General features: G+C 43.9%; 14 protein-coding genes across 14 annotated transcripts; 6 read left to right on the forward strand and 8 right to left on the reverse strand.

The window, feature by feature from the left end:
* Nucleotides 1-9,016: 9,016 nt before the first annotated feature.
* On the reverse strand, nt 9,017-11,113 carry K441DRAFT_700543 (uncharacterized protein; the record flags this gene model as incomplete). Its single annotated transcript, XM_067653256.1, has 2 exons — nt 9,017-9,555; nt 9,629-11,113. The coding sequence occupies 2 exons, from the start codon at nt 11,111-11,113 to the stop codon at nt 9,145-9,147; spliced, it is 1,896 nt and encodes a 631-aa protein (XP_067497865.1). The 3' UTR covers nt 9,017-9,144.
* A 962-nt stretch (nt 11,114-12,075) lies between these two features.
* Nucleotides 12,076-13,589, forward strand: K441DRAFT_311911 (uncharacterized protein). Its single transcript, XM_067641109.1, has 2 exons — nt 12,076-12,613; nt 12,683-13,589. Exons 1-2 carry the CDS (start codon nt 12,427-12,429, stop codon nt 13,540-13,542), a joined length of 1,047 nt encoding a protein of 348 aa, XP_067497866.1. The 5' UTR covers nt 12,076-12,426; the 3' UTR covers nt 13,543-13,589.
* Nucleotides 13,590-14,057: 468 nt separating this feature from the next.
* Nucleotides 14,058-16,907, forward strand: K441DRAFT_621275 (acetyl-CoA synthetase-like protein). Its single transcript, XM_067645965.1, has 6 exons — nt 14,058-14,223; nt 14,306-14,434; nt 14,553-15,072; nt 15,176-15,636; nt 15,724-16,167; nt 16,346-16,907. Exons 1-6 carry the CDS (start codon nt 14,214-14,216, stop codon nt 16,738-16,740), a joined length of 1,959 nt encoding a protein of 652 aa, XP_067497867.1. The 5' UTR covers nt 14,058-14,213; the 3' UTR covers nt 16,741-16,907.
* Nucleotides 16,908-19,178: 2,271 nt separating this feature from the next.
* Nucleotides 19,179-19,511, reverse strand: K441DRAFT_483694 (ankyrin; the record flags this gene model as incomplete). Its single annotated transcript, XM_067641912.1, has 1 exon — nt 19,179-19,511. A coding segment is annotated over one exon (333 nt), but the record flags the coding sequence as incomplete, so codon positions are not given.
* A 612-nt stretch (nt 19,512-20,123) lies between these two features.
* On the reverse strand, nt 20,124-22,458 carry K441DRAFT_589048 (uncharacterized protein; the record flags this gene model as incomplete). The annotated part of the gene is made up of 2 exons (XM_067644744.1): nt 20,124-21,779; nt 21,901-22,458. Coding segments are annotated over 2 exons (2,214 nt in total), but the record flags the coding sequence as incomplete, so codon positions are not given.
* Nucleotides 22,459-23,127: 669 nt separating this feature from the next.
* K441DRAFT_485391 (uncharacterized protein) lies at nt 23,128-23,541 on the reverse strand (the record flags this gene model as incomplete). The annotated part of the gene is made up of 2 exons (XM_067641927.1): nt 23,128-23,267; nt 23,304-23,541. Coding segments are annotated over 2 exons (378 nt in total), but the record flags the coding sequence as incomplete, so codon positions are not given.
* Nucleotides 23,542-24,450: 909 nt separating this feature from the next.
* Nucleotides 24,451-25,033, forward strand: K441DRAFT_588965 (eukaryotic translation initiation factor 1A, X-chromosomal; the record flags this gene model as incomplete). Its single annotated transcript, XM_067644737.1, has 2 exons — nt 24,451-24,532; nt 24,669-25,033. Coding segments are annotated over 2 exons (447 nt in total), but the record flags the coding sequence as incomplete, so codon positions are not given.
* A 726-nt stretch (nt 25,034-25,759) lies between these two features.
* Nucleotides 25,760-28,791, reverse strand: K441DRAFT_646758 (DNA repair protein). Its single transcript, XM_067646826.1, has 4 exons — nt 28,728-28,791; nt 27,807-28,672; nt 26,678-27,758; nt 25,760-26,608 (listed from the first exon to the last, which is right to left on the reverse strand). The coding sequence occupies exons 1-4, from the start codon at nt 28,770-28,772 to the stop codon at nt 25,796-25,798; spliced, it is 2,805 nt and encodes a 934-aa protein (XP_067497872.1). The 5' UTR covers nt 28,773-28,791; the 3' UTR covers nt 25,760-25,795.
* Nucleotides 28,792-29,469: 678 nt separating this feature from the next.
* Nucleotides 29,470-30,768, forward strand: K441DRAFT_700549 (glycoside hydrolase family 5 protein; the record flags this gene model as incomplete). The annotated part of the gene is made up of 5 exons (XM_067653257.1): nt 29,470-29,542; nt 29,587-29,615; nt 29,873-29,985; nt 30,042-30,208; nt 30,329-30,768. The coding sequence occupies 5 exons, from the start codon at nt 29,470-29,472 to the stop codon at nt 30,766-30,768; spliced, it is 822 nt and encodes a 273-aa protein (XP_067497873.1).
* K441DRAFT_646761 (CBP4-domain-containing protein) lies at nt 30,747-31,644 on the reverse strand. Its single transcript, XM_067646827.1, has 4 exons — nt 31,405-31,644; nt 31,281-31,353; nt 31,098-31,209; nt 30,747-31,026 (listed from the first exon to the last, which is right to left on the reverse strand). The coding sequence occupies exons 1-4, from the start codon at nt 31,440-31,442 to the stop codon at nt 30,890-30,892; spliced, it is 360 nt and encodes a 119-aa protein (XP_067497874.1). The 5' UTR covers nt 31,443-31,644; the 3' UTR covers nt 30,747-30,889.
* A 712-nt stretch (nt 31,645-32,356) lies between these two features.
* K441DRAFT_669139 (uncharacterized protein) lies at nt 32,357-36,275 on the forward strand. Its single transcript, XM_067650103.1, has 3 exons — nt 32,357-33,025; nt 33,087-35,759; nt 35,844-36,275. The coding sequence occupies exons 1-3, from the start codon at nt 32,461-32,463 to the stop codon at nt 35,972-35,974; spliced, it is 3,369 nt and encodes a 1,122-aa protein (XP_067497875.1). The 5' UTR covers nt 32,357-32,460; the 3' UTR covers nt 35,975-36,275.
* A 317-nt stretch (nt 36,276-36,592) lies between these two features.
* K441DRAFT_669140 (MFS general substrate transporter) lies at nt 36,593-38,963 on the reverse strand. Its single transcript, XM_067650104.1, has 2 exons — nt 37,293-38,963; nt 36,593-37,207 (listed from the first exon to the last, which is right to left on the reverse strand). Exons 1-2 carry the CDS (start codon nt 38,724-38,726, stop codon nt 36,944-36,946), a joined length of 1,698 nt encoding a protein of 565 aa, XP_067497876.1. The 5' UTR covers nt 38,727-38,963; the 3' UTR covers nt 36,593-36,943.
* A 3,237-nt stretch (nt 38,964-42,200) lies between these two features.
* Nucleotides 42,201-42,848, forward strand: K441DRAFT_588882 (uncharacterized protein; the record flags this gene model as incomplete). Its single annotated transcript, XM_067644728.1, has 4 exons — nt 42,201-42,330; nt 42,392-42,461; nt 42,525-42,626; nt 42,680-42,848. Coding segments are annotated over 4 exons (471 nt in total), but the record flags the coding sequence as incomplete, so codon positions are not given.
* Nucleotides 42,849-43,219: 371 nt separating this feature from the next.
* K441DRAFT_621297 (uncharacterized protein) lies at nt 43,220-45,555 on the reverse strand (the record flags this gene model as incomplete). Its single annotated transcript, XM_067645966.1, has 5 exons — nt 43,220-43,629; nt 43,684-44,089; nt 44,127-44,411; nt 44,477-44,551; nt 45,327-45,555. The coding sequence occupies 5 exons, from the start codon at nt 45,553-45,555 to the stop codon at nt 43,491-43,493; spliced, it is 1,134 nt and encodes a 377-aa protein (XP_067497878.1). The 3' UTR covers nt 43,220-43,490.
* Between the last annotated feature and the right edge of the window lie 22,651 nt (nt 45,556-68,206).

Genomic DNA, 68,206 nt, shown 5'->3' on the forward strand with positions numbered 1-68,206 from the left:
GGGAGGCTCGGGTTAAAAGTATACTCGTTTATAAACCGTCTCCAGTTATTCCTTACTTCTTTTTTTAGGGTATTCTTTAGCTAGTTTCTTATATCTTTATATCATCTCTCGTCTTTAGGGTTATAGCTACTTATATATTTCCTTCTTACTCGTCATTAGCTAGTAACCAGAACTACGCATTATATAGACTATACGTATTGCGTATAGGGGCCCGGTTTTAAGATCGGGCAGTACTCTTCTAGCCTATTTTTAATCGCTGCCTGGATCCTTTCTAGTCTTCAGTCGATTTCCTTAGGGGTGGCCAATAAGCCTTACTTGTTTGGTATTAGGTGGATTTCTTCTAGATTTTAGAGTTGTTATTTAACTATATTAAGGAAACTATTTGTCTTAAGCTTCCTTATTGCATATCTTTTTCTATTTAGTTGCGCTTTAGTATCTAGGTCTAGCTGTATCTAAATAGGGATATAGTCTAGGGTAAGTGCCTATTCTTCTTTGGGGTTATACCTTTTAAGTCTCTAGTATAGGCCTTTGTCTATAAATATAAGGTTAATTATACTTCTAGCGGTGCCTTATTGCCATATAATTGCTCCTAGGGGGGTAGCTAGCTTAAGGCCCTAGATATCTATAGCTCTTAGTAGGCACTCTAACTATTAATCTGCAGTAACATAGATACCCCCCTACCGCAGGTAGTAGAGGTTTATGTCTCCTAGTAGGATAGACTCTATACCTTCGGTTTCTAGTAAGCTTATTACCGATATAATATTCTCTGTTTATAGGACCCCTTCGACCCTAGGGTTATACACATTAATAATTTATACCGGTCCCCTATATATTTAAATTATTATAACTGCAATATCTAGGTTAACTGCCTACTATAACTATAAGAATAGGCTAATAGCCTTACTAATTATAAAGCACACGCGTATAGCTGCTTTTGGTTTATATAGGAGCTAGAATCCTTAGGGGCAGTATATTAATTATATAAAGGTATTATAATACGGTTCTTATATAGTAAGGATATAGTATTTCTCTAGGTCTAAACTATCTAATAGGGGCCTTGCGAAGCGGTGGTTTGTATTACCGCAGTTATACTATATAATGGATAGGTGGCGGACCCCCAGCGAGGGTCCTTTAACTCTCCTTTATTCCTCGCTTCTTCTATTTCTACTTTCTCTAGAATATTCGAAGCTTCTATCTCTTATATTTACACCCTAGTTACTACTTATTTTATATAGAGCTTTCCATTCCCGTGTCTTATATTCCTATTAGCGCTTTTATATCTAAATCTATTATTATTACCAGTTCTTCCCCTATTCTTACTAGTCGGCTATATGCCCTTTATAGGTCGGCTGCAAATGTTATATTTACTACATTAAGTCTAATTCTTAATTATCCTAGTCTTAAGCCTACTGTCGCTGTCCATAGGGGTCTTCCTATGGGGCGTCCTCTCCCTTATATCCCCTATAACCCTTATATCCCTAATTAGTCTAGTGATATCGCACGGCGTCGCTTCTGGCCCGTTAAGGCTTGGGATAGCTGGCCTAGCCCTCTAGTATTAAAGGTAGGAAATGCTAGAAAGGCGCCTGCGTCCCCCTAGCTTATCGCCTATTATTTCTATTCGTATAACCTAGCGTGCAGTTATTCCCGCAGCTATTAAGCCCTTGCCTTCCGTCTCCTATATTTAATACAGTCTTCTCTCTCCCACGCCTTATGTATGCTTTAGTGGCAGTTCACGCATTTTATTTAGTCTTAATTTAAGCAATATCTCGTATTATAGGGGCCTACACAGTGGCTATAGCACACCTATACTGCGTATATAGATTAGGTGTATCCCTATTATATATAGCAATAGCATTATTTTAGGCGTAGTCTGTGGTTATAGAGCCTTATATTATATATAAGGCCATTTATAATTATTCCTTTTTAGATAAGGAGTTTTTATATTCCTAGTATATATATGCTAACAATAAGGGAGCTATACGTTCGTCTGGCGTCTCCCTAGCGAGTCTCTAGCGACCCTTATATCCTCTTATTATTCTCATTATATGCTTAGTTTATATTTTCCTATTAAAGCCATTAGATTTGGGTGATTTTAAGTCCTAGTATAAGGCGTTCCGTTTATCTTACTATCTCCTATATAATTACTATATTGTCCGCCTAGCGTCCCTTTTCTACCCTAAGGCTTATAGGAACCGCTAGGACTTTAACTAGGTAATCCTCATAAAGTACTTTTATGCTAATACATTCTCCTAGCCTATCTCCTACCCTTATAGCTCGTTCCTTTGCCTATTAGTCCTTTAAGATAACTTTAATGTCTCCGCTCTTAAGGTATTAAACTATAATAGCGTTATAGACCTCTTTACGTATCTTTATAAGGACTTCTATTTCTAATTATCCCCTAAGCCCCTCTGCTTATTCTATATTTGGTTATATTATAATTATATACCCAGTTATTAACTTAAGGGGGGTAGGTTCCCTATACTATAAAAGCACAGCTACGGCGGCCTAAGTGCGGTTCGCCAGTAAGGGGGAGTTATACTTATTTTTAATTTTGCTTAGCCGTTAGAGGATTTAATTAAGGGTTTGCTAGAGGGGCGCCTAAGGTTTACTAAACTAGCGGAGCTATTTTGCTAGCTATATTAGTTCGTTATAGCTAACAGTTACTCCCCCACAATTTTAAATACTAGACGCGTCTAATAGGCTTTATATTTTATTAGATGCCTTCTTAATAGAGGTATTTCCGCTTTATAGTGTGGTATTCGCCCGTCTTTATTGTGGAGGGCTATTGCTAGGCGTAGTTCTAGCGGTCGCGCGTAAGTACGAGCCACCGTCGTTCGACGTGTGCCTCCCCTACGATGCATGCATCTCAGGGGGATTCTCTGGGTGTTTTTCAGGGTTCTTTTGGTTAGTTTTGGTCTTTTTAGGCCGGGTGCAGCAAGAGCTCCTTTTGAATAGATTCTATTAACAAGAAAGAATTTTTACTAACTATATAATTATAAGATTAAGATTAAGCAGGGTAAAGAAAATACCCTTAGCTTTAGCCCCATTTATAAGTAGTCTATTACCAAATTATAGGCTATAAAGCAGTATTTTATTAATAACCTAAATAAGGGCTTTATTAAGCCTAGCTAAGCCCCTTTTACCTCGCCTATTTTCTTTATTAAAAAGCTAAATAGAGGACTCCGCTTCTATATTAACTACTATAAGCTAAATAATATAACCTATAAGGATTACTATCCGCTGCCTTTACTTAATAAGACTTTAGCCTAAATAAGTAGAGCTAAGGTCTTTATAAAGCTTAATATCCGCTAGGCCTTCTACCAAATTAGGATAGACCCTAGGTCTAAAGATTTTATTATATTTTAGACCCGTTATAGAACGTATAAATATAAAGTGCTTTTTTTTAGACTAACTAATAGACTAGCTACGTACTAGCGGTATATAAATAATATACTCTTTAACTACCTTAATAATTTCTATATGGCCTATTTAGATAATATTATAATCTACTTTAAGAACGAGCTAGAATATAAGGAGCACGTCTATAAAGTCCTACAACGGCTCTATAAGGCTGGCCTCTAGGTTAACATTAAAAAGTTAGAGTTTAGTGTTAAGCGTATAAAGTACCTAGGTTTTATTATTAGTATAAACGGAATTAAAACCAACCTAGAGAAAACGGCCGTAATTAACTAGTAGGTACCCCTATGGACCGTAAAGGGGGTACAATCCTTTTTAGGGGTTTGTAACTTCTACTAACGCTTTATTAAGGACTATAGCAGGATCGCCTAGCCTCTTAACTATCTTACTAGAAAAGACTAGCCCTTCTACTTTAACGCTATATATAGGCAGGCCTTTAATAAGCTTAAGAAACAGCTAGTATTAGCTCCCTTATTTGCCTATTTTGACCCAAAACAGCCCTTAATGCTAGAAACTAATGCCTTAGACGGCGCGATAGCTAGTATTTTTTCCCAGAAGCAACCGGATGGAGAGTAGCACTCTATTATATACTATTTAAAGACTATAATAGATACTAAGCTAAATTACCATATCTATAATAAAGAAATGCTAGCTATTATCTCTAGCTTTTAGCATTGGCGTATATAGCTAGAGGGGACCCCTAAGCTGATTAAGGTAGTTTTAGATTATAAGGCCCTAGAATACTTTATAATAACTAAGGCCCTTACGGCCCAGTAGGCACGCTAGGCGGATACCCTATTTTAGTTTAACTTCTTAATTATATATAGACTAGGCACTATAAACCGTATAGACGCTCTTATAAGGCGTAAGTAAGACCTAGATAACCAGACGGCTATAAAGATCTTACTATAGACCTAGACGCTACTATAACTAAAATACCTTAACCCCTAAATATAGGTAGAACTAAACACGGACTTCTTAGGCGCCGAGATATGTCCTATTAACTCCTCTAAACTTAACCTTATTAATAAACTACTATAGGCTAACTAAACAACCCCCTCTCTATAGGAATACCGTAAAAAGGTAAAGAACGTTACTAGCCTATAGTCCCTTAAAAACGGACTACTTAAGCACTAAAAACGGCTAGTAGTAGCTAAGGAATAGAACTTACGGACCTGGCTTATTACTAAAGCTTATACCTAGGTCTCTACGGCCTACCCTAGAAAAAAATAAAACCTATAAGATTATTGGTGACCGCTACTACTGGCCCGGAATAGTTATAAATATTAACCGTTATATACGGAACTATAATAGCTGCCGTAGATCTATAATTCCATAAGATAAGACCCCAGAACTATTAAAACCTCTCCTAATACCTAACCGCCCCTAATAGTATATCTCTATAGACTTCTATAAGCTACTAATAGACCGCAATAGATATAATATGGTTATAATTCTAGTTAACTGCTTTAGTAAGCGCCCGTTCTTAATTCCCTATTATAAGAATATTAATGCTAAGGAGGCGGCCTAACTATATATCTACTACGTTTACCGCATTTACGGACCACTAGATACTATTATATCCGATTATAGCCCGTAATTTATATTAGCCTTCTAGAACAAGTTTACCCAGATTCTAGGTATTAGGCTAAAGCTCTCTATAGTATACTACCCCTAAATAGACAGCTAGACGGAGATTGTAAATTAATATTTAGATTAGAGATTTTGGCCTTTTATTAACTACTTCTAGGATAACTAGGGCGAACTATTACCCCTAATAGACTACGCCCAGGCGACCCTACCCTATAACTTTATAGGATTTGCACCTATCCAACTAGAAATAGGGTATTTACCCTAAATAAGCTTTAACTGGGATAGACTAGAAGGACTATGGACCGTATATAAGAAACTGTTTTATAAGAAAGCCTAGCAGTACACTAAGCGCTTAAAGGAAGCCTGGACGGTAGCCTATATAAATCTAGAAAAGGCCTAGAAATTAATGGAATAGTAGGTAAATAAGTATAGGCGCGAACCCGACTTTACTATAGGCGATATAGTCTAAGTTGCGATAAAGAACTAAGAGACGAAACAGCCTAGCTATAAACTAGACTATTAGATAGTGGGACCGTATAAGGTTTTTAAGAAGATAGGTAACTCGTATAAAGTAAAGCTCTTGGATTTAATTAAGGTTTACCCTATTTTCTTACTAGATAAACTACGGAAAGCTATAAATAACCTATTACCTGGATAAAAGAACGAACCTCCCCTACTAATTTAAGTTAATGGCGACAATAAATAGGAAATTAAAGAAGTACTGGCCTATAAACTAGTAAGGAAAACGCTAAAGTACCGCGTTAGTTGGAAAGGCTATAACCTAAATCCTACCTAGTACCCTACATAGAACTTTATTGGTAGTCCCTATAAGCTTTAAAATTTTTATAACTGCTACCCTAATAAACCAGGACCCCTAAAGTACCTAGATAAGTGAATAGAGTGCTAGTATAGCAAAGACAATAAGCTACCGGAAGAATATAAAGATAAGAACGCCCTATAAGCATAATATAGACTATAAAGCCTAAGGGTAGGCTTTTATAGAGGGGGGGGTAATGTTACGGCACTGGCAGAACTTGGCAGAACTTAACTGGCAGAACTTAGCAGAACTTTACGGTTATGTGACTAGAGGACCGCATAAAAGAACCCTACTTTAACCGGCGCTGCTCTTCTTCTCCTTTCCTTTCTTTAGCTTTAGATCCTCGTTTATAGACTACCAATCGTATAGGCTTACGCGTCCCTCTTGCCGTGCTCGTGCCTCGATTGACTAAGTCGCTAACATTAGGTGCTAATCTTTTAAAACTAATTCCTTATTTAACTACCTATTCCTTAAATTTGCCTATAAGAGATATTTCTCTATCTGTGTGGATAATGGCTACCTTAAAGCCATATTATTATTTAATGATATTGCAATATTTAATAACAATTTAGGTAAGGGATAACTTCTTAGCTATCGTCTCTACCTTATTTATTCGCGTCGCGTTATTAAGGAAGTATACTACGTACTTATTGCTATTAAATGCAACTATTCCGGGTATTAAATTAAGGTGGATTCTATAGAAAGGAACTAGCGACTAAGTTAGTAGTCTTCTTAATATTACCTTATAAGCTTTACTTACTCTATATAATTTGCATTTTACTATTGTCGGGCCTTTTATAATCGCGCCTATTACTAACTAAGATAGTTATTTAATTACGTCTTTTCCTGCATAGCCTAATTACTAGTGCTATATATGGCCTTCCGCCTGATTTAGTAAAGGCTTTAATAAATGCTTTACTAGCTTTAATTAAGTTACAAATAAAGCCTCTTATAAGTCCTTTAGCTTATTATATTTAACCGTTTTCTAACTATAGTAGTAGCCACAGCGGAAGTACGTCTTGTTGTTACTAGAGAAGATAGTGTTCTCTTTATTATTCTAATAGACTCCCTTATTATTAAGCTTTTGGAGGCATATTAGGTTAGTATAAAAGCTTAGTATATAAGCTGCTTATAAGAGCTGCATCTATATCTTACCTATTAGTTAGTTAATTATAACTATAGCTATGCTATAGCCCACGATCTCTTCTATATTTAATTCTACGTAGAGCTAATCTAACGTAGGCTTAATATCGCTAATAAATCTAGCTTAATCGTTAATAATATATATAGTGGTTTTTAAGTTAAGGATAAAGCTATTATAAAGCTTATAATCGGAGGTTATATTATAGGCTCCTGCTTAATAAATAGCAAAGGCTCCTCCACTAGGCTCTTAAGAGCTCTACTTATTGCTATCCTTTAGCTTTTTATTAGCTTAATCGTTTTTTTTAATTTGCTTAATACGAGCCTTAATTTCGGGTGTTATATTAGTAATCTTCTTATCTACCTTCTTCTAAATTTTATTACTTAGTTTAAACCACGATGGGCGAGAAATTGACTCTATAATGTACTAGCATTTATTAAAGTAGTGACGTTTTCCGTATAGGTACTCTAGCGGCAGTTGCCTTTCCTTCTTCTACTTATCTGCTAATGATTAAGGTTTTAATTTAGGCTTTAAATTTAGTAACTTGTCTTTAAAGGTAACTCCGAATGATCCTCTCTATAGGGTTTTACCCTTCTAGGCGAGGTCCGTACGACGGTGGTTTTGGTATATTTTAACTAGTTTAAAGAAGGTAGGAAGTATCTTCTTCTCCTACTTACGCTTATTAAGCTCGTTCTTTTAATATTCTAACCAGCTTGGTATAATTAATTTAACTATATATATAAAGTCTTTTACTAAATAATTACCATCTACCTTAGGTAGAGCTTGCTCCTTATACTTAGTATATACCTTCTCCCACTTTTATAACTAGACCTTAAAGTTTTAGTTTTAAGGCGCCTTCTTAAGCTTTATATATTAAGTAGCTATTTAAAGCTTTTAGGCGTAGTTAGTTAGAGTAATTCTCTTCTTAAGAGATACTAAAACGTTATAGGTGGTGGTATATTTAAACGTGTAGATGAGATAGGTACGTAAGATAGAGCTTAGGATGTGGCTACGCAACGTATTAAGAGCTAACAGCTGTTTTCTGTATAGCTTTATATTGTCCCTATAGTCGGCTTTAAGCGTACAGAGCTCCTCCTTCTTCTCCTTATCTAGGTCCGCGAGCTTCGTCTTCCCCCGGCTATTAGCATCCTTAGGTAAGGCTTAAATAGGTTCTTTAAGCTATGGAAGATCGGTCTTAGGTATTAATAGGTCGACATACTTCTAGAGATAATTGTTATTTGCTTTTAACTTAATAACCTTAATCTATTCGTCCTAATTGTTTAGGCTTATAAGGATAACGGATGATATAATAACGGGAGGGATTTCTTGTTGAGAAGTTATTATGGGTGGTTGTCTATAATTAAGATAATAATTGGAATTAATGGGAATAAAGGCTTTAGAATTAAAGATGATGTAGTAGACGGCCTGGGCTTATAGCTGTTGAACGGACAATCAGGAATGAGAACTCTGTTTATTAAAGAGGGCTCTAGAAGCTCTCTTATATACATTAGGTAGGTCCAAATACAATGACGACGACGTCGTTATGTAGTAGGTCATAGTTAAGAGAAACAGGTAATGAGACGTTCGATAAGACATACGAGCTTAAGATACGAGACAACTGAGACATAGTTCGTATAGACGATCTAGGTCGTCAGACAGTATTACGATGGTAGTAAGGAACTTCGATTCAGGTCGACATAAAGCTTGTTAACTAATCTGGTTTTGACAACCTCGAGGTATCATACTTATGCCATAATAATTGGTGTATTAATCCTGTGTATCGTCTACAAGAGTACTCGGGACAACGTCTGAAGATATAACTGCGCAAATAGTCGAGATATAAGAGACTATAGAACCAAAGGTTGCTGTAATAAACATACCCCGGCATGTTATCTAGACAGGGTAGGCGAAAATAAAATATTATCTGATAAGATCGATAAATTATCAAGATTTTCGCTTATCAGTATTTATCGCTTTTATTTCGATAATTTCTTAGCATACCCCACTTAGAAAAAATTCTCTGCTTTTAATAAAGTATTATATGAACTATGGCTTCTAAAGCTGACTCCTCCCTTCTTATAAGTATAGTTAATACTTTTAATCTATGCGGAATAGCTGAGGACATATAGATATTTAAATTCTAAAAAAGCGGCATCACCGACTCATGAATTCGCAATTAAGATATGTTCGGTAAGAGTCTCGTCCAAGTACTGATAAAGAGCCCTTCCGGAACAGAGCGAAAAGCGCAAAATGTTAATACCAAAAGTATAATCCTAGTCACGGCATAGAGTAAACCGCCAATAGTAGTAATGAGCCGAGAAGCTAAATCGCGAGGCGATACGACACTATCAAGCTTCTCCTTTTCAACCCGAACGAACTCGGGATTTTCAAAAAGGAAGGAAAGAAAGGTCACCTCACGTGGTTGAAGCCCCATTGTTTGGAGTTCTTCCCTTAATTCCGTCTCTTTATATGCTCTACACGCCTCCAAGGCATCGTCGTATGATTCAAACACTTCGAGGTGATGATTTCCAAAATTCATAAAATTTATCCAAGTGCAGTAAAAGGTGGACAGCTTCTTTGCTAGACCCTAAATCTGATAGTCAGCTTAAGATACGGCTATAAGGGACTCTTGCGTTCTCATAGGTAATTGTAGGACGTACAGGATGGTTGCTTCTTAATGGGCTCGCACATATATTGGAAAATTCAGTACATGTGTGTGAGGTCTCTGGACTCCTTCCATCGCGCATATAAAATTTCTGATCGAAGTTTTTCTGACATGTCCGCACCGCGCCTTGAATTCCACTGACAAATACTATATTTACCAGTAAGGCAAAGGTGGGTATCGTAGCAGATAAAACGCTCGCAACCATCCAGGTGCCGAGCTCTGCCTTCGTTGGAAATTCAAAATTCCAAGCTAGGCAGTGAAGACCTCCGAAAACAGACGTTGATATGGCCATAGCGATAGCCATAGTAGGTAGCCATCCGTCCAACCTAACAAAGTCATTTTCGATCCGACAACCTACAACGGCCCCAAGAGTCCCTGATGGCTTGATCTGACGCCGGAAAAACGGCTCTCCGTGGTATTTTTGTGCTTCACATTGATAAGTATCGGCTAGGACTCTGAACCGAACGGGGGTCCCAACATCTTTCGGCTTTGGCCAATTTGCGAAATACGTCGCGATTGCCAGTACGGCAAAGGCGCTTGCACATATTTCCAGCTGGCTGATTGGCAACTTTCTCACAGCTCGGACGATGACGGACAAGATAAGCCACGATATCTGCGCTACGGCAATAGATTTTAAGAACCAGTCAGCCTTAGCTTTGTCATTAATGTCTTTTTCATCAAGGGCAAGAGTCGGGAGCGGGTCATGATCTGAGCCGACACAGCAATTGATAAGCGTATTAGCTGTGACAGGAATAATGGCGTTAAAGTTAGGATTCGGGTTCCGGTGTCGTTCGAAACCACCCATGTTGGCGAAATATGAATGGGTCAGAGTCCAGACCCTTTCCTCATCCCGCGACATGTCTGGATCGTAGGAAAATGTGCTTGGGTGGGTTACTGCTTTGGCTGGCCAGCCCTCGTTAACGCCAGTCGTTGCCGGCTTTTCAGGAGATGTGCACGTGTATTGGCCTGCCCTGCTAGTGCGCCCCGAGGCGGGGGCTCGGCCAAAGTATTTGAATGGGTTGAATAGCTTGTGCAAAAATTGCACTCCAGGGCCGAATCTTACTTTCCATTCCAGAATACCTGCCCTTTCCTTTTCTTTCATTGCATATAGGTCATCGACTGCCATCTCAAGTTCGCAGACAGCTTTCGAAAAGATGAACTCAGGGAAGAGGATTGTGATGATCATCCACTTGGTTTTCCGGCGGGTTTTATCCCATGCACTATCACAGCGTCGAGGGACATTGAGATGCAAGATCGTCCAGGTACACGCAATCACTGTTGATAGACAGCTCCAGACAATAGTAATAGTTCCACGCTGACTTGGCCCAGCCTGCCATCCAGTTTGGCGCTTCTCAAGCAGAAGATTGGTGCTGTCAAACTCTAGCCCTGCGCTAGCTATCGTTGCCGAGCTCCAGCCCAGAACGGCAGGAATGGGGAGGAGTACCGTGAGTGATATGAACATGGACGCGACGCTAAACATCTCGAAATAACTGTATGAGGTCTTTCTTATACTTGTAGTAACTTCGAGCCGAAGCTGAAGTTTGAGGAAGTGTTAAACTTTTTGACTTCAGCGAGAAATGGAGGTTCGATATTAATAAATGGCAATGGTGGGTGATAACCATCAGCCGCAGCTGGCAAAACTCCGCCACCTTAGTTGCACGGTTCGTGCTTGGCGTAGAGCGGGCTGGAGTGACCAAGGGAACCCATTGGTCTGTGAGACGAGGTGCGACACATGTTGCAAAGAAATAGATGAAAACATGCGCAGACTGAACCGTAATACATTGTCCCATTGCTAATTTGAGGCTACGGCATGAATAAATTCTGTGTACTCAAGTATCCTTATAGAACGAAAGCATAAAGGGGGAATTGCAAGGCTTAAAAGGCGAAATGTTATCGATTGAGGCGTTTTGCGCGACGACAAGCGATCCTACAAAAGGCTGATAAGCTGGCTGATTGTGCTTGTGGCTTGACTTGAATACGAGAATCGTTTCACGCAGCGGAAAAAGAAGGAATAAACTACACATCCTGAATTAAGAGATGAAAAACCGCGACGAAAAACCGCAAAAGGCCTGAAGCATATTCAGCAAAAGACATCAAAACATTTCGTCTCTTTGGAACTGTTGGAGTAATTGAACGACGTGCCGCGTGGTAAGGCTGAAGGAGTGTAAAAGCTTCGCTGTCTTTAGAAAACCCCCGTAGTAATTATCGAAGGTAGACGAGCGCGAATTCCTCCTTGATCATTCGCACATAAAATAAAGGTGTGAAGAAGTGCGGCGGGGCAATGTTAAAATGCCAACCTCACCATCAACCGGCATTGAAAATTCCGGGCGGCTGCCCGAAACGTTGATGAAACGACTGCGCCTCCAACCCGACATTTTGCAAACACTTCATGGTTTTGCGCATGGGATTTTGCTAACGAAAGAGTCATAAATAAGCTTAATTAGAGTTAAGTTTGGAATGGTGGCGGTTTTTGCGACATGTGGCGAAGGTAATAGCCTTGGTGTTAGCCTGCATTGATCTGATATATAATGCGCCTGTGGAACGGGGAGATTTGTTCTAAACAGCAGATCTGAGATCTACCTCTATTCACCGCTTGTTATTCTTTCTGTTCTGTTATTTGGTTGCATTGATTGATTTGTTTTCTCTCATTTGCTCACCCTCATCTTCGACCGTCCTGGAGGCGAATTCTTGTGCTTCCCTTCTCGCCATTTTCTTTGACTTACGCTTTATTTACACTCTCCGAGATAACTGAAGACTCGACGGATCTATTCGTTCTCTGACCGATATTCAAAAATGTTGACGACATACCTCTCTCACCTCTTCTGCGCAGCGGCGCTATTAAAGAGCGCCTACTCCCAGAAGAGCGTTCCAGCAGATCTATCCGTGGGGTTCGATCCAAGCTCAATCTCAATGCAAGCCGCATACGGAGGCGGCGAGGCTTCTGAAGGGTTCGCTGACGGAACCAAGTTCACTAAAGCCGGTACGTTATTCACTAGGCATTTATCTTCCTTACTATCTCGTACACCTGTTTGATCTAACTCCAGTACAGAAGTCGCCAATGCCCCTGCCTTTGCCTTCGGCGACTCCTCCGGCATCTCTTCGGTAGCCAAATATACGATCTTAATGCTCGACACGACCTGCGACAGCGCACGAACGCTCCATTTCCTTCAAACGGACTTCGTGTACGATGGCACATTGGTGAACATCGCGTCCAGCACAAAACCTCTTCAGGCGTATCAAGCGCCAGGAGCTTTCAAGGAGACTGGTAATGGGAGAAAATATACGTTCCTGATGTATAGCCAACCTGGGAACGAAAATATATCTTCGTTGAAACTACCGAATCAAGGGGATATCATCGATGTGAAGCAGTTTCAGGATGATAATGGGTACGTGGACGCGCAGGCAGGCGTGGGTATGGTTGTAGATTTGGGAGGAACAACGAACTGCGGAGGCGCCGCAACGAGTGGAGGAGCGAGCTCTGTTGCACAGTCAGCGACGAGCGCTGCCGCATCGTCAGCGGCGGCATCGTCAGCGGCGGCGTCTTCAGCAGCAGCATCTGGGGCTTCGTCAGCGGATTCAGGAACCGAGAGCCCTTCGGCAACGGCAGCAGCTTCGAGCAGTGCTGGGGGAGCAGCGGCTACGACAGTTGCGCCGGGACTGACAACCGCCGCTGGCGGTCCTGGAGGCGAGTCTTCAGGTTTGGTTGTGGCTTCAAGTGTTCTCGGCGGTTCTTCCAAGACGACATTAGCTGCATCCACTACTGGCCGAGCAGGAGCAGCGAGTGGCACCATCAGTGGGACAGCTCCAGCTACTCAGACGGGTTCTGAGGCGTCGAATTTGTCTCTGACGTTGGCGAGATGCATTGTAGTTGCGTCCTTGATTGCGTTTGCGGGATTGTTGGCGTTCTGATGAAGTACTTTGCGTGGCTCTTGTGATGATGGCATGGCGTTTCGGGGGTTCTTGAGCGTTTTCGCATGAAGTTTATTGTAATGTCGGATACGACTAGTCTTGGATGCAGGCAGAAGGTTGCTTTATGTGTATAAGAATAATACCGGAAAGGTATCCCGTTGCTACTTGGCATGGAGTTGTCAGGCCCGCGGAGCCGAAACCAAATATCGCCTAGCTCCGGCATATGGCTGCATGGTAAATCTCGGCATTTAGGAACGGTACCTCCGCTGGAGATGACCCGGCACGGCAACTATTGGTTTGGTGGGGCCAAGCTACGCTCATTTCGCTTTTGGTCGCGCATCCTGTGGGGTTTTTCCAGTGCTAGAGGGCGGGAGTCTGGCGAAGTACACAAATGCTTGTCCCAAGCATACAGGCCGAGGATGTTGGACGGTTATTCATCACCTGTCTGGCCCTGGCCCTGGCCCTGACGTGGGACAAGCATTTAGTTTAACTGGCCACTCCATCACCATCTGCCGACCCTATATTGCCTTCCGGCCCCAATGCACTCTGCTAGAACTCACTCCTAGCATTGCGTCTACTCAATTGCCTCCCTTTGCCGTTGCTCCACCTGAGGACGTATCAAACAACGAAGAACCAAACCAATTGTCGAGGCCGAATAAGGTAGAGAAAGTATGTCGCTTGGTGCGTAGGAATCTCTGTCATTTACCGATAACCTCGGGTTTCAGAGCCATGGTTGACTCTTCTCCGCTTCTCTGATTTACAGCTACCGCCGCCGCAGCACTCACTAGCACTGCCGTTGCCGCAACATATCTTGATGCCAAATTCCACATCCAGGAAGACCTGAGTACGCTTTATAGAGCCTGGTCAACCAACAGGGACTGGGAACAAGCTAGTGTGTATCAATTTCCTTAATTCTCAAACTACTGAACTGCCCCAGTTACCTATCGTTATATTCTAGTCTTCTAATGAACTCAGAATCTACTGCTAACAGGTTATTTCCGAGATAATAGCCAAAGCCGATCGTAGCAGCCTCTGGTATCGATTCGAAGCACAAGTTAAGCGGCTTCCTGCAACGGAACAGTGTATCTGGTCGCGAGCCGGTTGCTACACATGGGGAGAGACACACGCTCAATCTTGCCGATATGCCCAATTCTTCATCGCAAACAGTGTCCAGCCAGGAGAGCTCGTTTCGTTCTACCTTCAGAACCATCCGGAATTCATATTCGGCCTGATGGGATCTTGGGCGGTTGGCTCTGCTCCTGCACTGATAAATTACAATTTAGGTGGTGATGCATTGGTGCTTTGCTTGAAGATCAGCGGGGCAAAACTGCTAGTAGTCGACGAGGACAAGGGTTGTAGAGAGAGAATTGAGCAAGTCAGAGATAGGATTGAAGGGGAGTTGGGAATAAAAATTGTGATTTTAGATCAAGCCTTGAGAGGGGAAATTTGCAGGATGGAGCCAAAGAGACCTGAGAGAAAATATCGAGAGGGCGTCAAAGGGACCTTTCCCATGTGCATATTCTATACCAGGTCTGCGCCCAACCATTATTTTTCGATCCTTTTTTCTACCAGCATCCACTCCCGGGCATCAAATTCCCTGTGATCGAGAGCTGATATCATTCTATGAACTTAGTGGAACAACTGGCTTTCCCAAGGCCTGCCCATTTCAAGTCCAGCGTGCTGGAAATCTTGCTGGTCCTCGAACTCGCGCTGTTGGCGTAAAATCAGGTCCCAATGGGGATCGCTGGTACAACTGCATGCCACTATATCACGGTACCGGATGCTCAGTGGCGGTCACCTGCATACTAGATGGCATCACCTTCTGCATTGGCAAAAAATTCTCCACCTCCCGATTCTGGGACGATATCCGGGACTCTGATTCCACAGCTTTCGTGTATGTGGGTGAGACAGCAAGATATTTGCTTGCAGCACCACCCAGCCCTAAGGACAAGCAACATCGTGTAAAAATGATGTTTGGCAATGGTTTAAGGCCAGATGTGTGGAAACGATTTAGAGAGAGATTTGGAATTCAGACTGTGAGCGAGTTCTTCAACAGCTCAGAAGGAGTCTTCGGGTTGATAAACGTGTGCCACGGTAAGCCATTTCAGAGCTTCCATATTTTTTTTTCAAAGACTTATGCAAGACTTGCATGAGAGACATTGAAGCCAACTGAAACCACAGGACCCTATTCCACCAATGCAGTGGGCCACCACGGTGCGATATTGCGTCACAAGTTTCGAGACATATATGTTCCAGTAGATATCGACATTGACACCAATGAGATATTGCGAGATCCAAAGACTGGCTTTGCAAAACGGAAATCTTACGAAGAAGGTGGAGAAATCCTTGTCAATATCCCCAGCGAATCTGCTTTCGGGGGCTACTGGAGAAACCCAGAGGCGACTGAAAAGAAGTTTGAGCGCAACGTATTCAAAAAAGGGGATCTGTTTTATAGGACGGGCGATGCATTACGGAGGACACCGGATGGACGGTGGTTCTTCTTAGACCGGCTGGGTGATACCTTCCGGTGGAAGAGTGAGAACGTTTCGACGGCTGAAGTTGCAGAATGCTTGGGACATTTCCCTGGTGTCGTTGAGGCAAGTGTGTATGGTGTTGAAGTACCTGGTAGGTTTCTTTTTCGTTTATCCGCACCTCCTATTTCAGTCACCAACCCATCTCTTATTAACACAACTTGTTCACGTCAACCGTCTCGTTTTTCAATCTATTCATCTCTTATTTTTCTATATCTATTTATTATCTATTATATATCTGCCATTCATACCAACTCACTAACAATTCGCAGGCCACGACGGTCGCGCGGGCTGCGCCGCAGTCTTCATCCCGCCACACCTCCGCGCGAGCTTTAACTACAACGCACTCCTTGCACACACACGTGCCCACCTCCCCAAATATGCTGTCCCCGTCTTCCTGCGCATCATCTCAAATCTTGCGCCCACGCATAATAATAAGCAGAACAAGGGACCACTGCGGAAAGACGGTATCGACCTACGGGCTATCCAAGCGCGGGCCGAGGCTGAAGCTGCGGAGAAGGGGGAGAAACCCATGGTGGATAAAATGCTATTTTGCCCATTTGCGCTAGGGCATCCGAGGGTTGCTGGGATGGAGGATCAAGAAGGGTATGTGGAGTTCACGGTGGAGGATTTAGATGGGTTGAAGGCAAGGGCGGTGAAGTTGTAGATGCTTTGGGCTAGGAAAGGTCGAGCTGGGTGGGAATTGTGTAGGCTGGGAGAGTGGACCCTTCTAGCTGTTTGGGTATGTTATGCAAAGATTATATAGGCGTGAGGGTGCAGTAGAGAAGAAGAATTAAAAAGAATACAACGAACAAGTTGGAGTAATTGCCACCCATCTATTTGGACATTCTGAACTCTTGCAAAAGTCAACGAGGGGTTCTCGCGCCGTGAACAAACACTCTGGAGATAATTATTCACTTAATTTGCTATACGATTGACATTGAAGTAGTTTCTACCACCCCGAAAATTTCTGTTTCATTTTCTATTATTAGAATTAAAACCCACCACCTGCGGCCAAATACATCAGCAGTTGTGCGACATATCAATATCATAGTAATACATCCTTCCGGCACCTACGGCTTCTGCTTGGGAAATTTTCCTCGCCAGCGCTCTAATCTAGAGAAGTCTCCGGCGTCGCGCTGCGCATACTGCCTTGATGGCGAAATGAGCACTATCATTTAGAGATTAATCATCCTGATATTTGCTATTACCATTATTAAATCCCGTCATATAAACTGGAGCAGATAGTAGAGAGATCTGATTACGCATTTATAATTATTCTTAGCCCTGCTTATTATTCTTATAAATTCAAGACAGACTTTATAAAGTAGTTTCTTCTGCTTTCTAGGGCTCTTTATTTGCCACGCCCAGGTAATATATAAGAAAGTGCAAGCAGTAGGACGTAGGTAGGGACGTTAAAAGGATGGATTATAAAGATGGACTACTATGCTGTTGCAGTAGCTCCACTACCGCCTTGTGCCCGTCCTTTGCTGCCAACGACAGCGCTGTCTGATGTAAGTCGTCCTTGGAGTTGACGTCGACACTGTCCACCGCAAGTAGCTGCTTAACCACCGCCTCGTGCCCGTTATATGCCGCCCACGACAGCGCCGTCCGACCGATGTCGTCCTTGGAGTTAACGTCGACGCCGTCTACCACGAGCAGCTGCTTAACTACCGCCTTATGCCCGTTTACTGCCGCCCACAACAGCGCTGTCCGACCGTACTTATTGTCCTTGGAGTTAACGTTAACGCCGTCCACCGCGAGCAGCTGCTTAACTACCGCCTCGTGCCCGCTTACTGCCGCCTACAACAGCGCTGTCCGACCGTACTTATTGTCCTTGGAGTTGACGTCGACGCCATCTACCGCGAGTAGCTGCTTAACCACCGCCTCGTGCCCGTTCCTTGCCGCCCACCACAGCGCCGTCCAACCGTTGCCGTCCCTAGAGTTAATGTTAACACCGTTTACCGCGAGCAGCTGCTTAACCACCGCCTCGTGCCCGTCTCTTGCCGCCCATAATAGCGCCGTCCGACCGTACTCGTTGTCCTTAGAGTTAACGTTGACGCTGTCCACCGCGAACAGCTGCTTAACCACCGCCTCGTCCCCGTCTCTTGCCGCCCACAACAGCGCCGTCCGACCGTACTCGTTGTCCTTGGAGTTAACGTTAACGCCGTCCACCGCGAGCAGCTGCTTAACTACCGCCTTATGCCCGTTTACTGCCGCCTATAACAGCGCTGTCCGACCGTACTTATTGTCCTTGGAGTTAACGTCGACGCCGTCTACCGCGAGCAGCTGCTTAATTACCGCCTTGTGCCCGCTTACTGCCGCCCACAATAGCGCTGTCCGACCGTACTTATTGTCCTTGGAGTTGACGTCGACGCCATCTACCACGAGCAGCTGCTTAACTACCGCCTCGTGCCCGTTCCCTGCCGCCCACGACAGCGCCGTCTGACCATATTCGTTGTTCTTAGAGTTAACGTCGATGCCGTCTACCGCGAGAAGCTGCTTAACCACCGCCTCGTTCCCGTTCCTTGCCGCCCGCGACAGCGCCATTAAACCGTACTTGTCGTCCTTCGAGTTAACGTCGATGCCGTCCACCGCGAGCAGCTGCTTAACTACCGCCTTATGCCTGTTTACCATCGCGCACGACAGCGTTGTCCAACCGTACACGTCGTCCTTGGAATTAACGTCGACGCCATCCACCGCGAGTAGCTGATTAACCACCACCTTGTGCCCGTTACTTGCCGCCCACCATAGCGCCGTCCGACCGTTGCCGTCCTGAGAGTTAACGTTAACGTCGTCCACCGCGAGCAGCTGCTTAATCACTGCCTCGTGCCCGCTCCTTGCCGCCCACAATAGCGCCGTCTGACTGTTGCCGTCCTTAGAGGTGACGTCAACGCCGTCCATCGCGAGCAGCTGCTTAACCACCACCTCGTGCCCGTTCCTTGCCGCCCACCACAGCGCCGTCCGACCGTTGCCGTCCTTAGAGTTAATGTTAACACCGTCCACCGCGAGCAGCTGCTTAACCACAGCCTCGTGCCCCCTTCCCGCCAGCCACGACAGCGCTGTCCGACCGTTGCCGTCCTTAGAGTTAACATTAACGCCGTCCACCGCGAGCAGCTGCTTAACCACCGCCTCGTGCCCGTTCCTTGCCGCCCACGACAGCGCCGTCCGACCGTTATACTTGTCCTTGGAGTTAACGTTGACGCCGTCCACCGCGAGTAGCTGCTTAACCACCGCCTCGTGCCCGTTCCGTGCAGCCCACGACAGCGCCATCAGACCGTTGTTGTCCTTGGAGTTAACGTCGACGCCGTCTACCGTGAGCAGCTGCTTAACCACCGCCTCGTGCCCACTTCCTGCCAGCCACAACAGCGCCGTCCGACCGTTGATGTCCTTAGAGTTAACATTAACACCGTCCACCGCGAGCAGCTGCTTAACCACTGCCTCGTGCCCGTTCCTTGCCGCCCACGACAGTGCCGTCCGACCGTACTCGTTGTCCTCGGAGCTGACGTCGACGCCGTCCACCGCGAGTAGCTGCTTAACCACCGCCTCGTGCCCCTTCTCTGCCGCCCACGACAGCGCCGTCCGACCGTACACGCTGTCCTTGGAGTTGACGTCGACGCTGTCCACTGCGAGCAGCTGCTTCACCACCCCCTCTAGTCCGAAATATGATGCTATTATAAGGGCAGTAAGATTTCCAGGATAACCTGGATTTATAGTCGTCCAATAAATTTTGAACCATGTTAAGCAACTCTTTATGTCTGGATCACAAATCCTTAACACTGAAGGAACTATTGCCGCATCACTTCTGATATTGGCCGCGCGGAAGTGCGCAGCCCAGTTTTTAGCCGAATAGTCAAGGAAGACATGGTTATCAAAGGATTGGTTGTTCTCCTGGTTAGCGCCTCGAGGATAAGTTTCAAAATCCGTTAAGAGGTACCAAATGCAGATTTCCGCGAGAATGCGATGCGAATCCGCTGGCGGCAGTGAAAATTTCCATACGAGATGGCTACTCTTTTGATTGGGAGGATTCGCTGCATCTAAAGTCTCTTTCTGAACTAAGAATTCCTTCGCGGTTTGGTGAAGCAGGTAGATTTTCGAATCTATGATGGTCACGAAGAGGCCACAGAGTTCTCTGACAGTTGCACGAAATCGGACTTCTGGTTCGAGTTCGACTTCGAGATCGTCGTATGTCCGGTGATTTTCTTTGATGGCCAACGCCAGTGCCATCTCATTTAGAGACAGAGGCCTTGCGGCTGCAACAATGATATGCAGGAGTCTCATAACTATTTTAGAATCGTGGCTCCTGCACAGGATCTTGTCGTACGCCTCCTCAACGGTTTTCGGGATTTCGTTAATGCCCCTACGTATACTGCCCCTGGAAATGTTTACGCTTTTTTGTATCATGTCCAGGGTGAGGTACACCCATAGATAGGTCCGGTTAGGGACCCTAGTAAGTTCATCCTGCAGAAGCTTTTGTTCGTCTGGTAGGAGTTGCAGGTTTGCTCCGATGTCTTTGATTCTACTTTTGATGAAAACGTTGATCTCTCGCGAAATTTTCTCGAGCTCGACCTCGCTTTCCCCACTCAGGCGAATGGTGGGCAGGCGATCCTCCAAAGATTGGAAGTACCGTTGAATATGAATGTAGGGTCGACTGGTCAAGAGAAACTTCAGCGCAAATTTCCTCGTTCTAGTCCCATAGAGTTCGCGCAAGGCTTCGGCGATCTGAGCTCGTCCTTTATCTTTGCATTCGTCTAGAGCGTCTAGGATGCAGATGATTTCGCCAGCGTTGCGATCCTCCGCGGCGCTGAGGAGGATATCCCAAAGACCGCGAAATGAGCCTATGAGTTTCTCTCCATCCATTTCGAACTTTTCGAGAATCTTATTGGAGAGGAGAGCATTGTTTTGTATGAAAAGCTGACGCAGGATACAGCATAAAGCACTGACCGCACTTCTCTGATCCTCGAGATCATCCTTAAAGAAGAAGTAGCAGGTGGTTCTCGATGCTGTGCTCGGCAGGACGGTGTCCACTAGGTACTTTGCCAAAACCGACTTTCCGCACCCAGGATCTGCGGATACCCAGAGCAGATTTGACATTTCACTCTCTTGCCAATTGCGAAAGCGCTGATGATTGGTGAACCATTCACATGTTCCTTCCACACGCTCCGGGTTTCTGTCTTTACGATCGCTGTAGGGTGAAGCGTAGAGTTTCTTGAGGAGCTCCACTTTCTTCGCTTTCTTCACCAATTCTTTTTGCTCTTCTCTGTCCTTCTTCAGCGTGTTCATGATGTTATTTGTGGTTTGCTGCAACTCCCCCATTCGAGCTTTGTGCTCCTCAAGCCCTTTGTGCAGCTTTTCCCCGTCAATCAAATCTTTAAAACCTTTGCATTGAGATTCTGACCCCTGTATGTCTTGCAATAGTGTACCCCAACCGTCATACTTGAACATATTTTTTAAAAACTGAGCGACTGGATGGTTGGACAGGTGGCAGAGTGCTCGGGCTTGGAATTCGAGGATTTGAGAGTAAAGTGTCGTCAAGCTGGCTTCGAATTTCTTCTCAAATTGGACAGCATCTTCTGGGCGGAGAGAAGGAATTCTCGCTCTCGAACGGTAGACGTGTTCGACAACATTGAATCGGCAAATAAGAGTAGAGATATAGTTTAGTCCTTGTAGGAGCGCGGTCCGCTGCTCTGAAGGCTGAATAAGTAGCTGCGGATATAGAATTTAGTGTCAGCATAGCCAATACAATGGCTAAATGAGGGAGATTTAGCTCCAGTAGCTACTCAGCGGGGGCGAAATTAGAGAACAGTTAAAACTCTGCTAGGCTTACAGTGAGAATTACAGAAACCCCAGCACAAGCTAATGCAGCATGCGGATCCGCGAGCGCTGCAGATATAATATTCTTGGCAAGGAGGATGTTTCTAACGACGCCACTGAACAGGGTTTCAACCTCTATATTATGATCCCTTAGGTGGAGCCTCCATTTCCGTCTCTCCAGTTCCTCGACTTTAGTATTCAGTAGCCGACTCATCTGTTCATGGCGGCTAGCAGTCCCCTTTGCGGCAAGCTCCGAACCGAGCTGTGACCTAAGAATTTCCTTGTATGCTTCTAGAATTCCTGCTTTTCCCTTATCATTGCTTAATTCCTCCTCCGCTCTGTCCCAAAGGTCTTCGGGTTTGCCGTTCGTCGGGATGTTTGGTATGGATTTAGGGGAAGGATCTGGGTCGATCGGACGAGCCGCAGCCGAAGCGAGAGTCTTCGGTGGGTTATCGGCCGGCAGTGAGGTCGACTGGGAAGGCGTTTCTGGCAGCAGGCCTGAGGCGAGTTTCCTCTTCCTCGTGAATAGCTTTTGCAGCCGCTCCCGCTTCCGGCCGTGTGGGTCTCCCATTGTGGCTCGCCCAGCGATATCGAGTCAAGAGTATCAGAGGTGAAATAGATGGAGATGCAATGCACGGTCCGCACGAACACTGAGGGGATGCTACTGGACAAATTCAGTCGCGATCAATAGCCAGGGAATCGAAATTCCAGAGGGGGCTCGCCGCGCGCCAAAAGCCAAGGGAAAAATTAAAAAAATAGTTAAAGCATCGCTGCAATCCTCATAACAGAGATTGCAGATACGCTTGAGGGCCGTAGGGCAGTCGCGGTGATCGCACGGGCGGAGTCCGGTTGACACGTCAGATCTGCCTGCAAGGCTGTGTCGTCCCTGACCGGTTGCATGAAGCCCAAGTAGACAGACGGGAAACGTCAAGCTATCATTTACTTTGTATTTGAGTGAAAGACGATCGGAGAGAGAGGAAAGGAAAGGTCAAGACACGTCGTGGAATTAAGTGGAACTGTTCTCGATTAACGCAGCGTGTCCGTCTCAAGGGACATGGAGTATCCTCAAAGCCTGCTTTCAATGAATATTATCTTTACCGAGTATTGCAGGAGACCTATAGTGACGAGAGCCTCTACGCTCCCGTTCTGGCTCTCTTCCTTTCTAATTACCATTGCCGTTGCCATTATGCGGTGGGCCTCGTTATTTACTAATCCCCTTCCTGTCCTGCTTTCGAGCAATCTTCACCAGCTCATCAACCAACCGCCCAGCCTCCTGTTTCACGGCATCGAACTTGACCGTCAAGATAACCGGGTTCGCCTGTATGCGCAAAGTGCCCGTGAGGTTCCTCCGCTCATCGACACGCTTAATAGCCTGCATCGCTGAGCCCTGCGCCATCCGATTCTCCTTCTCATCACGCTTCCCGTCTTCCTTCGCTGACTCGACTATCCGCTTCCCATCACGATCAAACCCGCGGCTCGCCAGCGCCTCGACAAACGCATTCCGTAACCGTCGCGCCGCCCAGCTCCGTACGACTCTCTTCTTGCCTACAGCGAAAGTGCCAGCGGCAGTCCACCACAGGCCGGAGCGGTCGGCGGTTTTAGAGCGGCGTAGTGTGGAGATGTAGAGAGGGTGGGCGGGGTCGGAAAGGATGTTGGCCGTGCCGTACCAGAGAAAGTGCTGGGAGGAGTATTGAACGGTGAAGATGCGAAGTTTGAGATGACGGAGGGGAGTGGAAGTGGTGGTCATTTGTACAGACGTGCGACAATGAGAGAAGAGTTGTGGCGATTTCGAGAAGGGTATGGTTCAAGGGGGTGTCTGCGGATGTCGGAGGAAAGGGAAGGGCGAGGAGGGTCCTAGACGGATGTCCATTGACAATGTAAGAAGAAAGAGGAAGTCTTTTTTCGATGTTATTACATTAGGGAAGAAAAGGCACATTAATTACGTGCGCAGACGTGGTGTTCTGTCGACATAATGGTGTTCGTGTGAGCTTTGCCTAGCCCTGGAAATTCTTTGGAGGTAAGGGCTTCGGTATAGCAAAAAGTGGTAGGCCGCCAAGACGGGATTTTACACCCTTTAGCATGAAGGTAAATATACTTTAACGAAGAATGCAATTCTGAGATCTATTCGTAACCGCTCTGATAGATCACCTTTATGCTCTGGTCTTTCAAATATTATAAGGCCTTCCACTATGATGAAAATGGAGGTGATTTTAGTGTACATTGCCAGCTCTTCTTGCATCAAATCTCGAGGGCCAATCCGTTCTCGGCAAAGCGCTCTCCGTCACACAAGCACGCACCACGTACAAATCCACCGCCGCTTTCACCAACGACTCATACTTACAACAACTACCCTAGATCCAACACCGCACTCTTCCTCTCGGAAACACCATAGGAACGAAGACCGAAACCACAACTCCTGAAGAAGACACCTGAAAATAAATCAATATGCCTAAGAATAAGGGAAAGGTACGTCGGAACAATCCACTTGGCAGCCCCACCACCCCGCCACCACTTCATTGCACTCTTGAAGCCGAATATTAGAAGACTAACTACATTCGGTATACAGGGAGGCAAGAATCGACGTAGGGGCAAGAACGAGAACGACAATGAGAAGCGCGAGTTGACATTCAAAGAAGAGGGTCAAGGTATGATTTGGATTTCCTTGTTGACTCGGAAGCTTTCAGCCGCCCAGCACTGCATCCATCCCTACACTACGGCAGCCTGCATACAATTTAGAAGAAATATAGAGGGTTACGCTAACTAAGCCGCTCTTCACAATAGAATACGCCCAGGTCATCAAAATGCTCGGCAACGGTCGTCTCGAAGCCCAGTGTTTCGACGGCGCTAGGCGACTTGCACACATCCGTGGCAAGCTGCGCAAGAAGGTCTGGATCAACCAAGGCGACATCATTCTTCTCTCCCTGCGCGACTATCAAGATGAGAAGGGTGACGTTATTCTCAAATACACAGCCGATGAGGCAAGAAGCCTAAAGGCGTACGGCGAACTACCAGAGAACGCGAAGATTAACGAGACGGATACCTACGGTGACCAGGGCGACGAGGGCATCGGATTCGAATTCGACGAGGATCGGGATGACAGCGAGGAGGAGGGCGACGGAAAGGAAATTGATGTGGATGAGATTTGAGCGGATGGGGATTTGTTTGCGTTGGGTCCCTTTGTCCGCCGTTGCCAGCTCCATCATCTCGGCTTCGAGTCTCACAACACTCACAAAAGGTTTCGAGGCCTGCTTCAGACTTACGAATGGGCAACCGACACATCCCAATGATTATCACGTGTTCATGACGGCGGAGGGGAGATGGCCTGGAAATAGAACGGGATGGTTGGGGACCGTGGCTTCATGGACATAGGGCTAGGTTATATCTCTTTCGTGACTCGCATGCTTCCTATACTTTTCTTGTCTTTGGATCTAGGGTGCGTTGTTGGCGCAAGAAAGGGTCTTTACATAGCCGACAAGGCGTCACGACTCTAGCTGCATAACGAGGTTTAGAAAATGGTATATACATTCTTATCCTGGGTCACCTCCAAAACAGCACAATATAAATGGACATGTGTAAAATCATCCTATAAACATGGATAGGGGGCTTCAACCTCTTGTTGCGCCGCTCAAACCTATAAATGGCAAAGAAGCGCTAGATACCTTAGGCTTGTTAATACAACGCGACTTTAAACTCTGATATCTTCTAGCACTCTAACGGGGCGCTTGGATGCCCTTAAACTTACTAGCTGTTGCACGTCGTACGTCCCAGTGCGAGTGCGGAAGCTTCTCCGAACCCCCTCTCTGGTCTCCAACGGCAAGACGGAGCAAATCTATCACCTGGCCATGCATTTTATTTTGGGCAGACTAGTGCGACACCTTTCCTAAACTCAAGTAATATCATTGCTTCACTTAGTAATCATCATACACATTCCGGTTAAAAAACCTCCAAATCTGCCTCCCGGCCTCTTTCCCAACAAACTTACTAATCTCCTCCTCCTCCATATTCGCTAGTTCGAAAATACTGCCTACTTCCAGGGTCAGGCGCACCAGATTCTTCTCCGTGACCCCCGGTACCGCGCGTAGCATATCCTGGGGGACCTGGCTGAACGTGCGGGCTTCTGCATCCTCGCCAGCCTCGAGCCCAATGTTGACGGCTTTCACAGGGTCCGGCTCATCCTGCTGCTTCTTCAGCTCAGAGAAGATCTCGGCGGTCTGGTAGGGCGAGGAGGACCAGATGATGCGTAGGCGCGGGAAGGCGAGCGTCAGCAGCACGAGCTTGGATTGCAGGTCTGGGGCCGCGCTTGCGGCGCCGCTGTTGCTGCTGAGGTTGAGGTCGGCGAAGGGCTCGAGCGTGAAGGACTTGTTGGCGTCGAATTCGATCAGCAGCATCGGCGATTTGTAGTGCTCCATCATGCTCTCGACTTGGTTGTACAGACGTCCGTTGGCGAAGGAGCCGATCAAGTCGCTCACGCTTTTGCGCTCAATGCAGATGCTGGGGGTGAGGACGTAGTCGCCGACGGTTAACATGCAGGGTACGACAACGATGCTGCGGCCGTGGAGGAGGGAGGGGAGGGAGGAGCGGAATTCGCGTACGTCAACCACCACACGAGGTGGATCGGCTGTGGCGGCGAGGCGACCGCCGCCTGCAATACGGGTATTGATTGTGCGGAGGAAAGATTCCTGGGTGTCGAGAGTGGCTGAATTCAGGTTAAGAGCCATATTCTATCATGATCGTCAGGCAAAAGAGATCCATATTCGGAATGAAGGAAGGTAGATTGAAGAAAAGCTTACCCCTCGCTCCCGAATTAGCTTCGTGAAAGCATCCTTTTCTCTTCTCACAGCGCTAAGATAGCGCTGCTCCTCAACCGATCCACTGTAATACATAAAGTACACCTTAACATTTCTATCTGTATGTGAACTACGATAGACCTCTATTCGTCGTATGAATGCCGCATCCGGTTCGTACATAATGACATATCGAGGCTTTACTTCTTCAAGGACATGTTCGTCCATATCACCTTCATATGGATGAATTATGAGGATCTCATTCATGTCGTATAGCTCGTAGTAGTCTTCCATGTTGTCAAGCGGATCGGAGCCAATCTCGACTTTTTGCATTGCCTCAAGTTCGGTTGGCTGGAGCTCTGCCATCAGACTAGCAATATGGGCGTCTCGATCGCCTGCAGTATGAATGCTTCCGCTGGCTGTCCTAGTTGGACCAGATGCAGCATTTGCGCCGCCACGAACTCGGCGGCGTTTGTTTGGCGGTGGTTTCCCTCTATTACTCCCCTGAGCACCACGCTGGTTTGTGGCTCCGCTGATGGCTTTTTGATTCTCCGCAAACAAAGAGGTGCTGACCCTAGAGAAGTCGCGCTTCCAGGCGAGATAATTGCGGAGTTTCCGGCGCATCATAAAGGCAGCGCTTGGAATTCGTGCTGAATCTTCGTCTTCACCATTGCCTCCTTCCTGCCGCACATACATTGTTTGGAGATATTCTCGTAGTTGACGACATGTACCTTGATCACCACACATTATCAAGATAGAGCCATTGGAACCATCTTGAACGATCGGGTTAAAGTATGCATCTTGTTCAATCTCTTCGAGAATCTCCGCAAGTAAAGCCCATTTGGGGAATTCTTCAAGTACTGGGTGGAGAGAGTCAGGGACAGCATTGGGGTTGGTGTTCAAGTCGGCATTTGTCACTTTCCCTGTATACACTCGACGTTTTGCGTTATCGAATATTGTGTGAGCGGCATCTAGGAAAAGCCAAGGGGACTGGTTCATTCGGGTTGATCCTGGTGGGGGCTGAGAAGCAGCGAGGACGGTATCTAGATATCTGTTGAAGTTTACAGCATCGTATGTTAAAAGAGCACTGGCTTGTTAGCATTGAACTATCATAACTCACGAACTGGGTGCTCACTGTAAGATGGTTCGTAGTAGGCTAAGATCACGTACTATTTGCCGTGTCCTGAAGCTTGTGCGATGCCATACAGGGTCTAGCTGCCTTCTTACAATTGCGTCGAAGTTCTTGTGCAGAGCACTGTCCACTGTCCAATCATCCATATCAAGTCCAGTATTACCCTTCTTTAGTTCGCTGATGCTGACTGTGACGCACTCAAGAACCGCATTTTGGATGTCCTTCATCCCCTCCGTCATGGGAACTTCTAGCTCAATAACCTCTGCTTTCTTCCGCCCTTCAAGAGATTTCGCGACGGTAACGTGAAAGCGTGGATATAACGATGGCTTCTGGAGAAAAAGGTTCTTCATCATATTTGCTAAAGGAGAAAAGCCGGTTGTGAATGGCTCGGGACTGTCAGAAAATGCCTTTAGAAATCCTGCCTTATTCTTCTGACGATATATACGCAATATAAAAGCCTCTAGCGATGTTGCCACAACTCTTTCCGCGTGTAGAACTACGACTCCAGTAACAGTCGCAGGATCTAGCAACCCAGACAGAAAATCTACGATGAGTATCCGAGATGTGATGCTGAATATGCCTCCCTGCGCATACATCTTTTCTCGGGTCCCTACACTCATGATATCGGTATTGACCAAGCTCAGCCCTCTGGCTTTGGGAGACATGCTGATGGCAGCATGCTCCGCCAAAGCTTCGCCGATCCATACATTCTCACGTTCGTCTGCTCCCACCAGCAGGATTAAATTGTTCCCGGCGGCATCGTAGGAGTGAAGAAGGTTTGTCACAATCCGTAAAAGTCCAAGGCCACGGGCGATGAGGATAAGTTCATCCTCCTCTCGGAGTTCTTTGAAGATGTCCTGCTGGAATTCCTGTAGTGGTCTTTAGCAGTTTATCATTCATAGTTGAAGCGAGTAGCGGGTTCACCAGAGGAAGTGACAGCTTCACCGGCGCTTTCTCATTGCTGGGCATCTGGTATAGATTGCTAGAGATTGCTGGGAGGTGGGAGACGGAGCGCGGCAGGGTTTCGCGCTTTGGCCTCGGTGTCACGTTTCGAGTTTCTCAACACCACGACTTCATCTCCACCACTCATCGTCTTCTTCCTTACACACGTCCGTCTCTACCCAACTACCAAGCAAGGGAGTAGTATGCCGGCCTAAATACCATTCTGGTAGAATTCCCAAATACTAGAATCAGATTGGTGCAATTGAGATCCGGATTTGGCATCAATTGCTGTCATGGGAACTACACAACATTTCCATCTATGCTAACCATTTTCTATGTGCGGAGGGACCTCCTCCGTCTTGTGGGCCAGCTGTAGCCCCCATTGATTTCCTCGCAGTGTCTTGACTTGTCGCATTTGCTTTCTCCGACGTTACTACTCACTAAAGTCGGCTGTCGCCTTGGTGTCTTTATTTGAGGGCAACCCCTGTCTTAGGTTCCCGCAATATGTTTCCCCGCAATCCACATTTTTCCTCATGCGCACAAGATGCGCTGGAGATCAGAACATTCTGTTTGGTTGGCTGTTTTAGCCTACCCTTGGTCCGGCTTATAAAAATCATCCACAGCAAGCCGTTTCCTCCCAGGGCCAGTCAACAGCACACTCCGCGTCGGCCAATATGGCACTTATGATGTGGATGCCGACGGACGTGATGCTCCGACTAAAGTCATGTTTGCACCGGTGTTTGGATTCCTTCACGATCAATTGAGCAATGCAGCGCAAAATGAGGGGATGCTTCAAAGTATATGAGCGCTGCCTCGCGCTCTTTTGTAGATGGTGCTTCAGTACATTCCTCCATTGCTGTTGGATCAATAGTATGCATTCTCTCATCATGAGTTTCTTCTCAATACTTCTAACCGCTGGTACGGCGAGCCTTGCCTAGCAGCCCTAGTTGGGGAAAAGTAAAAGCGAGCTTCCAAGCTGAAGTTCTTCGGTGTCAATGAGAGCGGTCCAGAATTTGGAAACACGATCTTCCTGGCACCAAGGGCAAGGACTATATTCGGCCTACTTTGAGCACAATTGAAGGCATGCCGAACATGGTAGTGAACTTCCTCGCTGACAATCGCTCTAGACCTTCGTCAGCAGAGGCTTCAATGCATTCCGCGTGAATATTATGATGGAGCGTATTATTCCTAACTCAATACGGGATCATTGGACTCCGCGTACCCCGCTGATCTTGCTACCGTTAGTGCTGCGCGAAATATCGCCTGGTGTACCCCTGAAATTGACTAGTTTCGTAGACTGAACTACATTACAAACAAGGGTGCTTATGCAATGAATGTGCCACACAACTACGGTAGATACAGAAACATAATCACCGACACCAGCGATTTCCAGTCATTTTGGAAGACTCTTGCTGGAGCTTTTGCGGGCAACAGCAAGGTAATATTTGACACCCACAATGGATGTAAGAATTTTGTCTTCTTATTCTTTGCACTGATCATTGAGCTAACGCATCAACTCTCTTAATCCAGACCATGATATGGATCAAAGTCTTGTTGTAAATCTCAATCTCAATATATTACAGTTGAAGGCAATGACTGGACTGTAGCTTGGGCACGAACTTCCGGAAAGAATGGAGCTACCATAGGTGCTCTCGCCGATCTGCAGAACAAGATTATCTACCAAATGCACCAATACCTCGACGACGACGGCTCAGGTACAAGCGCAGCCTGCGTCTCCAGCACTATTAGCCAGGAGCGCATCCCAGCCGCCACACAATGGTTGAAGAGCAACGGAAAATTGGGAATAATTAGTGAATTCGCCAGTGGCGTAAATAGTCGATGCGAAACGGCTGCGCAGGCTACATGGACTCAAACTCAGACATCTGGCTTGGCGCTTTGTGGTGGGCTGCTGGGCCATGCAGCATTAAACCTACCAGTGGGACTGCCTACAACGAATATTCTCAACCAGTGCGAAGAAGTGGGTTTTCAAGTGTGGAAATTAGGGCAAATAATAGAAGTGTGATTCCTTACATTAGAGTAGTTCGGTAGATAGGCGCCAGAAATCTCCGAGTTATTTATATACAGGGAAGAGCAGCGTAATGTACAAGCATTAATACATGGAAAGATGGGCCATGGCCATATTTTTATAAGCCACCAGCGCTCGATCTGATTTCCTGCCGCCGCCTCTCGATGTCAGCGGCGAGGGCTTGCTGCTCCTCCCTCATTTTTGCAGCAGCCTCTCTTCGGTTCCTCTCCTCAGCCTCCTTTGCTACTGCCCATACTTTAAAATAATTTAATTAGCAGGAGAAGGGCTTTGGCAAAAAAGCATTGGAGTAGAATAAATATACTTACTAGGCTTGTCTGACTTGGAATACTCCTTCAGGTTGGTGACAAATTTATCGAAATCCTCCTGTCTTTCCTTCCGGTTCTCAAGTGAGCGCTTCTGCAGGTCCGGGTTGTATTTCTACAGGAGCATTAGGCTGCGCTATGTGACAGGGGCGTCATATGTGATGTAGCAGAGCTGAAATGACACACCTTGAAAAGCTCCTCCTCAGTCGGCGACACGTACCACACCAGTGCTGGGCCGCCTATACACATGAATGCACCGCTACCGAGATGTCAACCCCAATTGGCATGATCATGGCAAATTCTGGCTTACGCAGCGAGCATCTTGAAGGTGGTTCTTGGACTCGGCATGGTGGCGGGGACGGAAAGAGATCGAAGATCTAAGAGTTGCAAACCGGGATTCAGCCCTACTCCCCTGGAATGAGGTCTAAGCTCCCTGTTGCTGAAGGAAGTGGGAGGGGTTAGAGATGATGATGAAACAGGTGGTGTGCAGTTGCCGTTGATGGATTGAGCTGGCTGCTTTGGCTGCTTAGGGTGCTTGGAGGCTTGACCGGGAGTCTATCAACGTTGGAGGCGTTCGGGCGCGGAGGCAGCTGAGCCTTGATTGGCACGTTCGCGGCGGCATGGGGGGCTTCAACTGCCTGTGACATCGTCGAACGCTTGAATAACAGACACGAATACGCATCTTGACGCGCCCAGCTGAAACCTAACCCTCCTGCTCCTCTCCCAACTACTCTGCTGCTGCCTCCCTCACTCTGCCTTCGTCTATCTCAATCTCCCCCTATCCTCCAGATGCTGGGCGTTTGGATGGACGACCGTGGCCCATCCTCGCACCTGTAGGCCTCACCACGGCCCACTTAACACACCTTCCCTGTTCCTGTTACACTCAGTGGCTAAATCGGCCCCGTAGCTCCAGGATCGGCCTCTAAAAATCCTTGTAGCCACTGTGGCGCAGAGGTTTCAAGGACCTCCCGTCAAAGATCCTTGGCAAGTCATCCGCTGGTTGCAACCCCCCGAATTCCGCTGAGAGACGACGTACTACTTGCCCTTCTACTTTGACGCGGTGCTGGACACCTGATGACCTTCATTTAACCACCTCCGGCCGGAATAATCGCTGACCTCGCCAATCTGGGTAACACCAAACTTTCGTAAACACTCCCTCACCTTTTCTTTAAACTCACTAGTCCTCGAGCACCTCCTTATTTATTCCCCACTCCGCTAATTTGGCCGACGTGCGCCTCTGAGCCGTCACCGTGTATGGCTCGGTCTGCTTTGCGCTTCTCCCTCACGATACAACCGAGACTGCCGGAACGTTGATTGATCTCGCGAGAGATTTTTGCGCTCAACGAGTCTTCCATAACAAAGCGCCATGGCATACGACCAGCACTCAAACTATCAGCAACCTCCGCCGCGTCAGTGCTATAATCAGGGGCCTCCACAAGGACGACCACCGGCAGGATACAACAATCAGTATAACGGTTATGATGGTTATGATGATTATGATGGCTATGATGACTATAACCAGGGACAGGATGGCAGATGGGATAATGGATATCAACAAGGCTATGCAGATCCTAAGCAGGACGCCGGTTGGGGGAATGCGAACATGGACGGGCAACGGCCACCGCTACAGCGTCAGCAGTATCAGGGAGGCTATGATATGAACGGTCAGCCGAGGTCACCACCTCAGAGTCAGGGATACGATGCTCCTCGGGGCAGAATGCCGCCTCCAAGAGAAAGCCAGTTCGGGCCAGGACCCATGTACAACGAGCAACCACCATATCAAGGTCAGCCTCGAGGGTATGAGCAGCGCAGTCGGCCAATGGAATCAAATGGACTGGTCGATGGAGGAATGCAGTGTGGTAATTCGAGGGGTCCTGGTAATGGCCGAGGACGAAATCCGCAAAATATTCAACAGCCGCAGAAGCCACCGGGTATGAAGTTGAATTGAGTTTGACTAAACATTTATCTAGGGCTTGCTGACATGCCACATAGCCAAACAACGAATACTTCAATCTTCTCTATCTCCTATGACCCTAAGCCAAGATAACCCTTTCCCCACTTTTCCCACACAAAAGATCAAGCACAAACCTAAGACCGGCTCCATGGATGAAGCTATGGCGTTAATGAGCATAGATAATCATGCAAATGAGGAGAGAAGCCCACCTCCTGAAAGAGCCTCATCTCCTGGGCGAGGAAGAGGGGCAGCTCCTCGACAAGGTTACCCAAACCGGGGACCGCCACCAAGTAGAGGGCGTGGCTATGGACCACCGGAAACTTACGGCGAAGACCCAAGGCAATTTCAAGGAAATGGGCGCGGGATGCCGCCTCCGCAGCAGCAAGGCTACCTTCAACAGAGACCACCGCCGATGAACCTAGAAGGACCACAACAACCGCAGCGGCGCGGTTATGAGGACCTAAACATGCCCATTTCGCCTTCACAACGAGCTTTTGGCCCTAACACTCAAAGAGCAATGACGTTGCCACAAAATATTCCCAATGCCGTGAACAGCCAAGGTTTCCAAAGTGAACAGGCACAGTGGGCCGAACCTGGACCTACAGCTGGATATCACGGTCCGGAGTCTCTTAGCTATATTTCTCCACGTCCGTCCACCGCAACAGGAGTACGCCAAAACCGACCTAATGGGCAATCTATTCATCAACTCGACAGTAGGCCAATACCGCAAGGACCTCCCGTCCAGCAACAACAGCCTCGTGAGAGACGCGAAAGTCTCGGAGATTTCTACGATGATTACTATGAGGACCAGAATCCGCCCCATGGTCGGAAACCAGACAGCAGAGATGCAGCGATTGAAGAAGACATGCCAAACTTCGACGCTATACCAAATCGAAGCGCCACCCACCGCAGAGGGTATACTATTGACCACCATCTGGAAGTGGTACCAACCACAACGGCTCCACCAATGGCAACAATGTCCCAAAATTATGCAGGCCCGGGATCAGGGGGTCAGAATGCGGATTTCTATCAGCAGGCACAAAAGAGCCGTTCTCAGCCCGATTTACGCGCTGGAAATGAGGCAGCAAGCAATGCCATAGTCTTTGAAATGCCTGGCGATATCCCTGATGTTCCTCCTATCTCACGTACAAATTCAACTCCTGCTATTGCAAACGGCCTTCCAAGTGGCCCTCGAGGAAGAGGTCCTCTGCCGATGCCTGGAGGTCAACCTCTACCAGGGCAAGGGTATGGACCTGAGCAACCAGGTCAGCCTCAAAGATACCCACTGAATGACCTGCAGTACCAAAAGCCAGAGCAACCGCCGTTTCAACGAAGCTTCTCAGCACAAAGCCAATGGTCAGATCCAGGCCCTGGCGGAATGCCAAACGGACCACCGCAGATGGGTGGAATGCCTGGACAACGCCTCCCGGGAGCTGTACCAAACGGAGTCCCAGGTGGGCTACCGGGTGTCCCAATAAATCAACGGCCAGCTCCTCAAGGCCGTCGTAGCAATCCAGATGCGCTCCCACAGCATCCAACTCCAGTCCGACCAGGTCTAATGGACAAGTCACCCACACCTCAAAATTCCAAGCCACCTCCAATTAGACAATATAATACAGATCCTACTCCTGCAGCGAATGTCGCTCCACAACCATCATCCATGCCACCACCCGCAAAACGCGCCTCAGTTCCTCACCCTGTAACCCACGATGAGATCAACCGACTCCGCAATGTCTTCAAACTCACCTCGCAAGACCAAAAAACAGGTCTCTTATTAGCAAAGAAGCTCGTCGAAGCAGCATCCATCCTAGCCGATGAAGGCGGCCGCGCCGACACGCGCACCCGCAACAAAAACCGCGAGAAATTCGTCTTCGAAGCGCACAAAATCGTCAAAAAGCTCGTCAACAACGGCTACCCGGACGCGATGTTCTACCTGGCCGACTGCTACGGGCAAGGGCTGCTGGGGCTCGAAGTCGACACCAAAGAAGCCTTCGCACTGTACCAGTCAGCCGCGAAAGCCGGGCACGCCGCAAGCGCATACCGCACGGCGGTGTGCTGCGAGATGGGCAACGAAGAGGGCGGCGGCACGCGGCGCGACCCGCTCAAAGCCGTGCAGTGGTACAGGCGGGCGGCGGCACTGGGCGACACGCCCGCCATGTACAAGATGGGGATGATCCTGCTGAAGGGCTTGCTGGGGCAGCCGAAGAATATCGGCGAGGCGGTCAACATGCTGAAGCGCGCTGCGGACCGCGCGAACGAGGACAACCCGCACGCGCTGCACGAGCTCGGCCTGCTGTACGAGGCGCAGACCGGCAACGAGCGCATCATCCACGACGAAGCGTACGCGCTCAGTCTGTTCAAGCAGGCGGCCGAGTTGGGTTACAAGTTCAGCCAGTTTCGCCTCGGCCAGGCGTTCGAGTATGGCTTGCTGGGCTGCCCCATCGATGCGAGGTCCTCCATTGCGTGGTACTCGCGTGCGGCGGCCCAGGAGGAGCATCAGGCGGAGTTGGCGCTGTCGGGCTGGTATTTGACGGGCTCCCAGGGCATCCTAGAACAGTCGGATACTGAGGCGTATCTTTGGGCTAGGAAAGCAGCGTGTGCGGAGCCGCCGCTGCCGAAGGCCTTGTTTGCAATGGGATATTTTACGGAGGTCGGGATTGGGTGTCCGAGAAGCTTGGAGGAGGCGAAGAGATGGTATGGAAGGGCTGCTGGTGAGTTTAATTCCATTCTCTTAATCATCTGGTCCCAGTCCTGGTCCTGGTCCTGGATGTGCAATTTGCTAATTCGTGATGTAGCGTACAGATTCCCCAAAGCGCAAGAGCGCCTTGAGGAGCTGAAGAAGGGCGGTGTCAAGGTGCAGCGGAACCGCGAGCGGCTGAGCAGGAGCAACCAGAAGCAGCACGAGGCTGACTGCGTCGTCATGTAATAATTCTACTTCCCTTTGCATGGGGAATTTGAAAAGCCGCTTAGTCTACTGCGTTTCGGAAGGGCGCTTTGGATTGTGCTTGACGCATAATGATCATGGGAATTGAGCGCGCTGCATGGGCTTGGCGTTACATTCGTATCGTGGCGTATGGAGTGCCTTTTAGACACCTTAAAACGATTACCGATAGTCGAGAGCGGCTAATGTTCTGGCTTATGATGGGGTCGGCCGTTAGGCTGGGCGCGGGTGCTGATGTATATGTAGCGCTACTGTTTTAGTGATGGCTAATGTACTACGATTGATGTTAACGTGTGTTCCTTTTTGGGGGAAGAGTGATTATATGCTGTATGAGTCCGTTCAGCTGGACTTTTGTATGCCCTGATCGCTCGACTACATTTCATCACACACGTGTAGTGGGGCGAAGAGCTGAACGGCGTCCTCTGCTTTCACTATGATCCAAACACATAACCAATTCCTAGGGCTCGCTCACGCCTTTACATCAAGATAATAAATAACATTCCAGGCGAAAATAGCATTCTTGCGAGCACAGTGCAATTTAGTTGTTCTTTTAGTCACCGAAATCCCATTCTTTACCAGAGCACCTTCCAGTACTTCTATATCCCAGAATTTTGATTCGTTGCTTAGTGACAGATAGCTCCCTCGTGCGGAGAGGTGTATGTTATATGTTGAAAGGGTGACTTTTACTACCTATATTTATTCTTCTTCCAGTATTTTCTATATCCAATATATTTTATACACGTACGACGAAATCAGAGAGATACTGGCAGATATCCACATGCAATCCTTGCGGATATGCCAAACTCTAGGAATATGCAGAGCTTTTAACGCCGAAACATTACAATCGTTAACCGTCTCATCATCACAGAACTTGTTACAGGAATAACGCCTTTTCTTTACAGTCCATCATCTCAAAAGAAGCCGGAGCCCTCGTTCTACTCTTCAGCCTATATCCTAATCCTCGCTTCCTTCTTCCTCGTCCCACCCTTCTGCCTCTAGGCTTTCACCTCTAATGCCAAAGCTCAGCAAGAAACCAATGAAGGAAATGCCGCCAAATATTCCAAAAGCTAGAGCCTCTCCCTTTGGGTCGACGTGGGTTGCGGCTGAGAAGAGACTGCCGGAGATGAAGGGGCCGGTGGCTCGGCCGGCGGCGGAGAGGGTTTGAGCGAGCCCGTTCAAGGTGCCCAGGACGGAGTGATTAGGTGCAGAGTTAGTGATCTATGAGGCAAGCGCGTCAGCTTGAATGGACTCGACATTACCATGAAGTTTGATACCCGGGGAGTTGGTAAAAGAAGTCACCCACCAGTAAAAGTGCAGACGTAAGCCCTCCCACTGCCGCAACAGTCTTGACAATCAAAACAAACCCTAGTTCAGCCCAGAACCACCCCTTTCCACTCCCAACTCCTGGACCACTATTATCTTTGTAACCAACCCAAGGAATCATGAGAAACGCCGCGACGAACGCCGCTAAACTGACTCTGTAGGTAGTTTTGTTACCAATCTTCTTCCTCAACTTCCCGTATATGCCAATCTGGAAAATAATTGTGACAGCACCTGCAAACGCCAACGAGAGCCCGATTTCTTCTGGGGAGAGTTTGCGGCCCGTGGGAGGCTGAGCGGCAGCGAAAATAGGATATAGGGAATTGTAGGATATATTCGCGAGCTGGAAGATGAAGTATGTTAGGAGAAGGAGTATCGTGTCGCGGTTGAAGATCTCCTTCTTCGTTAGGCTCTCACCCGAGGTTTCCGGGAATAACATGGGCGCAAACACATCTGATTCCGAGCCTGGTGCATCTTCGTCTTCTTCTTCCACGTGACTGAGATGTTGGCGTCGATGATCCCGTTTGCCATTCCCGATTAGTCGGCGTATGTATGTGGGCCGACTTGAGCTGGTGAATTGCCAAAGCCAGGAAAAGAGATTTTCCACTCTTTTCCCTAGCGGTGGGAGATCTTTTGCTTCCTCCAAACTTTCCTCGAGGAATAGCATTGAAAGAATCAGGTCCACAGTAAGTATCGCAGCTGCAAAAAGGTTTGGTGCAACATATGGATAAGGGTTCGGCTTGCCCTGGTGGAATGGATTATCCTTGAAGACCAAGACTCCTCCTACAATAGGACCTGTTATGCCGCCAATGCCGTACACCACCGGAAGATAAGTAAATGCTCTTGACTGGTTGCTTCGATCCGTGATCTCGCCAAGACACGTCGACACGACACCCTGGTTTCCATTGACCAAGCCCATAAACATTTGTACCACAATTGCCTGCCACAATGTCCTGCAGAATCCGAAAGCAACAAANCATGCAGCCGTCAAAAGCGTCCCTGCCAAGATGACCGGTTTCCTGCCTATTCTGTCTGATAGCCATCCCCAGAAGAAGTTGGTGGCGAATTGAGCAAGAGCGAACGAAGAGGCAATCAAGCCCACGTACAGTCCGACCTGCCCCTCTTTAACCTCTGGAAATGTAGAAGCCATTTCGGGCAAGTAAGGACTAATTGAATTGAGTGCGGTTTGTTCGGCTAGGGCTATCACTGCCAGGATTGCTAGCTGCTTTTTCGGAAGCGGGGACTCGTGGTGGGCTTCATCGGAGTCAGAACCGTGGCTGTGGGAGCCATTGTATGGCTGGGGCGAGGAAGACGGAGGGCGACCACGAGATGCCGGAGGCTTCGTTGGGAAGGTCTGATAATGCAATGTGGAGGACTTCCGCCTAGGCTCCATGGCGGGTTTCGAGGACCGCTTCATTGTGGAGTACCGCCTTTGGCTCGTGTGTTGGATAGGGAGGGAGTGAGAAGACGGCAGGGAGAGTGCAAGGATTAAACCTCCGGGGTTGAGAGTCAATTCAAAGCTCACGACGCCATAAACGAAGGACGAGACTGCGTGAAAGAGAATGGAGGAGATATGAAGCCAAGAGAACAGGAAGCCAGGAGGCCAGGAAGCCAGGAAACCAACGCTGTGTTTTCCAAAAAGTCTAAATCGGGGAGAAAGGACGTCACCTGGCCAGCTTCTTGGCGAAGCTCCCATCTCGCGAAAGAAAACAACCTCTTGTCATACTTCCGTCAGCGGAATGAGACCATACCAGTGGCCCATTAAGTTACTTTACAGTTCTTTCCAGCCTTTTTATTCGTATTAACTTCGTAATTTTTCTGGCTCGCCGCTTGCTCGATCACCACAGAGGCAGCGTTCCTAATTGCGTCATTGATGGCACGGGACGGTTGAAGCCTACAAATTTAGAAAATCATATATATATAATGCACATGATTTTATTATATTTTATTTTAAGGATTCAGCGGAGTTTTTGTTCCAACTTTGATCAGAAATGAAGCTGTTCTTCAGCACCTGAAGAAAGGGCATACACTTGCCAATGAAAAACAAGTATGGCTCCGAGGAATACATTTCAATCGCTACACAGAGAGGCATACAGCTGAGACCCTATTTTTGTAATATGTGAGTCAAACCAACTTGAACAAGCCTTTGACAACTGAACTTGAACTCGTAGTCCAGGTTCCCAGGCTTCTAATGTAGAGCACTTGGTCTTTTTGGGTTAACAATAATCTGAGAATGTCCAATATCTCTGCCTCTTTCCGTTCAGACGTATAGCATGCAAAACATTCACGGTCTCCAAGACCAAAAATAAAGTACCATGCACAAAGCATTAGAGGGAAATTAAAGGATTCCACACAATCGGAAACGAAGAGCCATTCCCCTTAGAGATATTCTAATTACGACCTGAGAACCAAATAGCACAAGATCTTTTGTTCCGTCATTACTTCTGTAGCGAATCATTTGACCTAAGTACATCGTCAGCAGCAGGGTGAATCGCTTAGTGAGAGGCTCCAGCGTCAGTCTAGCTAGATTTGAAAAATGGTATGATATATTTTTACAACCAGGGAAAAAATTGCAGTGAGTTTGAGGGTTTTTCAGTGTCTGCGGTATGAATGCACAGGACCTGAGGGAATCAGCGAAAGTCCTCGGATACCTGACATGTAGGGTGAGAGTCCAGCCCTCCCCCCTCGAGACCTGGGATTCGGGACTGGAACTCTTTGCAACCTCGAATAATGATAGGATGATGCGGGAGCGCTAAAACAATGTTAGAATTCAACCTTAAGCTGATAACGGGGACTTATGAGGCTGAACCATGCAACAAAAGCTCCTTGATGTGGAGTTCCTGGTAATGTGGCATCCAACCAACACGGCGCAAAATCTCGTGGGACGGCCTGATTGGAAAGGATTCAAATTAGAGCTGCGGTCAGAAAACATGCTTATTTCATGTTCCCTTTAGCGGACGATCTCCGATGCTTAGCAGTTGTCTTGTCTACTGTTATCCAATGCTTTGGGGAGTTGGACCAGCGGCCATATCTTTGCAGGCATCATCAGCAGATTGAGACCCGGACGTGTGGTGGCTGACATGAATTCTTCAGCCTCATGACATCCCAGTCACCTTGCTAGAGCTGACAGGCCAAGGAGATCTCAGGTTAAGGTTCTTTCGGGACCTAGCCACAGAGCCACATGTCTCAGTCAATGCCCGAGACAACCTTTCCCGTCGCTGTGGCTGCGAGAATGCGGCGTTGGGAATGAGGAGCGCACAAGATGCTCGGGCAAACTCGTTGCGCTGAGGCTCTAGCAAAGCGGCCTACAATACTGAGGAATTCAACAGATGTACAGGTACTGCGAAAGGAAGGACGGCCAAAGAGCGTTCCTGGAGTGTAGTCCGGGAATACTAGCGGTTTAGTTTCGGCCTGATCCGACGACTACGTACCAAACCGCCACCTTCAGGCCCGTCAGCTCAGCATCAGCATCAGCCTCAACTTCCAAGATTCTCCATCTCGTCAAAGATTCGCACACCAATCTTGACTCGCTCTTGCGCATCACTCCCAGATTTCAGTCCTTTAACGTTCCGTGGCCCCATGCCGATTCAGCTGATGCTCTTCCGAGCGATCACAGCGCTAGGTCCCGCAATCATCTTCATTCTTTCTGCAGCACGAGTATAATCATGAGCTCGGCGTGCCTGTTGTCAGAACTGCCCCACTACTGCTCATCCGTTACGGTCATCCCCTTTGGCCCTGGAAGCCAATGGCAGCTCGTACAGGGACAAGTTCGTCTGTATGTGGTGGCTGTAGTGATCTAATTAAGCCGTAATGAGGCCTTAAACTGAGGATCGACCGGACCGTGCAGATATCTCCAACCACTCTGGGCCTGCAAATGACTGTGACCTTTCTTTAACTCTTAGCATATGACAGGCGGGAGATCCACATGCAGCCTACAGTATCCAGGATCATGAATATGCAAGCCTAGGGTTATACAAATCATTATTTTTACACTAGTAAAAACTGAAATCCGAGTTCTCACTTTTTGTCATCATCTCATCAACACTCTGTCCCGAGACTCTCTATTTTCTTTAGAATACGGACCCATGCTTAGCTTTCACCCCCCACCAAACGCTTCGTATTCCGGGAAACCTTCACCACGCTATGGCTTCGGAGACTTCTCTGCTTGCGTGGCCAAGTTGACCCTTACAGGGTCTTCCAGTCCAACTAGTGTAGGATGACGTCTCATTCGCCCTTCACTCTACGTCAGAACTTAAGCTCTTGGTACAGATGTATTACCTTAAATTTGTATAAAGCCCTTTAGGCCTTCATCTACAATGAGCTCTTCACAGCCAGAAGATTCCACAGCTTCTTCCCCTGAATCATCCCAACCTCCTTCTGCACGGCAGAGCATACCTTCATCTAGTTATCTCACAGTACCAAGCAGTGGAAGGACCCGTCGCACTCGCCTTTCATCACCACATTCAAGCCTAAGGGATCCAAAGGACATTGATAATCCTCAAAACTTCCCTATATATTCATCGCCAGAGCCGCTACAGGTCCCTCCACCAACAGTCGCCCCACCAGCTCCTCCTAATTCTCCGAGATCACAAGCCGACCTTCCAGAACCCCGAGTCAACTTCGCCGACTACCCCGATCCAATATATATGTCCGTTTACTCTCTCTCATCTGTAGATTCCGAGTATAGCAACCCACCAGCTCGTTCTTACAGCCTACCGTCATTTGAAAACATGTCTAGCTCAAGGAAGATCACTTTGGTATGTTTCTTTCTGCAACATTTGCAAGCATGGTTGGTGATCAAGGCTACTTTGAAAACTCTCTATTTGGCTTCTAAGTCCCGCTATGCAAGTTTTCAGGCATCTATAATATGTTACTGATTTAGCCTGACCAGGCCGAAAAAGACCAGTTGATCCATGCTTTACAATCTCACCGGGTCAACACACTCGTCGAACTCCGAAGAATCGAAAAGGCATTCGCTATTCTTGGCTCGCCCGATGTCACCGAACCCATGACAGCAGCATGTAAGTTTGCGGTGACTGAACAGGGTATTCAACAGGGCGTCCAGGCTTACGCGTTTGGCAGGGTCTTATTACGTCAATTCTCATAGCCTGCTGACGGAGCTGCGAGCTCTTACCAAAAACTACCCATTCAGGTATGCAGCTAGAAACCCGCTATCTACTTATATGGTATGATAGGCTGATCATATTGCCAATAGTTCCGAATGCCTAGAGGAGGCCAAACGCCGTGTCTACTCTGATCCACAGAGCAACCGAAGTTGGAATTTTTGCTGGTTGGTTCTAACGAAGATTCAGAATGAGTGTGTATTTTTGAAGCTGTCTGCGGCATCAAATTGTGGCTGACTTGACTTAGCCAACTTGTTCCCTATTACGCCCACATACAGGCTTCACAGCCAGCCATGTGGGGCAATCGTATCCCTTCCGCCGAAGGTGTGGCGCAGTTATCCGGTGCTTTCGTCTCCGAATGGAATTGGGCTTTGACTCAGATGCTCAGACACTGGGATCAACCACCCAGCCGTTAAGGGCTGTGCAGCCCTTCCAGCATGCACATGCACTATCTGCACTTCAACATATTTCCTCCACTCCAGTTCGGTGTTCGTAAGTCTTAAGTCATATTTCCATGCCAGCCGGTTTCGTTTTTCTTTCTTTGTCAAAAGTCATTCCACTCGCTCCGTTTCTTCATTTTATCTCTGTGGTTGGTCCTCACCTGGTTCTGCGGCCTGAATTTTACCTCATCTCTTTAGCGCTGCATCTACGATACCCCAAACCTCATGAGTCTACGCAATAGAGTCTTGATCTTCTCAATCGTTACATGAATTCTTGTCATTCTCATAGACTACTGCAATATTATGAGCTTTTGTCTTCAAATTGAACAGTTTGCATTTCCCTGCTGAATACCTTTTTTTCTCTCAGTCAATTTCCTCAAATGTTTCACAACACTAAAAATACGGTTCGAATAGTGATGATGCTATGTCAATATCATCCAAGCTCCCCCACTCTAACTATAGGTACGATGCATTGCAAAGATCTCGTGCCTGCAATGTTCTGTAGCATGGCGTTCTGAGCCATGGCTAATGCAACATGAAAATGAAATTTCCCGAGGGAAAGAGGGGAACAAAACAACCAAGAGAGCCTCTTAGGGTATCAAAACTCGGACTTCAAACTTAACAAGCCATGGATATCAAAGCTAAAGCCCAAAATAGAGCAAAAAACGCTTCGCCACTCTTATGAGGACTTGTTAGATCAAACCTTGAACCAGCAGATTTCATTACTGTGGTTCCATTTGTTCTACCATCTGCAGTCCTGTGGCAGCTATTAGTAAACATGCCCAGAATTAAATGTTTGTGAGGAACGTACACAACATCTGGCCGGTTAAAGCACCCATATTTGGGGTTCGCACTGTCTTGTAACTTCTCGTCTGCTAGAAGCGCACTCTGGCTCGTCAAATCTAGGACCGGATTCCTTGGGTAAATATTCCGTGTTTTCTCCAAATATCGCGCTTGCGCGTACATGGCGTAGTTCTCCGGATTGTTGGGCGCATCATATGGTTCCTGTAGGGATAGCGCAGCAATCCATTTTGCACGTAGCGCGCCGTAAGCGTATCTCAGGTTGTTCGGCTGAGGCACGGAAGACTTAACCCCAGCAAGGAATGAATTGCCCATAGGAATGTGCGAAATGCTGCTACTGCCATTGAGGTTCTTAGACTCTAGGGCTGCTGTTCCGACAACGGAGATGTGCATGACTTGGCGAGCCCAGGCAGTTGCTAGTAGGTTACGTTAGTCACTATTGAATTTAGAAACTAGAGGATAAGAACGTGCCTCGGTTGTAGTAAGCATCCATATCCTCTTTCAAGGTTTTGTTTCCTGTCACTTCGTTCACAATGGCGCTAAGTTCCCCAAGGCGGAAATAACTAGGGCAGAAGTTGATGTGCGGCTCATTTCCAATGTTGTATGCCAAGTATTCGCCTTGTCCTACACTACATGAACCACACACTTTGTATGGATCATCGCATCGCACATGAATATCCGGGTTTGAGGCTTCGGCTCCGTGAATGTAAGAGTACACGTGAGCATGGAGAAGGTTTTCTACCACACAATCTGTTAGTATCATTTACAATGTGAACCAAAGTCGTCCTTTAAAGTCCACATACGCTGAACCATATCTTTGAAAGGTTGCAATCTTTGTGCTTGTCCGAAGTAGTCTGTGATGCTATCTGAGTCCCAATCTACAGGATATGCCGCGCAGTGATGTCACTGGTTAGGTTACTTCATTGGATCGGTTCGGTTAAACCAAAATTCAAAGCCTAACCGGTTAGACGATTTTATTGGCTTAATCTGGATCGGTTCTGAAGTTTTAGCGATAACCAGGTAACCAGGAACCAGTAAGGCCTTAGTGGTAAGGATTTGGGTAAGGGCGAACGTCACCTAAGGGAGCCAAGCCTCGTCTATTGGCTTAAAATTGCCGTGTAGCAACGCCCTAGTTAATCCGTTTGAGGCTTTATAGATAACCAGATCCATTAGATGTAGTTAATTTAATGGAGTTGATGAAGTTACGGTGGTTATTCCTAACCGCGTTATCCCCATCGCGTCGCCTATATTACGTCGCCCATAACGCGTCGCCTTTATTATTACTACCCTTATTACTGCCCTCATTGCGTTACCCTTATTACTGCCTATATACTGCCCTTATTGTTTTATAATTAATGACTAATCGTCGTTTAACACCATGCCAAGACTTGCGATAGTAAGTACGACGTTCTAATTTGCTTATTGATCGCTAATATCACTGCTGACGTCCTGCAAGCTTTATAGGACCTCTATATACTATTTCATTACTTTATACAACTCCTCCGTACCTTCCTTAAGCACCTTTACCGCTTTATACACTATATTACTCCAAAATCTATATATTTTATCCGGTTGATCTGGTTTAACCGGTTACATAACCGGTTAGTAGCCTAAATCCGAATTTTGGATCGGTTTTGGCCTCATTTTTGTAACCTAACCTAACCGCTGACATCACTGATGCCGCGGTGAACAAATCGTTCATCTCATAAAACCCGCTCTGGATCGACCCTTTCTGCAGAGCGCTGCAGCCTTCGGATCCGGTCAAAGCTGCCGCTAGCACAAAATTTGTCTGCCCATTGCCTGGGCTGTAGAGTGCAAGAGGCTCTGCGAAAATGGTGGTAACGCCATAGGAAAGAAGGTGTGGAAGTATGCGGGGCTTCATGTTGCGGGAGTTGCTTGCGAGAGACAACATGTGCGGGCGGGCTATTATGAATTCACAGAAATGGAGGACGCATATGCATCTAAAGAACACATGATCCGCAGCAGATGCCGCCTCCGGAAAGCAGCAGCCTCGCCCGGGCTGTGTGTTGGTTTTTACACGTGTGGTCATTCATGCTGCAGCATTTTGGCGATTTTGAAACGAACAACAAAGCATAACATGCGGCAATGCGGCACGGAATCCTCTGAGCAGTAAGTGCGGCGTTGTTGGTTTGGGTGGAGGAAGAGTGGCGGAATGGACGGCACAGCGGACGAAGAGAGCTGGGCTGTAGCAGGCTGGCGCTTAAGGAACTTGTTAGGTTGTGGATGAGAATACACTCATAGATGATAAGAGATATATAGGAAAACTCTCGAAGTTAGAACGGTGGGTTCAGTTGCACGACTATGGCGCTCCCTCATGGCAATATCCAGGCTAGGAGTTTTACAAATTTTCCGCGCATGTCGGAATAGCGCCAGTATGCGGTTTATAGGCTCTTGGTATTACTAGTTCTCTGGATACCTCCAGTTTTCCTCCGTATCTTGACTTGCCAAATATCTCCGAAGAAAATAGTAGAATCCATTTTGCCAAGATCAGCGTGGTTTTCAATATAAATACTGCCAATCAGATTGATCAATATTGTTACTAATCAATATTGGCGAGTATTGGCGAGTATTGGCCATATTTGCAGATCTTCTTGGCACCCCTTAAAAATTTTTAACCTCAACATTGTACGGATAGATTATCCAAATATTATGGCTTCTGAAGCAGACTTATTACTTTTTCCACCTATATTAGACTTCTTTAATATAGAGAAGTCGTCAAACCGCTAGTAAAAGAAGACTTCTAACCTATGGATATATACTTAAGCTCCGGATAAAGATAAGGATACACACTATAAGAGAACAAGGCTTATGTACTGTAAATATTATATAATAACAGTATATTGCTTAAAATTTACTATAAACTTTTAAAATTACCTAAAAACTAAGTATAATATCCACTCAGAAAAGTAAGAGGGCCCTATTTATATAAACACTAGTAATTAACTTTAATATCTCTATATACAGCTCCGCGATATAAAGCAGTTAAATAATATTAATATACTTGCCCTTCAAAACACCCTAAATTAGGAAGCTATTACTATAGCGCTTATTTCCTTAATAACCGTACGGAGACTCCCGTTTAGAATAGTTAAATAGCTAGAGTTTTATATATTTTATAGGGTCCTTAATTTAGAGGTTAAGGGTTATATTATAATAGCTTACTTTATAGTTAATAATATAATTTAGAATGTATTTATAGTACAGAAGGACATTATATAAAAGAAGCTTTAATTAGTAATATCTAAGGTTTATCTCTTACTAGATATCTAGACGTCCCTAAATTAATATCTTTTACTTAGGGTTTGTGTACACTTTATAGATTAAAATAAAAGATTAAAAAGAGGCCTTCTTGCGCTTTATATGACTCTATTATATAGCGGAGAGGATTAGTTCTAAACGCTGCTTTTAATACTTTAGGACTATAGTATTATATAGAGACTTAGTGCTATTATCGCTAATAATATATTTACAAATAACGTCCTATATTGTACGATTTAGAAGTATCTTTAAAAAGAATATAATATAGAGTGGAAATCTATACACTAACAAATCCGGTGCAATAGCTATATTATCTATCTTGCTATTAAGGCCTTCCTCTTCTAAGACTTAATTTAAGAAGATAAGCTTATATTATATAATAATAATAATTCATTACTTAACGTCCGATTCGGATCCCTATTGGGCCCACGCGGACTACTCCTTATATACATATGGGGAGAAAACTCTATTTAAGAAAACCCCGTAATTTATCTCCCTGCCTTTTGGGACTCGCCTATAAGGCGCCTACGAGGTGCCTGCGAGTTACCTATAGTGCTCCTACTACCTTACTTTTTAACCTCTTTGGGAACCACTGCTGCCGTAACAAGCCTACGGACGCGCTAGTATTATAAACTTTACTCTACTGCTATAGAGTCATTAGGGGGCACCCGTTGCTCGCCCCCCTACCTTCTATTACTATTTCCTTTATAACCTAGAACTGGTTTAGTACATTTTAGCTAATAAGCCACTAGGTAACCGCCTTAAGGCCTTTTTATATTAAGAGTAGTATCTTATAGTTCTTTATGCTAGCTACTAAGAGTATTACTTCTTGGTTAGTATATAAGGGGCATAGCAGTATTATATACTTTGGTGTCTGTCTTGGCTAGCTACATTCGCATCTTAGGCTACCTACTAAAACACCCACCTAGTAGAGCTAGTCTTTTAGTCCTATTACTCCTATTCTTAAAAGTATTACCATTATATTTTCTGCCTTTATTAGGCCTTCTTAGAGCCCTAAAGTGTTTACCCCCTATAGCGTTAACTATACTACGGCTTAGGTTCTTCTTACCTTAGTTAACCTCTATACCTTTAACTCCTATACGCCTCTCCAGCGTTAGTCTAGCCAGTATTATATTATAGTAGTTGGTTTCCCGGCGTTCTTTTATGCTTTACTTTAGCTCTTTTCTCTCTCTTACTGTTATCCTTACTGGCCTCTTACGCGTTTCCCTTCCTCCTCTATATAGGCCTAGGCCCTAAAACAGCACTATTCTTCTTCTGCTTTTTTTACCTGTTTCTCTAATATATCTTCCCTACTTTAGGGTTATTAGTTTATTCTCCTATAAGGCGCCCTAGGGTCCCTCCATAGTTTATTTAGGCGTGTCTTAATATACTTTATAACATTAGAGTTACGTTCCTTTTACGCCCTTTATATTATAGTGGCTTTAATATATAGTTATAGGGGGGGAATATTAGCTTCCTTCTTAAGCAGTACTGTGGCCGTTCGCTTATATCCGCCTATTATACTCTAGAGGCAGGCTATTTAGACCTTTTAGAGTGGTTTAAGGAGCGATTTAAGGGGGCCTTTCTTAGATTCTCTAATAGCCCAAATACTAGACCTATATATTATGGTTAGCCGGATAACTGCTATATATAGTAGGCGTAACCTCTAGAAGCATGGGCCCTATATAGAATTAACGATCCTAGATAATGCGATATACTATACTTAGCCCTTACGGGCCGCTTAGGCCGTATATACGCTCCACCGGAGCTTACTATCTACCTATACTCCTAATACTCTTAGGCCCTAAACTGGTTAACCCCTAAAGCCTTAAATACGAATTATATGCTAGAGATCTATAGATTAGTTGCGTTTTCTTATAAAATGGATTAGCTAGTACTTCTCTAGTGAGAATTAGACTCTATATCGTCTTGCCTATTCTATATAGGTATTATAAGCTTTTTCTAGCGTTCTGCAATTCTCTACGGCTATTAGCCCGTATATAATTAGGTTTATATCATTAACAAAGCCTATCCCTTAGGTCGCCCCTTCCTTAAAGGAGTTAAGTAGGTTGCTTATAAAGAAAAGGAAAAGTATAGGCGAGAGGGGTAATCCTTATGGTATTCCTGTTGCAACTGTAATAGGGGGGCTTTAGTATCCGCTAAAGACTAGCAATATTTCTTTTTAGCCTATAAACCCTTAAATAAATTATATAATCCATTCTAGGAAGCCTTTTGCTCTAAGGATATATAGGAGACGCTTATGGGGTATGTTGTTGTAGGCGCTACTAATATCTAGGCTAAGCATTAATACTATAAAGTCCCTTCGCATTGCCCATGCTGATTTAATAGTGGTAGCGAGTAGCGTAAGTGCTAATAGTGTTAAGCGGTTCTTTCTTGCCCCTATTTAGCTTTGTGGTAGTAGGGCGTGTTCCTCTGCCGTATCTACTATATGGTCCGCTATTACCCTTTCTAAGATCTTGCTAAGGGTATTCTTTAAGGCAATAGGGCGGTAGCTCCCTGGAAATAAGTAGTCTGCTTTACCTTCTTTATATAAAATAAATGTTATTATAGCTCTTCTAAGTCTTGGGTAGTAGCCTATTATAAAGCATACTTTAGCTATATCCGTAAGCTAAGGTGCTATTAGTGGTCCGCAGGTCTTTAGGGCTTTATTTAGGATCCTATCTAGTCCTAGTGCTATATTATTTAAAAGACGGCTAATAGTTCTGGCCATTTCTTCAGTTGTTATGTCACTGTTAACCCTTAGGCAAGTTACCGGTGCTTCGCCTGTAATATCGCTAAGGTCTACTAAGGCTAGTTAGGGGAAAAATCTTTCTATAAGGATTTTTGCCTTCTTATTATTATCGCTTATAGCTAGTAATTTACCTAGTCTTCGCAGGGGCGGAAGGTATAGGTCTTCTACTAAACGTCCTGCCTTTCTCTTTACCTATTTTACTATCCTCTAGAGACCTTTATTATAGGGGAGGCTTAGGTTAGTAGTATGCTTATTTATAAACCGTCTTCAGCTATTCCTTACTTCTTTTTTTAGGGTATTCTTTAGCTGGTTTCTTATGTCTTTATAATGTCTCTTATCTTTAAAATCGTGGCTACTTATATATTTTCTTCTTGCTCGTCGTTGGCTAGTAATAAGAACCGTATATTATACGGACCATACGTGTAGCGCGTAGGGGCCCGCTTTTAAGACCGGGCAGTGCTCTTCTAACCTATTTTTAATTGCTGCCTGGATCCTTTCTAGTCTTTAGTTGATTTCCTTAGGGGTAGCCACTAAGCCTCGCTTATTTGGTATCGGGTGGATTTCTTCTAGATCTTAAAGTTATTATTTAACTATATTAAGGAAGCTATCTATCTTAAGCTTTCTTATTATATATCTTTTACTATTTAATTATACCTTAATATCTAGATCTAGCTGTATTTAAATAGGGATATGGTCTAAAGCGAGTGCCCATTCTTCTTTAGGGTTACACCTTTTAAGTCTCTAGTATAGGCCTTTGTTTATAAATGTAAGGTTAATTATACTTCTAGCGGTACCTCATTGCCATATAATTACTCTTGGGGGGGTAGCTAGCTTAAGGCCCCAGGTGTCTATAGCTTTTAGTAGGCACTCTACCTATTATTTAGCAGTAACGTGGATACCTCCCTACTGCAGGTGGTAGAGGTTTATATCTCCTAATAGGATAGACTTTATATCTTCGGTTTCTAGTAAGCTTATTACTAATATAATGTTCTCTGTTTATAGGACCCCTTTAACCCTAAGGTTATATATATTAATAATCTAAACCGGTCCCCTATATATCTGGATTATTATAACTGCAATATCTAGGTTGACTGCTATAACTATAAGGATAGGCTAATAGCCTTACTAATTATAAAGCACACGCGTATAGCTGCTTTTAGTTTATATAGGAGCTGGAATCCTTAGGGGCAGTATGTTAATTATATATAGGCATTATAATACGGTTCTTATATAGTAAGGATATAGTATTTCTCTAGGTCTAAGCTGTCTAGCAAGGGCCTTACAAGACGGTGGTTTATATTGCCGCAGTTATACTATATAATGGATAGGTAGCGGACCCCCAACAGGGGTTCTTCGCCTCTCCTTCGTTCCTCGCTTCCTCTATTTCCACTTTCTCTAAAACATTTAAAGCTTCTATCTCTTATGTCTATATCCTAGTTACTACTTATTTTATATAGAGCTTTTTATTCCCGTGTCTTATATTCCTAGTAGCGCTTCTATATCTAAATCTATTATTATCTCTAGTTCCTTCCCTGTTCTTACTAGTTAGCTATATACCCTTTAAGAGTCGGCTATAAATGTTATATTTGCCGCGTTAAGTCTAATTCTTAATTATCCTAGTCTTAAGCTTACTATAGCTGTCTATAATGGTCTTCCTACAGGGCGTCCTCTCCCTTATATCCCCTATAACCCTTATATCCCTATATAGTCTAGTAATATCGCACAGCAACGCTTCTAGCCTATTAAGGCTTGGGATAGCTAGCCTAGCCCCCCGGTGTTAAAGGTAGAAAATACTAGAAAGGTACCTACGCCCCCCTAGCTTATCGCCTGTTGTTTCTATTCGTATAACCTAGCGTACAGTTATTCCCGTAGCTGTTAAGCCCTTACCTTCCGTCTCCTGTATTTAATGCAGTCTCCTTTCTCCTACGCCTTATATATACTTTGGTGGCAGTTTACGCATTTTATTTAGTCTTAATTTAAGCAGTTTTTTGTATCGTGGGGGCCTATACAGTGGCCGTAGCACACCTATACTGCGCATGTAGATTAGGTATGTCCCTATTATATATAGTGGTAGCATCGTTCTAGGCGGAGTTTATAGTTGTAGAGCCTTACGTTATATATAAGGCTATTTATAATAATACCTTTTTAGATAAGGAGTTTTTGCATTCCTAGTATATATATACTAATAATAAGGGAGCCATGCGTTCGACTAGCGTCTCCCTAGTGAGTCTCTAGCGGCCCTTATATTCTTTTATTATTCTCATTATATACTTAGTTTGTATTTTCCTGTTAAAGCTATTAGATTTGGGTAATCTTAAGTCCTAGTATAAGGCGTTCCGTTTATTTTACTATCTTATATATAGTTGCCGTATTATCCGCCTGGCGTCCCTTTTTTACCCTAAGGCTTAGGGGAACTACTAGGACTTTAACTAGGTAATCTTTACGGAGCACTTTTATACCAATACGTTCTCCTAGCCTGTCCCCTACCCTTATAGCTTATTCCTTTACCTATTAGTCCCTTAGGGTAACTCTAATGTCTCCGCTCCTAAGGTGTTGGACTATAACAGCGTTATAAACCTCTTTATAAATTTCTATAAGGACTTCTATTTCTAATTATCCCCTAAGCCCCTCTACTTTCTCTATATTTAGTCATATTATAATTATATATCTAGATATTGTTTTTAGGGGGGTAGGCTCCCTATACTATAGAGGCGCAGCTACGGCGGCCTAGGTACGGTTTGCCGGTAGGGAGGGGTTTTATTTATTTTTAATTTTGCTTAGCCGTTGGAGGATTTAGTTAAGGGTTTACTAGAGGGGCGCCTAAGGTACGCTAGATTGGCGGAGCCATTCTACTAGCTGCATTAGTTCGTTATAGCTAACGGTTGCTCTCCCGTAACTACAGATACTAGACGGGTCCAATAGGCTTTATATTTTGTCAGATGCCTTCTTAATAGAGGTCTTTCCGTTTTGTGGTGTGGTATTCGCCCATTCTTATTATGGAGGGCTATTGCTAGGCGTGGTTCTGGTGGGCGCGCGCGAGTGCGAACCACCGTCGTTTAACGTGTGCCTCCCCTGCGATGCATGCATCTTAGGGGGATTCTCTAGGTGTTTTTCAGGGTTCTTTTGGTTGTTTTTGGTCTTTTTGGGCCGGGTGCAGCAAGAGCTCCTCCTTTTAAGATATAAGTATATAATAAAGAAAAAAATGGCTTATATTATATAATATTAAGGATAAGAGAGGATTTTAAGTTAACCTAAACTTTAAAAGTAGCCGATTTCGAGCTCTTAGTACACTAGGTAAACTCTATAATATTATTATATATACTTAAAGCTTACCTAGCCGTATAAACGACTTCCTTACCTTTGCTTAAAGAAGAATTCCATTAAATAATTATATAAGGTAGAATAGTTGGTATTAGATGCTTTAGGTTGCCTTAAAGTATAAGTTAGCAATTAATCTTTATATAAAGAAGCATACTAAGACCTTAGGCGAAGATTTCTTAACTCTATAGAATTGGACTTTGCTTTATATAACATATAACTTCCTCTAGATCTTTAAGAGGGTAATATTAAAAACTTAGGGGTATAATATAATAATCTTAAGCGTTCTTTTTTTAATAGATATTTTTATAAGGCATTTTAAGCAGAGTCTTATAAGAATTCTCTTTACTTTTAAAAGTTTTTCTAATATTGTATAATAGGAACACTATAAGAATAATAGCTACTTTAGCAAAAGGATTTAAATTAGATGGAAGGTGTTTAATAAATACTACCTAAAGTCTAATAAATCCCCGTTATATGCTGCGGCAATTATTCTTTATTCTAAACATTATATAAGGTATATCCAAGTAAATTAGGAAAAGAAGTAGTAGAAAGCTGTACTTAAAAAGGTTAAAGGACTTTAGGAGAATTACCGATTGTTTGTACTAATTTAATAGCACGAGTAAGTTAGATCTAGGGGTACGAAATACATATAGTATTGTATGCTTGTTTAGATAGTGACTGTTAATTATATAAAGCAGACTACGTGGTCTATATACTGATGCACCTCCCCCCTAATTAGTTAGTGCTTTATAAGTGCACTAGACGTGTAAGCAAGTAGTTGGTACACTAAACGCGTAAACGCGTTCCTAGTGTACCGACCGTGTAAGTACGTGGTTGGTATAATAGGTGCTGTAATTATATACTGGCGGTACTTAAAAAATGAAACCACCTATATATAGCCTCCGTAATTGCTTTAATAAAACTATAAAATATAAAGGAAAATATATAGGAAATCTCCCTAAGGTGCTGTCTAGGCTGCCTTTTAAACGGTGCCCTAAGCTGGCCGTAAGTTCTGCTTATGGTCCGTAAAATGGACCGTATGGCCTTTTGACGGGCAGTAGACGAGCCGTAAGTCAGATCTTGAGGGCCGCTAAGGCGCTAGTGCTAAGCGAGCCAATGGCGATTTTCTATCCTGGGGATGGAAAATTGTAATTAGTTAATTTAACCACCTTATAAAATTCGGTAGGTTATGTAAGTCTACTAAGTTCCACCGTAGCTTTCTACTGTTTTCCACCTGTACCGTATAATAAGCCGTACAGTCTTCTAACGGGCCGTAGATATACCATAGGTGCTCCGTTAGTCCTGTTTTACCCATTTTATAACTTTTAGGTTAAGCTTATTTGTATTAATTAGGGTTTTAAGGGCTTAATACGGCTTTGCCTTAGTTATGGCGTCTACTAGGTTATTTCCGCCGCTGATCTATTTAACCTTTATAATCTCGCGTTGTTTATAGGCTTAATATAAGCATATTAGGTCGACTATAAGCCTCTTCTCCTGTGTTGTACCTAGCTTAACTAGGTAGTCGTAAAGGGACTTTAAATTGGTGTATAAAACTAGGGGTAACTGCTCCAATTATAGAATCTTCTAGACTGTTAATTTGATTGCGGCTGCTATATTAAAGCTATAAGCTAGTGCGTATAGTTTGGAAGCTAGTACGCTGCGGGTTACTTATTTATATTTAATTAAAAACTAGTGCAGTATATTTGCGTCCTAATTATGGTCCGTAAGTATAATTATAAAGCCAATTTATAATAATAGGTCTTTATTATTAGTAAAGGAGGCGTCCGTAAATGCTAGTAGGCTAAGGGAACTTAGGTCTAGTAGTACGAAAGTAAGTCCCCTTATTGCATTGTTAATTTGCCACTAAATACGCTTATTAAGCTGCTTAATATTTTTTTCTTACAGATCTACTGCCTAGGCCGTAAAGGATAAATTATAGGCAGATTTAGGTTAACAGACTGTGGCAATATAGGCGCCTCTTACACGCTATGCAACGTATTAGTCCTTTATATTTACGGTCTTGCGGGTCTCTCTATAGGAGCTAGTAAGGTCTGTAGGCTTTACTATAATAGGCTTTAGGTTTTAAGCTTAGCGTTCCTAAGTTAGCTTAATTAGGTCGCCCTTTTGTGTAATTAGGCCTCTATTAAACTTAATTAGATTCTACTTAGTTAACTACTTTTATAACTTTACTAAGAACTTAGCCTTTTATAGTTTAGTTTCTTTAGCGTCTATAAAGGTTTAGTCTGCTAGAAATAGGGTATTATCTATTTAGAGTCTAATAATACTAAAGCCGTTTAATGGGCTGTATAGGAGGCAGGGGTTATAGGTTAACTGTTCCATTTTAAGCTTACTAACGTAATACTAGTGGTATGTTTTAAACCAATGGTTTCTAGCTTCTAGTACTCTATATAGAGGTTTTATAACCTATAGGATTGTTCCTAGTTATAGGTTAAGCTCGGGGGGTGGCCATATAAAGATGTCCCTACTTAGGTAGGTATTAGACTATATATAGGCTTGCGAAATATCCCGTAGGTAAAGTGCTACAGGTTTACTTTGCTGTAGTCTAAGTATAAGTACAAGTATAATCCGTTAACTGACTTATTAAATCGTAGGCGATTATGTAAGAACTAGGTCCTTTCCTTAGTCGTTATAGGCTTATATAATAAGCCTTAATTTTTTAAAAGCTTTATCAGTACTAGGGTGCTTAATTTCGTTAATAAAGCGTAAGTTAAATATATAGACGCCTTATAGAACGTCTCTCTCCATTATAATTACAAAAATACCCTTTTTAAGTAGTCCGTTAATCTCTTTACGTTATAAGTCCGTAAACGGGGTTTCCTATACTAGAACTAATATATCTATAGGTAGGGATTACCTTGCGGATATTCCTATAGAGGTTAGGTAATTCTCTATTACGGGGTTCTTAATTACAGGGTGCTTTTAGTGGCGTCCTCAACCACGCTTTACGGTAGGTTTAGTAGGTTTAGTAGGTTTTTGGGGGACTTTTAGGGTAGGTAAGGGTGCTTCCAGTTCGTCTAATTCGGCAGTCGCTTCTGGTTTATCTGGTTTGGCAGTTGCTTTTAGTTTGTCTAGCTTAACGTTATAGGTAGTTTTGGGCTAAAAGTAGGGTTTTATGGACGTGCTTCTAAAGCTAGTTAGCCTGCTAGGAAGCTATATGCAGCACGTCTCGTTTTCTACGGCTAGTAGACGATAGGGTCCATTCTAGCTGCCGCTTTTACGCTATATAAGGACTTTAGAGTTAAGCGGGAGGTTATATACTAAGGTTGTATTAGGTCCGTTACAGTAGTATAGGGCGTTATTAATAGTTTATTTGGCCCGTAGCTTAACTATCTTAGCTATTACCTTCCGTATTATAGCTGCTTATTCTATAATAGATGGGGTAGGAGGGCCTAGGTTACTTATCCTTAGGTAAACTCTATAAACTAAGAGGGTGGGTACTAGTCCGTTAGGGCTAGTGGTGTTATTAATAGCTTTTACAGCTATCTATAGAGCCAGTTCCTTTTAAATGTCCTTATATTTGTCTATAATAATCTGGTAAACTCTTTATAAGGCTAGGTAAGCTCGCTTAATAAGTCTAATAGACTAATATGCCTTAACTAGGACAGCTTTTGTTAATATAGCCATGGCCGTAGTATACTACTAGAATTCCTTACTGATAAAGTTCCTATTAGCGTTGTAGGTAATATACTTAGGGGGTCTAACGTATATATTAATCCAGCAGGTCCGTAAAATATCCTAAGTATATTTTATAGATATATTTTGCAGCTAACGGGCGGCTTAATAGCGGGTTACCTTGTTAATTATGTGTAATACTAGGCTGCCGTTAATATATATAATGTCTATATACACTAAGTGGTTAAAATTAAGGTCTTTATAAAGAGTGAACTTAAATTGGCCTAGGGAACGTCTGTATTTCTAGCAGAAGGAGTAGTATTTAGTTAGGTGGTTAACTACCTTCCTATTAACGTCGTTATGTCCAGAGCGTTTAAGGACTCTATATAGTTTTTCGGCTAATAGATAGCCGAAATAGCGGTATAGGCGGTAGATTTCCGTACTGGTAAGGTAGTACGGGTTATAGTTAAAAGATTCCTAAATATAGGTCTATAAAGTCTCTCCCTATATAAGGAACGGGTGTCCGAATTATTATATAATTGGTAAGGTAATATACTTACTTCCTAGGGTAGTTATGGGGCCAATTAGGGTATCCGTAACGTTATTATAGTATACCTATAACCTATCCATATCTACAAGACAGAGTAGGAAGGGGGTGTCCGCTTTTACTATGTGGAAGTTAACTAGGCCAATTAGAGTCTTAACTTTAACTGATCTAATTAATACGGTTAAGCCAATGCCGAACTGGACGTTTATGGCCCTAGTTTGCGTAATATCGATGTCTGTATTATTATCTGTGGTGGTCTTATATATAAGGTATTATCCGTAGCCTACGGTAGACTTCTTAGAGGCACCTATATTGATTATAACACCATAGAATTCCTTAGGGGTATAGCGTTCTGTGGTGATATATGCAAATAGGTCCTATTTATAGTCCATAATATCTATAATAGGGGTACTTACGGAATGGTTTTTGGGCGTAAATAAGTGTATAAAGGAACGGTTAGCTAATACGGTTGTAATATTAAAGGCTTAGCTATCCGTAAAAGGTCTAAAAGTAGTTAGGAATATCTCTAAGGTCTCTTATTCTTAAGCGTTTAAGTTAAAGTCAATTATAAGGGCTTCTATTAACTCATTAAGAGACTCCTCTGCTTCCTTTCCTTTATAGTTTAAGATAAACTAGTTAATCCGATTATTGAATCTCTTCTTAGACTTATTACGTTCTTCTTAGGTATACCTTATAGACTAATATCCTTCCTTACTATATATAAAGCACTTCTAACTAGTTTGTTTGTGAGGGTATACTTTTATATAGGAGTTGCTATAGGGGTTACGAGTGGGACTTAGTTGGTACGGGTACTGCTAGTAGTAGCGGCGGTCTATAAAGTAGACGTCTAAGTCTGTTTACGGATATTGAATATTTATAATAAAGGCTTAAGTGCTGCCTGGTGGGTTTAAGACTTTATATATTATAATAGAGGAGCGTAGATTATTAATAAGGCTAGCTAAGGTATCTATAGGCTTATAGTAGGCGTACTTATAGAGCTCTACTTTCTAGTAGGCCGTAATAAGTTTATTATACAGGAAGTCGTCTGTTTAAAGCTTAGCGTTAAGGCCGTACTATAGGTGCCGGAGGTCTTTGATAAGAATTTATAGGCACTCTATAGTCGATTTTTTAGTATTCTTATTAATTACGGTCCGTAGCTTAGTCGCATTCTATTAGGTAAGGATATTACGCTTATATTCTGGTCCTTTAAAGTAGTTATAGGTAGCTTTGTATAGCTTATTAAAGGGAACACCAAGGGGGTTGCTCTTAAGGTTGGTGTAGTAGTAGTTAAGTGCTAGGCCGCGTAGTATAGTAGAGTAGGCTTAGCTAAATTCCTATTTAGGAATATTAGCCTTCTAGCAGAGGTCTGTAAAGATAGTTAGTTTAAAGTTAAAGTTGTCGTTTTTACCGCTATAATTAGATTTATCGGTATAGAGCTTAGCTAGGTTTGCTAGCTCCTTACTATAAGTCTTTGCTTAGGTGGGTTGCGGATCTATAACTTACGGATATGTGGTTTATGGATATATAGTTTGCAGATATATAGCTTGCGGATCTGTAACTTAAATAACGGAAGGGGTTTGGTCCGTATTTTAGTTTATAGGGGTATTACGGTCCGTAATTTAGGTTGCGGGGGTATTGTGGTCCATAACTTAAGTACTAGGTATACTTTAGCCAGTAAAATTAATTCTAAGACTGCTTAGGTTTATAGGACGAATTTAGTTAAGTGGGTTAGGTATAAGGCTAGTAATTATATTAAGTTTAGAAGAAGTAAAGAGTTTTTTAGTTTCTTAGAACTGGTTTAGGATTTCCTCTTTGGTTTATTCCGTTTAGTCCTTTTTGTGTATTGTGTTGTACAAGGACTATATAACAGTAACTCGTTTATTCCTTTTAACCTATATACCTTAGTTACGTAAGAGGGTCCATAGGTTATAAATAGTAGTAGGGTTACATGCTTTAAAGATAGCTTCCGTAAAGTCTATAAAGTCTTCCTAGTATTACTCCTATAGGTCGACGTTTATAAGCTTAAAATATTTATATTTAAGAACTTTAAATTTAATATAGTTGTTAACGTCAGGTATAGATATAAGGTTAGCTCTCTGCCTCTACTTTTCCTAGCCTTTATTAACTTGCTTCCTTAGGTCTGCCATACTATATAGTGTAGTATAATATATAGTGGGTGGAAGAGGTCTTATAGTAGTCCATAAAGGCGGTTAATATCTATAACAGTTTGTAGAAGGGTAGGGGGTTTCTATAAGGTCTTATAACGGTCTATAGAGGTAATTAACAGGTCTATAGTGGTTTATAGAAGGGTAAGAGGTTTAAGGTTTAAGGGTAGGGGTTCTATATAAGTCTATATTTGTATTTATTATACTTCCGGTAAACTATACTAAGACTTAAATAAGTATATAGAGTTAGAGATAAGTCCGTAATCCCCGACTTCCAACCTTTTAGTAGGTCGTACTAGGAGTTTAAACGGGTAGTCGCTGTTAAGTATCGCTCAGGGGGAGGTGTTAAGTGATTGCTAATCTGTGCGCGCTTACTAATTAGTATTTGTACTAATTTAATAGCATAAGTGAGTTAGATTTAGGGGCACGAAATACATATAGTATTATATGCTTATTTGGATGGTGACTGTTAATTATATAAAGCAGACTACGTAGTTTATATACTGATGTACCTCCCCCCTAATTAGTCAGTGCTTTATAAGTGCACTAGACGCGTAAGTAAGTAGTTAGTATACTAAACGCGTAAACGCGTTCCTGGTGTACTAACCGCGTAAGCACGCGGTTGGTATAACAGGTACTATAATTATATACTAATTATAAGCTTTTAAGCCTAAGACTCTTTTTACCTAGTTATTAATTTTACTATATGGGCAAGCCTCTACTAAATAAGAATTAGATTTATATAATCTAATTATTAAGGATTTTAATAAGTTTACTTAACCTTAAAGCTAAGACGAGTATAACGACTATATTACTAATCCTCTAAATTAAATTAGTAAGCTTTCTACCCTTAAATAGTAGTGCTAAGAGCAATAGCGTATATAATAGCCACGACTATCGCTACTAGCTATTACTATTCTATTAATTCTAGTAATAAGTAATAAACCAGAACAATCCTTTTTAGGAGCGCGTTGTATAATCTTATAGGAGAGGATATAAATAGGTATTAAGAGTTTTAAAAGAGTAGAATATTTAAAATAGTGGCAGCGAACTAAGCTCTTGCTTAAGGTTATTTAACTTATTTTTTATATAAAGCTTTTAATAGTATCTATCTCAATTATCTATATATATACTAATCTGTTTTGGTTTTATTATATAAAATAACTACTTAGCTTATACGGCATATTAAGCTATAAATCTTATATAAGTGCTGCTAATAATCCTAATAGCTAGATATATACTAATATATACTAAATAAAAGTTCGTACATACCTTATGTAAAAATAATTACGTTTTAGGCCGTAGCCCTAGGCTTATTATTAATTAATAATAGTGCCGCTACCGTATTATCCCTACTATTACTACTAAGCCCTACTTATAGCAAGCGTAGAGGTCTACTATTATTACCTCTATCCTCGCCTTATACGGAGTAGCGGGATATATAGTTACGCTATTTATAATTCCTATATATTCCGCTAAAGTGCCTAGGTACCTAATAATATAATAGAAATAGGCGGTAGCCTAGGCAAGCGTTAAGGCACGTAGCGTATAGGTTACCTACTACCCGACCCTAAGATTATATAAGGATGGCGTTAATATATAAAGGCTAGTGCGAAGCTATCTAATAAAGGGAGATCGCGCCTCGTACGAACTCCATATCCTGCCCTAGAAGGGCTAGTAACGCATAGCTCTGCGGACTATGATACTAGGGAGCTAACTACTGCTATCCTATAATAAGGACGGGGTTAGTATTGGCGCCGGCGAGGGCAGCGGCGGTAACGGCAGCGTTATAGAGGACGAGAGCCCTAAGTTAATATTAGCTTTGTACGATCTTTCTAGATAATATACGTACATTATTATTGCTATTGTTAGTAAGGTAAAGTTAAAGTTAAAGTAAAGGGTTAATGTTAAAAGATTGTACGAAGGCGCGCTATTATATGACTATAGCTTAAGTTATATAATTATATTATAAAACTGCCAATTTATGCCAATAATTTATATAATATTTATTTTTAATAAGTATATGTTCGGATCACGGTAGGGGGGGTTTTGGTCTCAATTGATTTCTTCTCTCCTTCCGCAGAGGATCGTAAGGATCGCGGTGCCTAAATAGGGGGGGGCTGAGGTCGGACTATCTATCGGGCCGTAGGTGGTCAGGTGACCTACGCTACACTATACGGCCCCTACCGCATACGCTCTACGCGTAACACTATTTACAACCTCTACTTATATAGACAGTATATTTCTATTATAATAATTATATCCAAATTATTGCCAATATTTTAATATTGATACTGCAATATTGACAAATGCCAATATTTTATTGGCTGGATTTTCGCTTATTGAAAACCACGCTGGCTAAGATTCCGTCATGCCCAGACCAGCTGTTCTCAACCCAGACATATCTCGCTCCTATTACACATAAACCCACACAAACTTTTGAACTCATGGAATTTGAGGCTGTTAAAAAGTCGAAGAGCATGACAAAACTTCTAAATGAATTTCACTATTCAAGAACTAGCACATCTGAGGTTACTCGGTTGTCGTTCCCTTTCGTTCCCATTTGTAGCTAATTTTAGCGTTTTTAGCACCATCCCAGACTAAGTAAACGGCACCCTGGCTAAGCCTCGTCCTCTACGGTCGTATTCGCAATTTGGCATTCACGGCCGTCGCGCGCTCGCCTTTGCGGTCGCATGGTTTCATTTCCATGATGTTGCTCACCTTGTGCAGGGGACGAGAACTCAGTAACTAATCGTACAAAAAAGAGAGACCACAAGTGATCTTCAAAACATGCATGAAATCTTACGCATGCCAAGATAGATGGATATTTGACGATTGACCAGGGCCAACTACGGTGTGGTTTTTTTTCCCTTGGGATCGAAATTCCTGGCTCTGCTATATGGCAGGCAAAAGACTTCTACGGTACATATAATACCTATAGAGACCTAAACCTAAAGGTAGCATATTAGTGATCGTTTCGTGACTAAACTGAACCGGAAAGATGTTGAAGATCTGATTATGATGCTGGACCGATTGCTCACTCATCCACAACGACCAAAAGAGTTAGGAAGTCCGAATATTCGGCGCCCAAGGCGGGCATCGCAAAACAAATTTCAAATCCCACCTTATCCTCAAGGTAGCGACCGAATCTTGGCGAATGATTTGAAACAATCCTTGATTATGTGTGCGGCTGCGGAAAAATACGAGACCTAGAGTCAAAAACCGTTTGTGGAATCTGGTTGGTCCAGAGTGATGGATCTCGCATGAGGATGTGATAGGAGTCGACATGAAGGTGTATGTTGTCTATTTAACTTTAGTTGTGTATCAAATTTAACAAAGTTATTGCAGGAATCACAGTACCTCAATCTTTCCTGAATTACATCCTACAGTCTGTTACACCTCCAGTTTCCCCCTGGTTACGCGCGCAACACAGCAATTTCCATCGCCGCTGAGGCGTACACCAAAAGTGGCCCGTGCGCGAACACCGAAACAGGACCCAATTCAGCTGTGCTCTATGCAATATACCCCTCTGTAAAGAAGGACCTTGCTAGCAGGGACACCTTAGCCTAATCGGAGCACGATAGAGCCAATTATATATAAGTTTGAGCTTTATTATAATGATTTAGAGCCTTAATTCGTTGATTAAATCAACAGATTCATTTCGCCAAGACTCGATCCAATCTAGAGACTCTGGTTGGTTCGCTTGTGTGTACGCCTTTCTCAACGGCGCATGGGATACGCACTAGAGAATATTAAGTTTAACTCTTTAAATTAAGCTTAAAAAATGGCCACCACTGGTTGCACACCCCCTAATTACTGCGCGCACACCCCCCACTAAATAGGCTTAGATCATTCCTCTTCAGGTTAGAACGTCATATGTGTTTAACTTGTATGCATCTACATCACGAAAATCAAACTTTTAGAATGCAACTTCTGCAACTATGCCACCACAATTAAGTCTTAATTTTAACTATATTACAACTTGTAGAGTTTAAATTAAAGCTAGAATGCACCAAAGGAACCCTTAGCAAAGTCGCGCTAAAAGGGCAAGACCCTACAAACGCTGTAAGCCTGTGAAATATTGCCGCTAACACTTGGCAAGCCATCTGCATATTCCACCACCATCCTTTGACACCGCATAGCCCTGCCCTTTGGCGAACTCGTCGATATTATCAAGAGTAACGTTGACGCAATTATACAGCTTCAACGGAGGTGGGTTGAAAGCCATGGTAGATGCAGGGAAAAGTATGCAAATGCGAGGTGATTTGAGTATGGGCGCGCGACAGTTGCGCCTGATGCAGATGCATACAAGTCAAACACACGTGACATTCTAACCTGAAGAGGAATGATCTAAGCCTGTTTAGTGGGGGGGGGGGTGTGCGCGCAGTAATTAGGGGGTGTGCAACTAGTGGTGGCCTAAAAAATTAAAGGCTTTACCTTTCTTATGGGTGCATAGCTCTTTTGGCAAGCGCAGAGTATCTACGCTGGATAGTGCACTTGACTGGTGACTACCGAAATTGCTGGGTGTGTTGCATGCGCACCCGGGGGATACGGAAGTGTAATAGACTGTACTGGAATTCGATCGAGTTATTTGAAACATTTCCCACTAATATTAAGGCCACCACTAACGTGAGCAACGGGGTTATGACGGTCCATGGGGTTATGACGGTTTTGAACACTAAAATTCCGCCAAATGCTTGTTTGCAGGCAAAATACTAGTAAAAAATATCGCACGGTATAGTCACCTTATAGAGGTTATATAAAGCCTTATTTTTGTATAATAGAGGCTCTATATCAATTTTTTTGGTGTTTTAAGGTGTTAATTGCTACTTAATTAACTAGACGTCGCCCATTTTTATATTAATGTCCTTATCTAACATCTCATCGTCGCTCAGCTTACTTAGCTCATCGTCCTCTGCCTCCTCTACCTGTGTAGCCTCCTATATAGCCTCCTTCGCCTTCTTCGCAGCTTCTTGCAATGCCTTGTAGTAAGCAGCGGCTGTAGCGGCCGCAGTAGAGGAAGCTTTTGACTGCGTCCGCATTACTGCCAAAGCCTCTGCTTTTAATGTTGCTTCCTCCGCTGCTTTATTCGCCGCCTCTTAAGCTTTATCTATATTCTTCCTGTTTGTAATATTGGTCGCAGTAATAACCGTCTTCTGCGCCTTCTTTGCCGCCCTATCTGCCCCCCTAATAGCTTTTGGTGTTAATCTGACAGCTTCTTTACCTCTATAGCAGCAGTATAAGCCTTCTTTCTTTCTTTAACCTGCGCCTTAGTGATTATGGCTGCCTCCTATTAAGTCATCTTAAGTGCTTCTCTTGTAGCTTTGGCCTGTCCCTTAGCTTCCTTTTTAGCCTCCTTAGCGGCGATAATTTCCCTTACCCATTCAGCAGTAAGTACTAATTTGGTAGAGAGCACTACCCGCTTCTTCTTCTTCTTGGCCCTCCTCTCTGCAATATTATTGTGAAGATCGTTGTTTTCTACCTATATTAAGTGTAGTCTATTCTCCAACAATTGTAGGTGCTCTATAAGCTTTGTAATAACTAACTTAGCTACTTTAGGTATTATTTTAGGATAGAGGATTATATAAGCGTACCGGGCGCGATCTAAGTAACTTTTTGGCATTTTTGGGTGCAAAGGCGAGAATAGGAGCGTTGGCTTGTTAGAAGGAGGTGTAGACGGTTATAAAGATAAGGGCTGCTTTATAAGGCGCTTAAGGACGTAATTAATATTAAGTGGTAGGAGACCAGCTGCTGTGAAGGCTTTGTTAATTAACTTAGGGGTATATATATAAGGTTAAATCTCACCAAGAATCTTTAGAAAATACTCCCTGTTAATACCAGTAATACTATAAGCTCTGTATTCGTTAACTTTACGTAAATAGAGGCGTTTAAGTACTAAGAAGAGGATAAGATTAAGAGGTTGCAGGAAGTATATAGAGTGGGGTGGAAGATATATTAGTATAATCTTATGGCGCTAACAGAGCTCAATAAAATTGATATTAATGTGACTGCTGTATCCATCCATAATAAGCAATCGGTAGCCGTGATATTTAACGTTCTCGTTGTCCTTTTTAGAGGCCTCCTATGCCTCTATTTAATGAGTATGGCGTTTAAAATATTTAAGCTACTATATACCCATCTTATAATTTAACTAGCCATTATCTGATATTCTAATCGTATATTCGCCTATAGCTTCCTCTACGCTTTACTATAGAGATTCTATATATTACTTTCCTTTAAAAATAATAAATGGTGGTATTGTCTACCTATGTATGCTAATTACGTTAACTTAACTTACCTACTCCCTATTGCCGTTAATTGTCTTAAAGTTAATAATATTGCCTCTTAGTACTACTACTTTCGCGCTAAGAGCGAACCCCATAGCAAAGCCCGTCTTATCTATATTCTAGGTATTAAGTTCTGCAATATTATACTAAGTGGTAGTATTAGTGTAGTTGGTAAAGAACCTCTATACTAGGCTAGGATTATTATTAGTAAGGGCTCGTTCTTATTTAATTAAACACATATAATAAGTATAAAGCTCTTTTTATTATTTTAGAAAGGTAGGGACCTAATTAATACCTAAAGGTTCGACTGTAAGATAGCGAGGAAGCCTAGAGTATTCGCGCTTAAGGACTATTATCGCAATCGTTTGAATTGTGTAAAATCAACATAGAAACCCAGCTTTAGTAAGATAGATATAATGCCGAATAATTACTACTTCGCCTACAGTAGTTATTTAGTATTAATTAGTATGCGCAACTTTATAAGCTTCCTGTTTTCTATTTAGGCGACATTAATACTATATCCACAGTCAATCTTTAATCACCAGCAACGCCGCAGCAACGTCGCGCTCTTAATACCCGTCGAGCGCTATGCGTAGAGCTGTCTAAGGGCTCTCTGCTCGCACTAAGATAGCAAGAATTAGCTATAGGTTAATAGAGATATTTACGTTTTGGATTAGGCGCCGCTATTATATAAGTACCCCACTAAACTTATACCGCACTAAAATAAGCCCCTAAGGGGCTATAGATAAAGGCTTTAAGAGAACTCCTTAGAAGTTAGATATATATACTATTTTAAAGCTTTTCTACCTGCTTAAAGCCGTTTATAAAGCTAATCTAGCAAGTACTACATCCGCTCCTACTGTTAATTAACCTACTATATAGCCGCTTCTTTGCTAACCCTCTAGGCCTACGCGACCCGCTTAATCTCCTTAATAACCTTAAGCCGTAGGGAGTACTATTAGAGCTCGTTCTGCTAGCTAGCCCGCTATTTACTACCCTATTTAAAATCTAGCGCTACTATAGAAGGATTACCTCTAAGCCCTTTAGTTTACTTGCGCTAAAGGGCCTGTATAAACTTTATTGTATAGTATATATAATATACGGGCGGCTACTTAGGCAGCTACTTAGGCTCAGGCCCTTACTATAGCTATAGCTATAGCTATAGCTGCAGCGGCGCTAGTAAAGGGAAAGCTATAGCGCTTATCTGGGCTAATATATCCTAGCTTAATTCTGTAATAGATAGAGGCGCTAGTAGACATACCGTCGGTAGACGTGCCGTTAGTAGGTATACCGTTAAACGCGAATATATAAATGCTAAAGGGACCTTAAGCTAAAAGGTAAGGCTGCTAGATATAAGCAATTAAAGCTATAAAGACTGCGCCTACTAGGACTTAGCTATATGGTTAAACAATACCTATAGCTCGCGTGCTTAGGCGTCTATAGTTTTTAGGTAGTCTATAATAGCCGGCACGGCCTAATAGAGTATTAATAGCTAGCTAGGGCCTTCTTCCTCCTACTATAGGCAGGCTTTAACCTTCCGCGCGAAGGGTAGATAGGCCTTATACTAAAAAACCAGGTAGTTCTATATAGGGCTATTTAGAAATATCTTATAGAGGACTACTAAGTCCTATAGAATAACCTCCCAAAAATAAAACAGGAGGTTCGTAGCGCCTATAGCTATAAGGTTATTAATCTAGCTAACCTAAGGGCTAAACTAACCCTTTTAGACGTCTAGCTCTGGCTAGATTATCAATAGTAGTATATTAGGGGGGGTAACGCTTACCCTATAAATCTTAAAGCAGCCTATCTACGGCGAATTGTAACGGAACCTTGTAGCAAAAACTACGATGGGTTCGTTAATGGGCTAGGTATATAGGAAATGCAAGTATAAAAGTCAACAACGTAATAATAACTGGTGGAGTGGTTGCCTAACAGATTAACTCTAATTATATTCTAAGAATTACTATAAGAAAGGAACTATCTAGGTAGGGACTAAGGATCCTTAAATACACGACCGTACTCCTATAAAATCCTTCTTATATATAATGTACGTCTTATATATAAGGTATATAAGTTCCTCTTATTCCTCTTATTTAATACGTAGCACATTATATAACCTTAGTTACTATTTCTTATTATATGGTTCTATCGGCTCTATTCTGGACTATACCTAAATTAACTAACTAGCTTCTTCCGTCTCTTCTCTAAGTAGTTATAATATTATACTTAAAGCGTCCGTAATATTATCTCCCTCCTCTTTATCTTTATCCTTAAAGATTTAAAATATCTCTAAGTCGTTTACTAGAGGTATAATGTCTATTTAATTAATTTAGTTAATATTATTGCTTATTATACCTAAAGCAATTTCTTCTTCATACGCCCAACGTCGTGCTCGCACTATTACTGCAATATTATCTCTTAGTAAGATTATACCGTCTCTATATTCTCATTATTTAAAAGAGGGGTTGGTTTATATTACGTTGGTAAACCCATCTTCGCAATAACCGTCCTCTTATTTAGAGTGTACTAAAGCGAATATTCATTCGTCC

The sequence above is a fragment of the Cenococcum geophilum genome (genome assembly GCF_001692895.1).
Source record: "Cenococcum geophilum 1.58 unplaced genomic scaffold K441scaffold_68, whole genome shotgun sequence".
Taxonomy (NCBI): domain Eukaryota; kingdom Fungi; phylum Ascomycota; class Dothideomycetes; order Gloniales; family Gloniaceae; genus Cenococcum; species Cenococcum geophilum.

Excerpts from the sequence above, each read along its gene's own strand:
- K441DRAFT_669139 (XM_067650103.1), top strand. The coding sequence starts at position 32,461 with ATGGCATACGACCAGCACTCAAACTATCAGCAACCTCCGCCGCGTCAG. Across the intron at positions 33,026-33,086 it reads ACAGCCGCAGAAGCCACCGG|CCAAACAACGAATACTTCAA; the intron begins GTATGAAGTTGA and ends CATGCCACATAG. Across the intron at positions 35,760-35,843 it reads ATGGTATGGAAGGGCTGCTG|CGTACAGATTCCCCAAAGCG; the intron begins GTGAGTTTAATT and ends TTCGTGATGTAG.
- K441DRAFT_646758 (XM_067646826.1), bottom strand. The coding sequence starts at position 28,772 with ATGCCCAGCAATGAGAAAGCGCCGGTGAAGCTGTCACTTCCTCTG. Across the intron at positions 28,673-28,727 it reads TGAAGCTGTCACTTCCTCTG|GAATTCCAGCAGGACATCTT; the intron begins GTGAACCCGCTA and ends AGACCACTACAG. Across the intron at positions 26,609-26,677 it reads AGCTAATTCGGGAGCGAGGG|AATATGGCTCTTAACCTGAA; the intron begins GTAAGCTTTTCT and ends CGATCATGATAG.
- K441DRAFT_621275 (XM_067645965.1), top strand. Across the intron at positions 14,435-14,552 it reads CAGGGACTGGGAACAAGCTA|CCAAAGCCGATCGTAGCAGC; the intron begins GTGTGTATCAAT and ends CCGAGATAATAG. Across the intron at positions 15,073-15,175 it reads ATGTGCATATTCTATACCAG|TGGAACAACTGGCTTTCCCA; the intron begins GTCTGCGCCCAA and ends CTATGAACTTAG.
- K441DRAFT_646761 (XM_067646827.1), bottom strand. The coding sequence starts at position 31,442 with ATGCCGAGTCCAAGAACCACCTTCAAGATGCTCGCTGC. Across the intron at positions 31,210-31,280 it reads CTGAGGAGGAGCTTTTCAAG|AAATACAACCCGGACCTGCA; the intron begins GTGTGTCATTTC and ends ATGCTCCTGTAG. Across the intron at positions 31,027-31,097 it reads TTCCAAGTCAGACAAGCCTA|TATGGGCAGTAGCAAAGGAG; the intron begins GTAAGTATATTT and ends ATTATTTTAAAG.
- K441DRAFT_311911 (XM_067641109.1), top strand. The coding sequence starts at position 12,427 with ATGTTGACGACATACCTCTCTCACCTCTTCTGCGCAGCGGCGCTATTA. Across the intron at positions 12,614-12,682 it reads AACCAAGTTCACTAAAGCCG|AAGTCGCCAATGCCCCTGCC; the intron begins GTACGTTATTCA and ends ACTCCAGTACAG.